This window comes from Sebastes umbrosus, chromosome 18 (genome assembly GCF_015220745.1).
Source record: "Sebastes umbrosus isolate fSebUmb1 chromosome 18, fSebUmb1.pri, whole genome shotgun sequence".
Lineage (NCBI taxonomy): Eukaryota > Metazoa > Chordata > Actinopteri > Perciformes > Sebastidae > Sebastes > Sebastes umbrosus.
The window spans coordinates 12,213,284-12,284,681 of record NC_051286.1 but is presented as its reverse complement, the minus strand read 5'-3'; the positions used below and the strand labels follow the sequence as shown (position 1 = coordinate 12,284,681).

Genomic DNA, 71,398 nt, shown 5'->3' with positions numbered 1-71,398 from the left:
TGCCAGCATCAAGACATCTCACATTTTACGAAACTGCAGTTTTAAAACATTACAGAAAGTATTGTGTTAAGGAAAGCATCAGTCAAACTCTTCCTGCTTACAGAGTGCAGGTGCAATTCTGATAAAATCATCACCTTAATAATGGCAAGAAAAATGCACTTACCACCTTGAAGGTCTTTGGAATAAAAGAGGTATATGAAAATGTGATACAGAGGAGGTAGAAAAGCAACTATATGACTGTACTGCTCTGAGATAGTAACAGTCATTACAAACCACTAATTGATTTTATTTATCAGTTGATTAAAAGCATGCTGAGCAATTTATTTTTAATGTCAATTTGATTGCATTGTTCATTGAATCACTTTTATTAGTTTTGTTGTGAGTGGTTTTGAATTGTGATTTAAATGCTATTAACAAGCCGAGAACACAATTTACCATGATCACCTTTTGGGAGCAAAGGGAGAGGATATTCAGGAAGGAAAACAGAGAAGAAGATACACAGTTTGTGTTATTATTCATGAGTTTTGTACTCTGGTCAAATTCAACTCCCTGTGAGGACAATGCTCCTATTTATAAACGACAAAACTATAATTTTTTCTGTTGTCACCCACCGGAGCAGACTTTCTTGAAGTTCTTGTTTTCCTGTGGGTGGCCCGCGAGGCGGCACTGGAACCGGTACTGCCAGAACTCAGAGAACCAGGGGTTCCTGGTGTTGGTGTCCAGACGCAGCTTCAGGTAGTAATCGTCAAAGGTATTGACCAACGCTGATTGCAGCTTCATGGTGATTCCTCCCTCTGCTTCCTGCTCATAACCCTCCACAACCTCGTAACGGTCTGCCCATCCATCACTGCGGGAGCAAGAGAGACAGAAGAAGAGGCTATAAGGTAACGGTCGCAGGGGGACCAGTAAAATATATTAAAAACAATTACAGTAAGAATAAAAGTCATAATTTAGAATGAGAGTCACTCCTTTACAGTACTGTCACATGTCTTTAATATTGGATTGTTGTAATTATAATTTACACTGCAGACTGACATGCCCATAAAACTATTCACAAGAGTGACATCACTGACACCACAGTAATTTAATTTCACACAATGTAAACAAAACAGGTTCCACTAATGCAGCTTTACTTTGAAGGATAGATTCTCTATTCTATTCAGGATCTTCTGTCTTTTCTTCGGGGGACAGTGCAGTAGAGGTACCAAATCTTCAAACTGAACTAACTATATTGAATCACAGATGTTACTGAATCAATGTGCAGCTTTAGCAGTCAAGCTGTCCTCACTGGTGCCCAAAAGCATCTCTGTCAGTTCAGCCCTTAGTTCCTTGTTAAAAGCTTATTAAAAGACCACAGAAACGATCATGATGTGATAACTCCACTGCAAATAGTCACCTGTTGAGTTAATGACCTTAGGACAGTGCTTGCATGGGCCTAGTTTTGTACCAAACTGAACATAACAACTTGTTACTGGACTTATAAATGAACAGAAGACAGTCAGAATTGGCTGAATATTGCCAATGTATGATTGGTGATGCGTTCACTGATCAATGTACTGGTTGTGCATTTGAAAGGTGATGTGATTGCTAAGAAAAAAAAGTGAACAAACATACAAATCTTAATAATCAGTTAATTGATTTGTCATTTCCACTTTTAAAGGGGCAGTTGGATTATAGAGGAAGTACAGCATGAAAACAGAACCACTTAAATGCCATTTAGACATACAGCGCAGCAAACATAAGCAGCAGTAAGGTTGCATTCACACAAGATCAGGCGGTGCAGCGAAAAACACAAGTTATTAGTTAGTTAGAATGGGGTAGTGCGTTTGGGCTACAGCTGCGACTGCGGCTGCGGCTGCGACTGCGACTGCGACTGCGACTGCGACTGCGACTGCGGCTGCGACTGCGGTTGCGACTGCGGCCGTGGCTGCGGCCGCAAGGGGAACAAAAAAAACACAGCGGTATGCGGCAGGAAAATAGAATCAGAATCAAATTTTGGAAAAACGCAACCCGATGTCATGCTGCGGTGCCAATCCCGTAGTCGACGATCCAGAGCTGTACAACCCAGCCATAAGGGAACAAAAGACATTAATCGTCGCAGTAAATGGGCCATTAAAGTGACTCAGCCAGACCTTTGCACAACCCTGCGGAGAATTGTCGCAACGCCTGATCACGTGTGAATGCAGCAGTGACATTGAGTAAAAGGCAATATTGAAGTAGAGCAGTTGTGGGCTGAATCTCATGTTTGGCATGTCTGTGTTCAGATAGAGACTAATGGGAAAGTTTCTATCAAACAACAGCGAACGTAATGACAGAACAACATCAATGCACAAACCCAGACTCTAGGTCATGTGTTGCATTCAAATAATGAGCTTCCACTACAAGTAGGTAGACCACAGCTTCTACTCTTGTACGATGTTACTGTAAATTAGCGTGGCAGCACTGGTTGGAGGCTTATCTCAAGTCCACTGCAGCAATCCTCAATTTAAGAGGATGGAAATCTCACCATTAGTGCCTCAACTGTAATTGTAGGCTTTACACAATCCCCTCAGCTTGCTTGTTTGTTTGCTTGTGTAACCCTCGGTGTGAGAATATCTACCCTACCAAGCCAATTTGGACACACAGCTGGCCAGTGGGCTCTAAGAGAAATGGAAAACACTTCTGAAAAACAAATTAACAGATAAACAGCCCCACTCTGAGCTCTGCGTTCTCTCTAAATCTGAGACAGTGTGGGGTTTCTGGCTGTATTTTATTCTGGGTCTCTCTATCTCTAATGTGGGCTCCAGGCTACTGCCTTGAAATACCTGTGCTATCGACAGCTACACACCAATTACGTATGACTCACCATGGAACCAATTACTTCGCACACATGGGATGTTCTGGGTGATGGATAAGGACGGGTGTGTGTCCGTGTGTGTGTGTGCAGGTCAAAGTTTCTGACCTTTATGTCCACAATTACCGTCAGTCAAGAAAAAGGAGACTTTCAACCAAATTTGTGAGAATGTAAGGAGGAAACTTTAAAACCAATGTGATTAAGCTAGTATATCCCTTCTCAAGCTAAAAGACAGATGGATTCCTACTAGAGATGTACCGATCCCACTTTTTAAGTCCCGATACCGATACAGATACCTGGTTATACCTGTGTTTGAGTATCGGCCGATACCAAGTACCAATCCGATACCAAGTACTGATCCGATACCAGTGTTTAAGTAATAAGCTGTATGCCTCACTGTGTGGAAGTCACTGTTCTTTTATGTATAAGGCAACATCAGACTTGACTTAAACATTGTTTTCTCAACTTTATAAAACAAAATGTAACAAATAAATACAATTTGACAAATTCATTTTTTTATACGTTATTAAAATAATGAGTACCCACAACATCAGAATGAGGTATGAGGGACTGACTCAAAATAAACAACGGTGCCCATGTTTCATAGTAATGAAAGAACATGTCACCCAGTGCAACGGTTGCGTCACTGGTGTGTTTTTGATAGTTTGTAGACAACAATGGAGCTGAAATCAGGGCCAGCTGGTTATGTTTTGGCATGTGGGATGCAGCTAATAAAATACAGCCTTAAATCTTAGCACAAATGCATTGGAAACACAACAGATTTGATATCAATGTGCAGATTTATGGGGCTTGTATTGAAGATTTGTTTAGTCTGATTGATGAAAATGTGATTTTTTAAGTGAATGATGTTAAGTAAGGTAGACTAGGATCCATTAAATTATACATCTCTCTGCAACAACTACTGTTAAAGACAAGAACAATGTCAAACCATAAACTATGTCTGGGGATATCTGCCTGTCTCCTAAAATGTTTGCTGTATATTTAAAAACAACAATCCAACTGAGTCATCCTTTTCACTCTCCTAATCGAGTTTAGAGTCAGAAACACGTGAATTTCATTGGTTCGAGTCACATTTTCTTAATTTGCTCCAACTGAATACTGTCTCTGTCCCTCCCGCTCTCTTTCAGTATACATGTAGTACAGATAAACACACTCTCAGACAGACATCTATCAAGTGTGTGTCATAAATGTACCTTACCTGACAGGGTAACTGCATTTAATATGGTCTATTCAGTACATTTCAGTGTTTAACATATTTGTTGTAACAGAACAGTGGAAAACAGATTGGTTTTTAGATAAAGAGAGAGGGGGGTAGCTGTTCAACACTCTGCATAAATAATACATGAGGCGTTGAAGGCATGCCTGACTGTTTCTCACAGTGGAGTTTGTGATGAAGTAAAATGACATTCTCTCTTCTCGCTCTCCTCTCTCAGGATCGCGCTGTCTGGCAGAAGTCCAAACAGCTCATCAAAACTCGCCGGGCCATCTGAGAGGCGCTTAATGGGACAAAATCTGATTTAATGTCACCTCAATGTTCCGCAGCTTCACACTGCATATTTGAAGGCCCATTATTACATAACCTGAGTCAGATATACCGGAGGAACACCTGTTTAAGCCGATTAAAGAGTCAACGCTGTTCAAGGTTCTTATTAACTTTGCAGTTTTTGTACTGAAGACAGACAAGGCAGTATAGGTCTGATATATAAAACAGAGGGTATCTCTGATGTAATTGTTTTAAAATCATTCTTAACATTAGTTTTAACTTTTAAAAGGTAGGGTTGGTAGTGTTGTTCAAATAATTTTTTGTTATATTTGTTGAAAGTAGCAACCTGTCAATCAAAAGGTAGCCAAGCCCTAAAGCATCCCCTGCTTTATGGTCTATTTGACTCTAAATGGGACCATAATTTACTAAATGAATATCATGCTGTGTTGAAGAAGACTTGAAACTAGTGATTGAGACCATAAACTCATATTTACTGAGGTAATAAATCAAGTTAGAAGTAGGATTTTGCAACCAGTGGAGTTGCCCCCTGCTGGTTATTAGAAACAAAGCAAGTTTAGGGCACTTCCACATTGGCTTCACTTCTCAGACTCGGAGGTTGCTCACTGAAAATGACCCATATGACCATTACAAAAGCTATTCACATGAAAAAAACATGGAAGATTGAAAGGAAAGATTGTTGTCATGGTTAAAAGAAACCAACTTTGGTAAACTGAACCATGGAGTCCAAGCTCCATGTTACTTTAGAAACTAAAGTACAGCACAAGTACAAATGTATTCAGAGCAGAGTGGAATCAAACAAGTAAAACGCACAAAACTGAGGCTAATCGTATCAGTTTAAACACAATTTAATTTCTCTTTTGCCCTCAACTTTCCAAATACATTTAATGAATCATTTAAGTCGGTATTTATCACTGCAAGTAAAGTCAGCAGGATGCTATCGCTTTGATGCCACATGCTTAATAATGAGACATGCATATTTTGATGATTTACTGAGACTTGATGATGTGTGGCATTGTTTAGAGGAGCGCAGCATGCCAACAGCTGGATAATTTATAGAGTAGTATACAACAGTGAGTAGACTGAGAGCTCCCCCGACTCTCCCGGATGATCCAGTTCCAGTTTGATAGCACATTTGTATATTTATGAAGCCATGAATTAATTGGCAGGGCAGAGATTTAATCACATGCGCTGTTTCCCCTGGAGGATGAATGGGAAGAGTTACTTTAAAAAGAGGAAAGGGAGGATAGGGGAGTCAAGAGTTTCCTAATTGCTCTATGCGAGTGTTAGAATAAAAGTTCAGGTAGTTAATGGAAAAACTTTTAAACTGTCTGCCATTCACAGACCACTAGAATGTCAACCGGTATAATTATTAAAATGACATTATTCTCAAAAGTAAAATCAGGCTTTAAGAAACACACACATGCTTCATTTACTCCCATCATGACTTTTTGTCTGTCTTTCTCTTTTTGCTCATTGTCCATCTATCTCGTTTTCAGTGGTGGAAGAAGCTCCCAGATTACACAGTATGTAACTGTTAGCAGGAATATGTGCTTAAAGGTTCTAAATGCGAAATTGGGAGCATTTCTATTGCCACCATGCGGCTCTCAACAAACAATGGCAACAGTGCAGACAGAGCTTTACCTAACCGGAGGGTGGGTGTTCGCTTCTGCAACAATGCCATCGTTCGGGACGCCGTTATCAGCTGTAACCGAGTATGAGAGCAGTACAGAGCAGCGGCCATGAGTTTGTCACATGCACGAACATGTGCTGTATAGCCGGCCCGGCTATGTCAACAAAGCACGGAGAAGCTCAGATTACAACACACACAGAGGGAGAGCGACTTCACTCTCTGCTCAGGTGGATATTACTCCTCTATATCTTCACATAGCAAATAGTTGTTTGCTGCTATATTAATGCTCTTGATATAAATTATAAGCAGCATTTTAACCCTCAAAGTTCCAAGCAAAACTGAGTTTTTGTGCTATTTACATTTATTTGACTTTTAAAGTCTTTGAATATGATTTTTTAACATTATTTCTATTTTTTAAGACAACCTGGGCTATTTAAAAATGAAGAAATATTTGATGTGAATGATTTTGAAATATTAATATTTATGTTTCCCTTGAAAAAATTGCTGTTACAAATATGATTTTGTGAGAATTCTGAGGGTGTCAAACATGACAGCTAATTACAGGACAGGCGTCCAACTAACCAGTGGAATCTGTGAGGTTTTTGGTGTAATTGGCAAGCAGCAACTATGGGCCAAAAAAACACTTCATCGGAGTCAAGGATCAAAACCAAGAATTTGAAAAATATACAAAAGCACCATCCTGGAGCTGGTTTTGTTCACAAGGAACTGAGCTATTGATATGTTGACTGATACATGAGATACACCAATTGTTTTTTATGAGCAAGCCTCTCTTAAACAGTGGGCGGGGGCCATTTCTACCACTTAGAGGAGGACAGCTGTCAAATGAAGTGAAGTAAACATACAATATTTCCTTCAGAAATTTAGTGCAGTAGAGCAGAAATGTAAAGAGCATAAAAAGAAAATACTTGAGTAAAGGAAAAGGACCTCAACACTGGACTAAAGTACAGTACTTAAGTAAATGTATTTAGCTATTTTCCACCACTGCTCTCTTTAATTTCACACAACAGGAGCTCTATTTGTCTCTATGATGATCCCACAACATCCTTAATTAATTTGAAACTGCTCTGGCAGAAGAAATATTCATAAAGGGGTTTCTCTCCTCAGCTGAACACTAACGCTCCATCGCCAAAACTCTCTCTGCCTTCATCCCTCTCTCTCTCTACTCTCCCATTCTCCTCCATTTCTCTTATTCCTGCAACTCTGCTGAGTTAAAACAGGATTGGTGCTGGTAGCTTGTTAGCTAGATAGCAGCATGACTCTCTTGAGGTGACGCAGAGGACCCTGGGAGAACCGGGGAGCCTTTAAAAGCCCATCCAAGCTGCTTTTACTAATTCATCATGCCCCAGTTTGAGTTGGGAGATCAGTCTCCTCTACATCAACAGGGAACACTGCTGGGAGAAAATCCTTTTTGCTTTTTACTACCAAGGGACGTCAATTCACCACTAAAACCCTTGACAAAGTCTCTGCATCCAACATCAGCGGTAGCTGTGACTGATGGATGACAAGATCTTATTATCAGTTGGTCAATTTAATGCAAAACTATTACATGAGGTTGGTGGGAACACCGCTGCTCAAGGACTCCTACATTTTTAAAAATGCTTCTAGGTCCTTTTGGGTCTTTTGGTTGCTCTTTATTGCAATAATAACTACTCCAGATGCATTTTAAGTTTCACTTTAAGCTAAAGTAGGTAGAATTGGAGCAATTATGATTAAAAACAATTATCTTTATAAAACGGTCATTATATCCTGACAGTAGTGCATGAGACAGGTAATCTGAAAAAAAAAATCATGTGCCTCTATGTCCTCCGGTGCTCCTAATGACATCTGCAAGATTTCACAGACCGGACGAAAACAACCAATCAGAGCCGAGCTGGAGTCTATGAGCAGCTGTCAATCACTCGCGAACTTCGATCAAACGGTCAAACTAGGCATCGCTGATCAAATATGAATCAATATTCTGTTACTATAATGCCTATTTCTCGTATCAAATGTTTTCAGAAACATCTTGTAGTGTACTGTTTAGCTGTAAAATGAGAAAGTTTGTTGTTGCCATGTTGAGATCAGTTGAGGAAATACCAAGCACCGCCCACCAGCCGGAGCAAGCTTTCTCATTTGTGAGTGATTGACAGCTGCCTTCGTTGAATGAACAGCCAATAGCAACGCTCTCTTTCTGAAATGACCTGTGATTGGCCAAAGTAGATTTCTTAAAGCCTGAAAACAGAGCCATGATGAGGTGCAGAAGTCTAGTTTTCTCTCAGAACACTTGAATTACAATATGCTGAAAGGTTATTATGGAGTTTTTTTCCCAATGATGCCAAAAACTTAGAAGACCTTATAGGTCTAAAATGTGCATCATTAAATCTGTGGGAGCTTGCGAATTTCGGGTGCAGAGTGCATCTGTGCAGAAAAGCAGCATTTCAGCTTTTACGGATCAGGATGTGACAACTATGTCCAGATGCAAAGCCAGTGTGCTATTTTTGATCACTCCAATGTCATTCAGCCATCCCCTCACACAGGGGAACACAAGGCATCAATTGGAAAGAGAGAGATGTCCTTGACAATGTGTGGCTGCTTTCAATTAACATCAGAGGCGTGTTATAAATATTCAGATGCAGCTCATTGTGCTCCCCTTGCTCAGTGGAACACAAACAAATGCAATCACGAATCCCGGCTCAACTTGAATATACTAGAGTATACTAGAGCCACGTGTGTACGAGTAACGCAAGCAGGGCTCCATTACTGAATGAATGTGTGTCCTTATCTTATAATTACCATCTTTGTTGCTGTTGTTGCTGGGAGGAATTTTTCAGATGGCAGCCATATTTCCCGAGAAGGGACTATTGTGTTCGGAGCCCTGCTGACAGACTGAATGACAGATCTGCAGTGAGACGATCACACCAACTCCGTCATGAGCCCAAACAAAATCTCCATGGTGACTGTAGCACAAGCTGCACACAAGCCTTTTATTCCAGCGGTACAGTAAATCCTGCCCCGCTAACAATAATTATATTGAGCTTGATTCCTGCATGACGTGCCCCAGTAAACTCTCACTAAACCTGCTTGAAGATTGCTTCAGCACAGAGGGTCAAAAGGACAGAATCATGTCGCACAGAGAGAATAATGGTTAAGATGGAGGATCGGCACTGTACTTCACTCCTTGTCTGCTTTTTTTCTCAGCCCCAGCCCACATCTCCACTGCTCCGCCACACTTTCTCTCATGCTCTCTGAGTCCTTAAGTTACATTCATAACTAATGTATCAGTAGCTATTGTGCGCTCACTGGAAGCCTATAACGAAAGAAACATGTTTCTGGAGAGTGAGCTTAGCAAGAGAGTGCAGCATAGTGTCGGTCGTGGGGATCATGCCACACACATCTCAAGATAATCCTGGAAAGGGGAAGAGGAGAATTGTAGATGATCATGAAAACCTGCCTGTGATTTTAGGCTAAACACAGTCCTGCAGTATGTAAAGGAAGAGCATCCCTTCTTTGTTGTTTAATTTATCTTTAAAGGTGCTAATTTTGAAATTCAGAGAAAATCTGATTGAGGGATTGCCTCCACATGGCTCTCAACCTGGCGACAGCTGAGCCGGCAGCTGGCTGATAACGGTGCTAACAGCACGGACAGCACAAACAAGTGCTAACAGTAGCCCAATTTCCACCACAGGAACTTTACCCCAGAACTAGGAACCGCAGGGACCAGCTTCTAAAAAAAGTTCTGGGAACTTTTTACCTCAAAAAAGGACCTGGTCAGGGGGGGGGGGAGTACTTTCAGAACCTTCAGGGTTGAGTTTGCAGGGATGACTGTCGCTGATTGGTAAAACACACACACAGTGCTGCTGCTTCAACGGCTTCAACTTGTATACTGCTTCATTCATAAACAAGGAAGTACTCTAGTATCGATTAAGGACCATTTTAGGACGAGGGGAGAACATTTTTCTTTGTTTGATAACATTGAAAGAAAAGTTAGGCTCTGCTGTCGGCCTCCTGACTCATTGAATAAATAAAAAAAGACAGAGAGAAAGAGAGAAAGAGATCGCGAGGGCGGGCTGTAACTTTAGAGCGTAGGCACGGGGGTGCCGTGAATGAGAGAACAGTTATTTTGTGATTGTTTATCGGCAGTGACGTCCTAAAGCACAAATAAATAACCATCAAACACTCAACAGATGATTTACTGTTGAGACAGACACACTTAGTTTCATTTTCCTCCTCTGCATTTCATTCATTACATTAAATGCGCATCTGTAAATACTATGCAGCAGTAAATATCGTCGCATTGAGACAAAACCTAAGGGGGGTTTCAACGTGTCTTTTAGATGAAACGGGCAGACACACTGAACTGCAGGCTGCAGAGTGTGTTTACTGCTGTGACCACCAGCAGCCCTCGTCACATGTCATGTTGCTTTTCCATACGTCAGCGGACTAATTCGCCTTATCTTCACAGATCTTTAGGCCGCAGTGGAAACGCAGACAACAGTGGGCCGAGGGAACCTTTTAGTTCCTTGAAAAGTAGTCCCAGGACTGAAATTACCAGGAACTTCTTGGTGGAAACGGGGCTAGTGTTAACCTGAGGGGGACCGGAGGGTGGAAGTTACGCTTCTGCGACGCCGTGGGTTGGGACAGCGTTATCAGCTGTAACCGTTGTATGAGTGCAGTGCAGAGCGGCGGGCGTGAGTTAGCCAGTGGGGCACGCTCACTGGGACTCACATGCACAAACATACAAACGTGGGACCGGCTACGTAAACAAAGCACAGAGAAGCTCAGATTACACACAGAGGGAGAGTGACTTCATTCTCTGCTCAGGTAGATATTTTTCCACTATAAAATGAACATAGCTTAACATAGTAAATAGTTGTTTACTGCTATATTAATGTTCTGATTTTCAAATTTAGCACCTTTAAATATCCATCAAGTTACTAAAAGGAAATAGCAGTCTTAAATTTGTTTGATCTTGCTATCCAAACAGTTATCATGAATCTGAATACATCTTTTAACGTTTGATTCAGAAGAATTTCTGAAGGATGGATTACACCAAAGCCCGGAAACAAATATTCAGTCTTAACCCCTTGTACATCTACAATTCTGGATGGGAAAGATACTCATTTATTTTGGCGTTGTTGCCATTGCTGTTGCCAAAGATAAGGTCTCTTTTTGCTCATGCCCTGCTATTTGCCAAATTACTCGCAAGTCAATAGGCAGAATTCCACATCCTCCGCGCTCTCCTTCCTGAGATGGGTAGGAGATGAAAGCCTTAGCGATGACAGGAAAAAGGCAGCTAAATGTGTCGCGCCACAACTCCCCTCTCGTTCTCTCTCTCTGGCCCCCCTAAACGTTTCATTTATTCAAGCTCAGAGCGAAACCTAAGTCCCCTTGTTACAGGAAATCGAATAGGACAGCCAAATGCAGAAATGCATGTGACACACACAATATGGGGTCACAGCTTTCTTTGCACCTCAGCGCAGCCTCAAAAGACACAGTCATACCCTGCTAATGACTTGTGCCAGAACATCCACATTGCTGTGTCAGTGTCCATTTTGTCAGAAATAAAAAAAACACAAGAAGCAAGCATACAAAATGGGACCCAGACCAAGACTGTGTATGTAAGACAGGGGCAGAAACGAGCGTTACATGTGGAAAAGCAGCTTATGCAAATGATGTTTAGTAATAACAGCATTCAAGTAGCATTAGAGGGAGAGAGAAAATGAATGCTGCTAATTGCGAGAGAGCGAGCAGGCGGGCAAATGGGTAGGTGGGTTCACTCCATGCTGCCATTCAGAAACTAGGCTGGGTGCTGGAGGACAGGCAGAGAAGGAGTGATAACAAAAGACACTGTAGAGTAGATGTATATCTGGCTGTCAAAGCTGGAAAAACTACTTCATGGCAATTTCTCTACATTACTGAGTAGGTGGAAATTCAGTCGGGATTCAGAGATTTACTGTAATACTCGGTTTAATGGCGTTTGCCTCGGGGGAAACCTTAGTTAAAACACACACTGCCAGATATTTTCATGGATACTATGCATTCCTGTCAGCTCACAGATATATCACATTCACTACTACCAATTTGAAAATCCAGTTTATGAATCACTTTTATTTCGCAGCTCTTTTGAAAAATGTCAACGGTAAGCCTGCGTGTCACCTTCACTTTTTTGAGTCGGCATGACCTCGAGGCCTGAAAGGAAACGGCACAAAATGTCAAAGAAGCCACAATGATTTTCAAAAATAGGTACTCATTGAATTGCTGGCAGGGAGAGAGCTTGCTCTTCAGCTTCTTAATGACTATACTTCCAATTGTGAATTGCTGTGCCCAGTGTGCATCAGATAGCTGCTGCTAGGTACATTTTTACTCCTACTAAGTGTCTCTGTTATGTAACTGGTTATACATTTAGTTGCAATGCACAAATTACTTTTATAAGAACAGATTTTCAAGGGCCAAATATTGGTGCCTGGATTGCTTTTTTTGCAAGTGTGCAAAAATCATTCGAGGTGAAAGATCTCAACAAACATAATCTATAAAAGGAGCAGGTGCTTCAGCGAAAAGACACGTTTGCTGCAAGCGCTAGTCACAGCTCGCTAACAGCACCATGGTGGTTGATCTATAATAATATGGGCAGCGACCTCCTGGGAGTCATTGTGTGTATTGCTCTCTGTGGTCGAATAACAGGCATGAAGTCTGTGGCCATTTTACTGCATCAAGTGCACTCTAAGTAGCACACACTGTTCTACACACTAACCTCCTGGTCAGCTTAATGGCTGCACTCAGAAGATGAATAAGGCTTCTCTGAACATGAAGTGGAACAATGATTTTATTTTCATGTATATATTCAGCTCATAATGTGTATTACATTCACCTGCAGCTGTTGCTTGCTCTCCAATGGTCATTAAAATGACTCCTCCCTACTGTGAGACTGATTTCCGAGTTATGTCCCATAAACTCACTGGGTAAAAAAGCTATACAAACTTCAAAGAGGCTTTGAGAAAAAATGTTGAGGCTTGATATGCTAATTCCTTTTGGCAGGGTCTATTTGTGATGGAACTGCCATATGCTGAATTATGTCTTTGATAGGTAAAGCAAAACTGTGTACATTTCTTTAAAAACTGCTCTGTGAAAATACATCAACTTCCCCCAGGCTCCAATTATAAGCTCTATCAGACGACATGTCTTTTTCTGAGCCAATGTTTTTATGAGATTATCTGATGTGTTTTACGCAACAAGTCCTCCAAACTAGACAACGAAATCTGCCACCACTATGTTTAAGATTTGGTGAGGTTTTGGCATTCAGCTACTTAGTTAAACCATAGACTGTATATAAGAAGTTGATGTAGTCACCGTGACGTCACCCATTGGTTTGTAGACTGCCGTTTTGAATCCTCTAGTTCGTCATTTTGGCCGTCACCATCTTGGCTTTTTTCAACCAGAAGTGACACGGGAGGGTGGAGCTAAGTACAACCGAACACTGAATAAGACATTTTTAGGCGACCAAAATGTTACTATTAACTTAACTTAACACTCTGAAAGGATTAAAGTTCTGAGACAAAAAAACAAACAACTCTCAGACTGGACAACGCCGTGGTAGCGCCCTGTCAATCACAAGGTAGCCACGCCCTAAAGCATCCCCTGCTTTATGGTCTATTTGACTCTAAATGGGACCATAATTTACTAAAGGAACATCATGCTGTATTGAAGAAGACTTGAAACTAGCGATTGAGACCATAAACTAAATTTACTGCGGTAATAAATCAAATGAGAAGTAGGCTCATTTTCTCATAGACTTCTACACAATCAGACTTCTTTTTGCAACCAGAGGAGTCGCCCCCTGCTGGCTATTAGAAAGAATGCAAGTTTAAGACACTTCCACATTGGCTTCACTTTTCAGACCCAGAGGTAGCCCAGTCTGTTAAACTTAAGTTAATTTTTGTCCACTTGAAGGCAGCACAACAAGCTTCAAACACAAAATTGACCTGTTTTTTTACTTTATATATCAACTTATAAAGTCGTTAGGGTGAACTTGTTAGCAAACAGCAGACTAATCACAGATCTGACAAACACAGAGCAACATTAGCATGCATTTGATGAAGTCCAATATTCTCTCTCTGTTTCTGTTTTGCCTCCTACGAACTCCAGAGGGAAATATCTGGCTTTTTAGACTCTCGAGCTTATTTTGCTGAAAACAACTGTGGCTGGAAACGAGGTTGGTTTGTATCGTGCAGGCATACAAGCAACACCTCTCAAATGAAACATAGTCGTTTCATCCAACGTTTATATAAAATTATTACACGGCTTTGTTGAATACTCGATTCTGATTGATCAATCAAGGCGTTCTACGGTCTGTTATTTCTTTATAGCAGACTGTTGCTATGTATAGCAGACCATTGCTAAGGGCGCAGTTCTGATGTCGGACTCTGGCGGTCCGTTTTTGTGTCAAAGTATTGATTTCTTAAGTGAGTAGCCGTGTAATAAGCGGGATAATGTAAAGCTAGCGGGCCATTGTTGTGAAATAAGCCCCTTCGCTATACGTGGGGGTGCGGCATCACCCTGTCGGGGTTTATTTCACAACAATGGCTGGCACACTGTACATTATCCCTTACATATTGATTAGTGACTTTAACGTTAAGTTCAACAACACATGCTTTACTGACCCATCTATCCATCCCAAACTCCTATGAGGTGTTGTGTTGCTAATAACAACGCCACGCTACTTCTAAGTGGTCTTGTTTTATGAGCCTAAGTGGAAGAATTTCTCAGCCTATTGAGAAGCATGTCATCCTTCAACTTATCTGAAAATGTAAAAACTAAAACTTGGGTTCTCACCACAACAATGCTTAGCTTTCTCCTACCCGTCTCTCTCTGTCTCTACCTTTATCTCTCTTTGTCTTTCATTAAATCGGTCTTTGTTACATCTCTCATGGTGGGGTCTCTGCCTTAATCTGTGGACAGGCCAGCAGGACTCCACACCCAATGAATCTAAAGTCTGCTCCTATCTATCTTTAACCAACCTCCTGCAGAATTGACTGACTCCTAATCTGCTCGCCAACCAGCCTCCAGCTCAGCCATACAATCATTTCCTAAGCAGAATGTGTTCCTCATCTAATAGAATCACTTTGAAATGTGCTTGAACAAAACAAGAAGACGCACATCAATGTCGTCTTGATTGGAATGAAGTGGATAATCTATGACGGGAACGTGTGTCTGTATTTGTGTGCCAGAGTGTATGCAAAGAATAAATGTATGTGTGCAGTCGTGGAGTAATGGAGGCAGCTGATTGGCAAAATCGTGATTGACATAACACAGAGAGAGAGGGAGAGAAAAAGACAAGAGCCCTGTTGACTGACAATAGAAGAGCAGAGTGGATGTAAAGAGTTGAAGTGATGCAGAGTAGAGTCTGCAGGTCAGGGATAAAGTGGGTCGAGCACGCTGCCACACCTGGTCCTCGTCTGAAGAGCAGGTTAGCCGAGCAGCTAAAACAAAAGCTCTCAGATTCTGCGTGTATATGTAGCCGCTGCTCTACAGTGTTTTTATCCACCTCTGTGGTGTTCCATGATCATCTCCACATATGAGATGTAGCGGAAAAAACACAGCACTGCCTGCTCTTGGATTTTCCAAATCTATTTTTGTTTGGTACGCCGTCTCTTATGCGGCTTTGTTTGTACCGAGTGCAATAAAATGGGAGATGTATAAGGTCAAGGAGATGTATAATCCAATAACTGTCTCACCATCTCACTCACTTTGATGGAATCGGCTGCACACAAATTATCCCTACAAATTATACTGACTATCCTAAGGTAGTGCAATAACTAAAACACCAATATCCTCAAATGTAATATGGTATGGGAATCTGGTGTGTGAATTTATTTTATTCATTTATTTATTTTTATGTATGTATATTTCATTATTATTATTATTATTATTATTATTATTATTATTATTATTATTATTATTTCAATTTATTATAATTATATTTTATTATAATTGTATTTGTATTATATATATTTTAATTATTATTATTTTATTTTATTTTTTAAATCCTTGCTTGTTTTTGAATACTTTGTTTTTCAATTTACATTTATTATCTGTTATCATATGTACATATTATCTTATTTGTTATGGTTTAGGTTGTTGTAGCAATTTTTTTTAAGGAAACAATAAAAAGCATGATTAAAAAGATTAATATTGTAAACACTGTTGGTTGACTGTGATGAGAGGTGATGCATTTTGGTGTGGTGATTTGATATTTAAATTATTACGCTGATTGGCCTGACGGGATGCTATACTTGAAAATAATAATAATAATAATAATAATAATAATAAAAATAGCAATGACTGCAACAGTGCCCGTCTGATTATGAAGAAACTTGGACTTATAATGCGTCCTGTTCCTGTCATATTTTGGCTTGTTCTGGCTGGATTGTTACCATATTGATTTCAAAGCTGTTAAAGATGTGATGACTTTTTTCAGGGCAGAATATCAATAGAAGAATATCTTTTAATTTTTACAAGTGTTGTAGTTGACTCATACAGAATGTAATGAAACATTTATCCTATTTTTAGGCCCTTCCCAATTGCCTATTGTGATACCAGAGCGCACACTGGTGTGAAATTGTAGTGCTGCACAGTAATTGGTTAATTTTTTGATTAAAAGTAACAGAAATGAAGTTGTTACCATTACATATGTATGTGTTTCCCGATACAATTCAATCTGCAAGCCCCAGACAGCACAAGTTCAACCTGCATTGACAGATTTTCTTTGCTACTCTGCGGCAGTGGAAACAAGCTGCAAACACAACATTGACATATTATCACCTTTTAAATTGATGTGGTGAACATGTTAGCAAACAGCTGCCTATTTATACATCCAGCAGCCACGGGGTAACAATAGTGTTAATTGAGAGTCCTGTTTCAGGCCACACATAATGCTCAACTATGTTCACCAGCTAGTCGCTAACTTTGTCCGTCTGCTGTGAGGTGCTGGGCAGGTAATGCCGTAAAACCAGTGAGCTGAAAGATATGACATGTAAAACGCTTCGTAGAGCTGAGGGGAACTGCAGGGTTGTGTGATAATTCTCTGTGTCACTACGAGTGACCCCTTTTACAAACGTCATCATTGATGCATTGTTAATATAAAAAATATTGATTATAGCTGCTTAAACGTCAAAGAAAGTGCAGAAGAATTCAGTTGCACATTTCTAACTTCTGTCCACTTTGCCATTTCTTTTGTGGTACATTACCAGTTTTAATACAATTAGCTTTTTGTTGACACCAGACTTGGCACAGTAAAAGATAATCATTTTGCAGTCACAAAAGAGAGACTGAGAAGTGTGTTAGATGTTCAATGTAAGAACGACAGATTGTCCCTGTCTGTACTATTCTTGCTCCGTCACTTTGTTTCATTCACTCTTTGTTTGTCTTTGTGTGTTACACACACGTCATGAAAGAGGCTTCTTTAGAGGTGAAAGCATGAATTAAGAAAACAAGCTCCCCTTTGATGAGATAATACCTGTCTGACAGCTTCATTCAGTTGTTCACTACATGCCGGGAAACACACACACACACACACACACACACACACACACATGGCTTGGCATCTGTGTTGGCCCAGACTTCCTCTGTCATTTTTACACACTCTCTATCTCCTTCTCTTTCTCTCTCTCTCTGACCCAGAAGCATTTCTTCCGCCCATGGAGACTTCCACAAAAGCTAAAAAAAGACCCACTTTCCCATCTCCTATGGAGAAGAAAAGAAAAGTGGAGATATGGGAAGGAATGTAACCCCAGAGTGTCATTATAATGGATAATTTAAAAGACATGCTCTGCATCTGAAGAGAAAAGAGTGCCTTCCCGTGCCAAGAAATTAAATATGCACGTATGCATTGAATATAACACATACAATATAAACAAAGGCTGTTAAGAGCAGCACTTCTCTTTATTTCTACCACTGGGAGATATTACAGGAGATAGGAAAGGCTTCCTCAAGGATAATGGCTATGGCAAGAAACAAATCCCTCAATGCTTGCCAATGGAGAAGTGTCTATTAGACTGGAGAATCTTATGTATGATGAATGAACTCATTGCCAGATTTTATCTAATGCAACAAGGGGTCCTAATTCACATCTATTAGATACTGTGGCTATTCAACGAGACGATTTTAAAGTTTTCTAAAGATGGAAGCTAGTGTGCGGTATTTTGTGTCTCAGATTCTTCCTGTTGAAGATGATGGCTCAGAATTTGAGCTGCACTCATGCAGTGTTCATCAAATCTCCAACGAATACTGCTTAGCTAGGCTACAAGTCTCGGTCGGTCGGTACATCGTCGGATAGCTGTCTTATTAATGTCCTCCACATGTAACATACGGCTGACAACTGACCTACAACAGACCTCCTCCCTCTCTCAAAGATTTGGCATGAATGAACTGAAAAGTAGCATCAAGGTTTCGGTGGCTTTTACTGACAAGTGTGAATGTTCCTTGAGGGCTATTTCATGGTGTAATGTGCCGCCGTATAAGTGTGTGAGACGACTCTACTTGCCCTTTTGTAATGACTAAGATTGCAGCAGTCACTGTCACTCAACACTGACTAACAGACAAGAGAGGAAGAGGGAAAAAATGGAGAGAAAGAGATGCAGTGAATATCAAGAGGTGTAATCATAAAAGGGATAGATTTTTACCATTCAGGTTGATTCAATAGAGTGTTAAACAGATGTGTATGTGTCATCTCTTTGATTGCTAAAAGCAAAATCCCAGCCATTGCCTTGAAAAAGCAAATAAGAGACAGCCCAAGAGGGAGAGAATGGACTGGAGGCTTTGTTTCCCTCTCTAGTTTTGCGCCTGTGACAGAAATACCAATTATTCATTGCTGGAGAACATTTCTATTCAGCGCTATTGGTATGTGGTCTAATTCTTCTTGGTTGCCTTGGTGACATGCACATCAGGAAGACAACACAGCATCTCGCAGCCTCCCAGCCTGTTAACCGATTTCTTGCCATCCAAAGAGATGCTCTCAACTGTGAATCAAAAGGTTTCAAAAAACAAAAAACAAAAAACCACATCCATACCTGCCGATGAGGAGGAATTCCCCAAACACTCCCAGTCTCCTCATGGCCATCAGGAGACCTCGGACGGTCATGCCCTCGCAGAAACACACCACTACACGAGCTTTGGGTAGACGTTCCCGTAGTTTCCTCAAAAGGCGATCAAAGTGCTTCTCCCCCGCGTTACTGTAGATCTTGTCCGAGTGGGCAATGCATAAGCCTTCCAGAGAGGCCAGCTCCTTGAAGGCCTCCATGCCGCTCTCCCCATAGTTTCCTGCGGGTGATGAAGAAGAAAATGAACTGAATTCAGACGGAAAACATTACTGGAATTAAACAATAAAACATTTTCCTTGTGAGATGTATTTTCACTGTCTGGTAATCCCATTTCATAAATTAGCCTTTGTGTATAGGGATAATACACTGGCTGTGGCATTTTCGCTAATTGTGAGCTCAACATATGGGGCATTATTTCCTGATTGTAAGTGACACAATCAATATTTTTTGGTGATAACAAAGCATTACATGCCTTGTTACTTGCGTCATTAAACGCTTTCAACCACACATTTTGGATTATTTCACTGATGGACAATCAATGTTGTTCTTAAAGCATCCCCCCCACCTCCCCTGGTGCCTAAAGTTCTGACTGAGCTGAAGCTCTGATCCTCTCATAATGAGTGTCAGAGAGTTTACTGGCTACTGATTGCAATCAAAAAGGGGTGAAGATAGTTGTCCTTGTTTAACGGCACACCATCCCAATCAAGAGCCCTGCAAAGCTGGTTTGAGCCTAAATCTTCTATTTCCATGCGGACTGCGGTGCTTGACAACTGTGTCACGATCTGGATTGTTGATAAAGCCCACGCCTCTTTAGCATGAGAGCTGGATTACGCAGACAATCCAATCACTTGTGCATGCTTGAACATGTGTCTGCGTGTGTGTATGTCAAAAGGAAATTAAGAGCCCTTATCCATAAATATCAGGAAACTTTTGCTGTGCTATTGCCTTGATGAGAGGCCAGGTTCCTGGGGGCCTCCATCATGCCGCTCTCCCCTTATATAGGTGATGAAGAACGAATACTCCATCTATCTGTATGTGTCATGGCTTTATAGAGGAAGAAAGACGGCAATCGAAATAGGCATCACAGTAATGCATTTACTCTGGCACACAATGGGCCCATGTGTTGGTTTTCCAATGGTCCTTTGATGATATTTTCAGTTGCCTCATTTCACTCTCCCACTGGTAAATGGAAATAATGATATCCAATTATTTTACTCTTTCCATCTAGGCTGTGAGACAGGTGGGTGGTGGTGCATTAGATGACAGCCCATTTGACAATGACTACCAAAAACCTGCTTTGAGTATTCCTGCCAGACTGATGATAATCAGGACAGGTAATTTATGCAATTTCACAGCCCTAGCTGTTGCTACGGGAACAAGCTGCATTTATAACTTGTCTAAGGTGGTGGAGGGAGAAAACCTCACGAGCTTAAGTCAGTCGTGACCACTGTTTCAGAGATAACTAAAGATAGAGCAAAACAAACAAGTGGGTTTACATTTACATGACTCCTCAAAGGTCAGGGTAAAGTCTGCGTCACACAAATCAGGATGTAAAGTCTCAGTTAGAAACATTTACTGTGGCTCCAAATGTCTCTTGAAAAACTGAACTTATAGTCAGTGTAAGGATATATATTTACACAATGAAGAAAAAACACAATTTAATTAAAGATTACAAGTTTGTACTTTAAACTTTTTTGTAGAGTATCTAGTTTTATCACTCACACTGTGGCCTGTTGAGTAAATGATGTTGCTCGCAATCAAATCCCTCCCTCCCCTGACTGTTTTTTCATTACTCTTAAATTATGACTTCAGTCCCAGAGGCACCTCCTGCATGTTGAAGGTCAGATAGCTGACGCCACCTAGTTATGTCTCTGGGTACTACAGCGCCCTAACGCCCTCTCTTCATCTATCTGATAGCAACCTGTGTTCAAAGCCCCTCTCCAACACCTGACTATAATAGGACTTTCCAAAGATGTTTTACACTCCCCATGCATCCGCTGCTCCTCAAGGGGGATCCTGAGTAATATAGCCTGTCATATTTTGGGTGCACATCACTGACTGTGTTTCACTAAGACTTTAATAAAAAGCTACGGACAAAATTCACTTCACAGTATAATTACTCTGCCTACCCAACCCCTCTCTCCTTTTTTTACCTCCTGTTGTACTGTGCGGCTGAACAAATTAGCATAAGAGCTCTCAAAAAAGAAAAAGTGAGCCCATCGTGGTGTGGAAAAACTGAATACTATTATTGCTGGGTTTTCTGTGGAGATAAGACTTTTTTTATTTTACATGAATGTGGTGAAATTTGAAACATTAATGACATTTTTTCATCCCAGCCTCATCCTTCCTGACTTAACCATGCAGGAATTAATTTAACATTTCCAAAATGAACACCTAAATTGTTAATGCTAATACGGTCCCTCATGTGTTTGGCTGGATGCTGACTTTTAAAAACTTGCTACGAGGACTTTAATAACACAGCCAAGAACCTCCAGCTTTGGATCAAAACATGCTAAAGCTTGTAACAAAATGGTAAGAAGGACAAGCACATACTGTATATTTCTCAAAGAAACAAAAGGAGAGACTACCTAATGTTTACTCAACATCCACTTTCATGGACTTAAGAGTCCATAACATAGTACAGGTTATTTAATAAATGCAAACATAGCCTGATGATGCATAGGATGTGTGGGAAGATGGTTATCCACACAACCCCCAACTCCAGACAACTGCATAAAAATCCTAATGAAGATATACTCAAGTATGCACATGTGTGGCTGCAAATACCAGATGGGCAGGTACTGAACATAGAGAATTCTCTATAAAGTCTTGTGGGGAGAGAACTGTATACTAATATGTTCTCTAATGTTCTCATTGTAGTGAGTTTCAATGAGTTCATACATTTCCTGTGATATTTTATGATATCATATTAAAATAGTCAGGATGCCATGGGTAATTAAAATTCCATAATAAAGGATGAGGTCACTATAAACTCACTATATTCTCCACTACCAGACTAACATGGATGTCAGTGATAGATAGATAGATAGATAGATAGATAGATAGATAGATAGATAGATAGATAGTAACTTTATTAATCCTGAGTGGAAATTCAAGTTTCCAGCATCACAGTTGCAAAAAAATATACCATATATAAAAATACAAGGAGTATGTATATATATATATATACATATATATATATAGAGTGTATATATGTATATATAGGAGTCTCACCCTCAGTGTGCACAGCAGACACATAGGTCCAGTTGTATCTCTTGACTATGTCCAGGATGGCCCTGGCCTGCAGGGTGTCTGAGGGCACGACCCTCAGGAAGTACTTGAACAGAGTCTTGTCGCTCAGGTCGATGCTGGTAGCAGAGTAGGCGATCTGCGGGATGTTGAAGAGCTGCAGCAGGTTCTGCACCTGGATGGCCACAGAGCTGGATCCGGGTCCGATCACTCCTGCGATGGGCTTCTTGGAGGGTGGAGGCTGGTGTGACGGAGTCCCATCAATGCACCACTTGGACCCGTCCTTATCGTCCCGGATTGAGATGAGGGAGTCCCGGATGAACTCGATGCTCTGCTCCAAAGCCACGGAGGAGTGCCAGCAGGAGTCTCGGATCTCACAACCCAGGCTTATATTTGGGAGCAGATCCGGGTCTGCGTTGATCCGGTCCAGCGTGTGGAACATGGCCTCCACCCTCTGGATGCCGTACTGCTCGCGGACGTCCCCGCACTTGCGGTCGGCCACTCTCTCCGCGGACGGCTGGTGGTGGACGGAGAAGAGCGCGCCGATGATCACGTCTCCGTCCATGCGCGCCACGGAGCGCACCACGGCGCGAGGAGCCACCGAGCGCTCGTAGATGCTGCTGCTGCTGCTCAGGTGGGATGAGAGCACGAGGACGACACACAGGAGAGCGAGGAGATCCATCATCTTTACGCGTGCCATGTTGCGCCACATCGCCGTGCCAACTGTGCAGGCATTACTATCTGCTGCTGTCTGTCAGTAGTACATCCACGTTTTATCCCAGAGATGATCATGATCTGTGCACACCTGCAGAGAAATGAGACGAAGTGCTGCACATGAAAGCTGATGGGGAGGAAAAACGAGGCCAGATGTGCACTACAGTACAGTGTGATGTAGGAAGAGTTGACTAAAGCACGCATGCTCCTTTTCCATCAACGCCCTGTTTTACATCCCTACAGCTGTGCAACAATCCTAACGCCTCTCTTCTTATCAGCTATACCATCGAGGTGCCTTTGAGCAAGGCAGGGCAGTATAGTGGCTGAACAGGAGTGTGCTGTCCACTGGGAATTGCCCAGGTGGTTATCTCTGGAAGGAGCAGCCAGATCACTTTTAAATTCCTCAAACAAATGTGTTTTATTCCAAATAGACAGCACTAGGCTGAAAGTGCTGTGCTCGCTGCTGCTCATTGAGAGAATGAGGCAGTAAAGCAGATTTCAGCACCATGGACAGCGCGCTTTCCAAACCACGTTACAAGGACAAGGTCTTTGGGGCTGTTGCCTGGACTGGTCATCTTCTCACACATTCTTCACCATTTCACTCAGCTCAAAGTGCTGTTTGACATGTAAGCTGTGAGGAGAAAACGAGGCCAGATGTGCTACAGTACAGTGTGATGTGGGAAGAGTTGACTAAAGCACGCATGCTCCTTTTCCATCAACGCCCTGTTTTACATCCCTACAGCTGTGCAACAGTCCTAACGCCTCTCTTCTTCAGAGATCAGCTACTATCGAGGTGCCTACACTACACTAGCTGCTGAACCATAATCATGGCACCTGCACTTTATGATCCTTTTATTTGTCTACATTTTGATTTGAATGTTTTTTATGTTTGCTTTTAATATTTGCTTTTAATGCCAAGAGGAGGTGCTAAACTGTTTTTTCATTGTTTTCAATGACAATGACAATAAAGTGTCTATTCTATTCTATTCTTTGAGCAAGGCAGCTCACAGCAGGGCAGTATAGTGGCTGAACAAGGAGTGTGCTGTCCACTGGGAATTGCCCAGGTGGTTATCTCTGGAAAGGTGCAGTCAGATCACTTTGAAATTTCTCAAACATAATGTGTTTTATTCCAAATAGCCAGCAGCACTATGCACTAAGTGCTGTGCTCGCTGCTGTCCATTGAGAAAATTAGGCAGAAAGCAGATTTCAGCACCATGGACAGCAGCGCGCTTTCCAAACCACGTTACAAGGACAAGGTCTTTAGGACTGTTGCCTGGACTGGTTATCTTTTCACAGACATTCTTCACCATTTCACTCAGCTAGTTTCTACAAAAAAGCAGAGAATCTATACAACCCTTCCATAGTCGGCTCCTATATGAGGATGTAGAAGACACCCTATAGGTTGTTTTGGTTTCAAACGCACCATACATTCATCCCTTGATCATAATAATAGCCTAATAATCATATTAATAATACATATGCTAATATTCAGCAGGAGGAAGCTTAACATGACTAGTCTGTTCTCAATAGCCTATATCCCATTGTATCTATCTTATTCGTTGTCCTATAGCTTTATCATACACAGCTTATTATAAGCTGCTTTTTCTGTGTCTTTAGAATAAAATAAACTTACCTGAATCCTCGAGACATGTCGCGTGCCTTCGTCCGTCTGCTGTAGCGCGTGGTCCTCGGCTGTATCACTTGAGTCTCTCTCTCTCCTCTCTCTTTCTCTTTCTCTCTCTCTCTCTTTCTCTCTCCCTCAACTCGAAACGTGAACATGAAGATCCCCCGCAACCATCGCCTTTTTCTACACTATTTACTACCTCTGATGCCCTCTTGCACATCTTTAATAAACGTGCATTATGAGATGCAATGTTTGATCAGAGCTGAAATGATCGAAATCTGCTGTCACGTTTTATAAAAAAATCTATGGAGCATTGAGCATTCTGTGCAAGATAGTTGCAGTATAGATGCTGGTTTATTACATGATCATTAGTGTTATCTCATGCACGGTGTTTTTTCCACCTCATATACAAGCAGGTTGGAAAATGTTTGGTGGGAAACTATAAGCCTGTTAGATATCATCATATAGCTGTCTGGTCAGTAGCACCATCATACAAATGTTTTTGTAGCAGCATGAAGCTGTGTTTTGTGTATGATTGTGTCATGGAGGGTGTCCAATTATTGCTATAAATAAATAAATAAATAAATAAATAAATAAATAAGGGCTGTCAATTGATTAAAATATTTAATCGTGATAAACTGCATGATTGGCCATGATTAATCGTGATTAATCACACATATTTTATCTATTCAAAATGTACCTTAAAGGGTGATTTGTCAAGTATTTAATAATCTTATCAATATGGGAGTGGGAAAATATGCTTGCTTTATGCAAATGTATGTATATATTTATTATTGGAAATCACTTAACAACACAAAACAATGACAATAATTGTCCAGAAACCCTCACAGGTACTGCATTTAGCATAAAAAATATGCTCAAATCATAACATGGCAAACTGCAGCCCAACAGGCAACAACAGCTGTCAGTGTGCTGTCTCGACTATGACTTGCCCCAAACTGCATGTGATTATCATAAAGTGGGCATGTCTGTAAAGAGGAGATTTTTGGGTAAACATAGAACCCATTTTCATTCACATATCTTGAGGTCAGAGGTCAAGGGACCCCTTTGAAAATGACCATGCCAGTTTTTCCTCGCCAAAATTTTGCATAACTTTGTAGTGTTATTTAACCTCCTTCCCGACAAGCTAGTATGACATGGTTGGTACCAATGGATGCCTTTTCTAGTTTCGTATGTTACCAGCATCTTCACTCTAGCTTTAAAATTGAGCCCGCTACAACCTCCAATTGCGTTAATAAGTTAGTGGTGTTAAAACGATTTTTTGGCAACAGCCCTAAAATAAATAAATAAATAAATAAATAGTCGTTGCAACTTAATAATTCAGTATATCAATAATTCTGTCACTTTGAGAAGGAAAGAGAAAGTGAGATGAGGTATTGGTGTCAGGCGTTAACCACCATTTGAATTATGTGACAGCTCGCTATAACTGAAGGGAGTTTATATGATTTAAGACTGACAAGCGCTAACAACAAGCAGACAGAGGCGTCAAGCATCGCTGTCCTTCATCACTAATATATTTCATATGTTCACTCCTTGAGTTTACTTGAGGCCCCTGCTTCTAATAGGCCATAATGGATGTTTTCAGCACCATAGATAGCAACAGTCTGCATCGCGCCATCTAGTGTTTGATTGAAGGTCTTTAATGACAAGTCATTAAGTCGATGGAGGCCAATCATAGATTTCTGTTTTGCTGCTCTTTAACCTGCTGAATAAAGCTTTACTCACTACTTTAACCTGAGATTAACATTTATGCCATAAGGTCTGCCTAAATCACTTAGTAAACTGATTTAGGCCTGAGGCAAACACGTTTCTATTGGAAAAGAGATTACATAAAAGTGATTGTCTGTCTTATGGCCGACTTCAGCAGTGTACCCACCGCTGTAAGTAGAACTTCTGAAACAATTCCACCCCTCAGTGATGAAGACAGAGACTAAGTCTTAATGGTGTATGTTGTCCCACGCAGAGACACAGCCCACTCCCAGGGGGCATATAGTTTACTTGGTAGGGTCTTGTCGTGACTCACGCCAGGCGGTATAAATCACAAATAAACTTATAAAAGAGTCGCTATGACACTGCAACTGCTGGTCCCCGGGGCTTCGGGAGCGAGCGTCTGATATTGAACCTGAATAAAAGTGACATGTTTGAGAAGGAGAGACTACTTGGATGCTGCAGCCACACTTGAGGGCAAAGGGCGACGGCGGTGCTCGGTTTATTCTAGGACGCAGTCAGTGTGGGTTGACGGCAGGTCTTTCCAGCAATGACTTAGGCCTAAGCATTATTATTATTGTGATGTATTGGTCAAGAGACACCGGACAGTTATATGAATATCAATTAAATGAATGGTATAAAATAGGTAGCCTATAATGTCATTCTTTATGTTCTTTTTAGGCTTTAGTCACTGTGTAATATAGATGTCACCTTCTTTGCTTGTGAAAAATTGGATGAAAAATAAACATACATTTTTGTTTTACTTCCTCAAAACATAAACCCCATCAATCAGTCTTTTGGCAAGCCTATTTTTCATGGCCTGGCTTTGTGCAACTCAGGGGGAATCTGGGAAGTTGGTGCTTATTCAGCAACATTTGTCCTTTTCATCAACATGGGATTGATAGGCTGTTAAAAATGCGACAGTTTAAGGACAACAGCACAAAGAATATTACACAAATACTTTGTTTGTTGTCTAAAATGCAACATTAAACCACTCAAAAACTCACAAGTGAAGGCATGGTTTGCAGCACAGGACAGCTCGCGAAGTTGAGAGTTAAAGATCCATCCACATAGCCATCTATTAATCTACCCATCCTTCATTCTCTTCACCCTGTCTCATGGGTTGTTAGGAATAAGTATCATATTTCTTTATGGTTGCCTGGCACCTAGATAAGTAAACCTCAAATGAAGCATATGAACCAGTGAAACACAAGCTCTACATATAGCTCTCGGGTTAGGGGGGTTAGGGTTCAACCCCCCAGAACCCCAACCCTAACCCTTTAAACCTGCAACACACATCAGACATCAAAATGGTTTTAAGAAAAAAATTGAGATTTGTATTTACATAAATAACTGTATTTATTATGATAAATAATAAACAATTGGTCACTGATATTGTTGGTTTAAAAATGTTTAGACACTACTACTACTACTAGTGTTTCACTACAATTTACACTTTTATTCACAAATAAGTGCGGCCGGGCTATTGAAGAAGTGTGAGAAAAAGTTAGGGGTGAAAAGTGTATTTCTTTCTTTCTTCAATTATTTGTTCATGGGTTACCTCAATGCAGAAAATTAGGTTGATGATTGGTTGATCATTTATTATTACCATTAATATTATTATTTTTATATTTGAGGGCGATCAGTGCCCCCCAGAAGGTGGCGCCCTAGGCGACCACCTATATGGCCTTTGCATTAAGCCAACCCTGAATACAGCATATATCTTATAACAACTCAATCTGTATATTATAAGCTCATGTATTAAGGATTTTGAATTGTATACAATGGCTTAGATATAAATACAAATACTGTGATTTTTCATTTCCTTGGGCTACTAAAATGTATAGCGATTTTAATAGGGAAAGTCACTGCAAATTCGGACTCCTTTTTATATTTTTTACATTTTATATCATGTAAATAAATGGTGATGGTCCCACTGACTGCATTGGTTTGTTTCAACACCTCATGGCAAGTGTATTCAGTACTGCTAAGCACTGTTATGCTGATGTGTCCATGAGTCAGAGCCTCCTGCTCCAGGGGTGCTGTTTTGTAGGTGACCCCGACCTCGAAACGTGGCGTCTCCCTCAGTTAACGACAATGAACTGAGGCACAGTCTAACCATTACCAGCTGTAGGAGGCCATGTGGCAAAAATAGTACAACAGTGAACTCTCCTGTTTGTTACTGGTCACTGCATGTTATTTAAAAAAAAAGATGTGTAAGGCACTCTGGCTAATTAGGTCTACAAAATATAATTTTTTTCATAAGTGAGTTTTGTGTCTGATTTATTTATTGATTATGAACACATGCACTTTTAAAATTTATAGGTGGTAGACGTCGCAGATTATAAATGCAGTATCAAGTAGGTTTATATTAAAAATTAACTGCACAAAACCACCAATCTTTTTTTTATAAATCTAATGTTAGATTTGTGTATCTCATTTTCATAATATAAAAGTACATTTTAAAACTGTTTGTTGAAGATATCATAGTGTATTTTAAAAGAAATATTAATTTCAGTTTAAATTATAGAATAGAATAGAGACTTTATTGTCATTGTCATTGAAAACAACGAAAAACATTTTAGCAGCTCTTTGCAGTAAAAACAAAAATTAAAAACAACCATAGAAACATTCAAATCACAAAGTAGACAAATAAATAAGTGGATCATCATAAAGTGCAGGTGCCAGGATTATGGTTCAGCAGCTAGTGTCCTCAGCCTTTGGGGGGGGGGGGGGGGGGGGGGGGGGGGGGGTGCCTTGATTTAAATTTTCCAAAAAGGTGTGAGAAGTATACATTTATTTAATCCCAACCTTTCTCTATAAATCAATTATTAATTATTAACCAGCTTCCTTATTGAGCCATACATATGCTCTAATTAAATCTACCTAAATTTGTCTATCTGTAATTATTATTATTCATAATTTTTCTAACAATAATGATTACCTTTAATCTGTGTCATACAGAAATATAAATGAATTACTGATATAATTATCCTTATCAAAATATAAATTTGTTATCCATCTACACAATTCAATTTTTTTCTATTTTTTCCTTTACTGTTCTTGTCGTTTTTCTTTTTTTTTTTATGTCCAAAGGACCCCTTTGTACTGATAAATGTAAATTGATGTATGCCTACAGTTTTGTGTCAATAAAGTTTCGAACAGAAAAAAATGTTTGTTGAAGATATCATAGTGTATTTTAAATGAAATATTCATTTCAGTTTAAATGATTTGATCTTATGGGTAAAAACTTTATTAACAAATTTCAATTTTCTTTAATTGTTTAAAACTTACCTTCCAGACTTTACATGTTGCTTCTTTAAAATTACAAAGGGGTATCTATTTTCATTTCAAAATGTATTTCAAAAATGTAGAATACAAAAACAAATAAAGAAAAATAATGATCATACCAACAAGTGGACAGTCAGAAACAAGTAGTATTTACATACAATGAAAAGCGTAATAAAAATAAATTGTCAACACTTGATGCCTTGATTTACATATTCGAAAAGGAGTGAGAAGAAGTATAAACTTATTTAATTTAATTTGTCTAACTATAATTATTATTATTTATAATTATTCTAACTATAATGATTACCTTTAATCTGTGTCATACAGAAATATAAATTAATTACTGATATAATTATCCTTATCAAAATATAAATTTGTTATCTATCTACACAATTAAATTTTTTCCTTTACTGTTCTTGTCTTATATATATTTTTTTAAATGTCCAAAGGAACCCTTTGTACTGATACATGTAAATTGATGTAAGCCTACATTTGTGTCAATAAAGTTTCGAACAAAAAATAAAGGGAGGCTGAGTGACAAGGATTGTTGTTGTTAGCTCTCATTAGCACTTTCTCAACAGAGCTAACTACACTAATAACTAGTTGTATTTACATATAACAACTAAACATATCTTATCAGACCTTCTTCTACCAACAGGTGAGAAACTAACCCGACATTATCTTGCTCAGTTAGCTTGTTGTGGTTGAACTAGCCGAGCTGGCTAGCTGTTGTTAGCACAACATTAGCAGTGTAAGCTAGGTTGCTATTGTTACCAAAACAAGTTGATTTAATCGCCAAAGATCCGTTGATAAAACAAACTGGCTTGCAGTACGAGAGTGTATACAGATTACTGTACATATATACAGTCAGTTCCTTTAGTACAGTGATGTTTGTTGTACGTAAACTTTAGTTAAGTGTCAGGAACATGAACTAGCTCCAGTACTGTGGAAACGTTACCTGCTAGGAAGCTGCCTCAGTTGTCATCAGTGTAGATAGATAGATAGATAGATAGATAAATAGGTAGGTAGATAGATAGATAGGTAGGTAGGTAGGTAGGTAGGTAGGTAGGTAGGTAGGTAGGTAGGTAGGTAGGTAGGTAGGTAGATAGATAGATAGATAGATAAATAGGTAGGTAGGTAGATAGATAGATAGATAGATAAATAGGTAGGTAGGTAGATAGGTAGGTAGATAGGTAGATAGATAGATAAATAGATAAATAGGTAGGTAGGTAGATAGGTAGATAGGTAGGTAGGTAGGTAGATAGATAGGTAGGTAGATAGGTAGATAGATAGATAGATAGATAGATAGATAGATAGATAAATAGATAGATAGATAGATAGATAGGTAGGTAGGTAGGTAGGTAGATAGATAGATAAATAGGTAGGTAGGTAGATAGGTAGGTAGGTAGGTAGGTAGGTAGATAGATAGATAGATAGATAGATAGATAGGTAGGTAGATAGGTAGGTAGGTAGGTAGATAGATAAATAGGTAGGTAGATAGATATATAGGTAGGTAGATAGATAGATAGGTAGGTAGGTAGGTAGATAGATAGATAGATAGATAGATAGGTAGATAGGTAGGTAGATAAATAGGTAGGTAGATAGATAGGTAGGTAGATAGATAGATAGATAGATAGATAGATAGATAGATAGGTAGGTAGGTAGGTAGGTAGGTAGGTAGATAGATAGATAGATAGATAGATAGATAGATAGATAGATAGATAGATAGTAACTTTATTGATCCAGAGGTGAAATTCAAGTTTCCAGCATCACACTTCCATAGTGCAAAACATGTTAGTAAAAAGGCAGTAAAAAGTTAGTAGTGCAAAGTACAACAAAATATACCAGATATAAAAATACAAGGAGATGAAGAAAACTGTTAAAACTGAATATAACAACCTATCTTACAATGCTAATGTGTATGTATGAGCCTTACTTGGGCCACTTGTTAAGTTAAGTTAAGTGAGCAAGCCTGATTATTACCTGCTAAAACCCATTTAACCTAAGCAGGGATTTAGTTATGATAAAATGTAATGTTATGGCTCAATGACTAGATGATGTACGGTTACTGATGTCTATATATATAGCTATCTATAAAGTGGTTATGGAAACAGACAGACAGGCGCTGTGTTAATGTTCTGCAAATGAGATGATCATCTATGATGCCACTGCTCCCTCAAAAAGCATGAACTTGTTTCTTCACTGCTAAAAAAAAAACTAGTTTGGGTTCTTGTGAAGTCTTTTATTAACAAGAACCCAAACTAACAGCAAAAGACTTCACAAGAACCCCAACTAGTTTTTTTTAGCAGTGAAGAAACAAGTTCATGATTTTTAAGGGAGCAGTGGCATCATAGATGAGCATCTCATTTGCAGAACATTAACTTTCTCAGTACTCTGCCTACACATGAAATTATGGAAATACAATGGCAATCATGTTCTGAAAGAAAGTGTCCTTTCTGTCTGCTCAAGTTCTTCAGTTACAAGTACCTATATTGATTGCATATACTATGCAATATATACTAATCTTTATAGATAGATAGATAGATAGTAACTTTATTGATCCCGAGGGAAATTCAAGTTTCAAGCATCACAGTTCCATAGTGCAAAACATGTTAGTAAAAAGGCAGTAAAAAAGTTAGTAGTGCAAAGTACAAAAAAAAATATACCAGATATAAAAATACAAGGAGATGAAGAAAACTGCTAAAATTGAATATAGTGCAGGGTAACAGCTGTGATACATGACTATAAAAAAAGTTAATATAGTGCATTATTATCTGTCCTGCAGACCGTCCTCCTTTGTCCCCCCTCCCTAGAGAGGTGTTGTACAGTTTGATGGCTCGGGGGACAAAGGATATAAAATATATACTAATCTTTATAGTACATTGTTTTGGCAGTTAGTATGTAAGAAGTCATCCTACTTTGCCCTTTTATACTAACAATAGGAAATTATACAATGTATACACATCAGATGCCAATCAAAGTGCAACTTTGGCATCATCACACACTGCCAATTTAACTTCAAGATGTCTTTTTCAAAGATTTAATACAGAATTGTTTTGTTAGCTAAGGTCTTTCTGGAGCTGTCTCACGACTTCCTAATATGAGGAAGGAAAGGTTTTGACCTCCTTGGTATCGCTCTGGGAAGCTTCCTAATAAGGTATTTGTATGAGACAGCCTTTACTTGACTGCAGTTGACTTCCACAAACGAGTAGGGGCGCTGTTTCCCAGTCATTGTGCAGGCTCTAGACATGGCAAGACACCAACACCAGCGCCTCAGACAATTTAGGTTTGCTTAGTCATTCAGTTTGTTTGGTAGTCCTGTGTCATTGACCTTGTTAATGTATTCATATGAGGAAGCTGTAATGTTACTACGTCAGTGTTGTGAATCACTTTTACCACAAGGATTAACATTTAACTGTTAAATATTCACTGTAGAATGTGTAATAACTGTAATGTCATTTAGTCTTTTTCTCTTGGTATCTGAGATCTATGCTCTTTTTTTTTTATAAATACATTGGATGATCTGCTACCTAGAAATTTCAGCATCTCTCCCATTTTGTACCTCAATAGGGCAGCTTGTGATGCAAGATGACAATAAATTGTTCCTTGCTGTTTTTCCCCATCACACCTTTTGAGCTATCCCTTTTGCATTGTTATATGGTCTGTTTTTGGTTTGACAAATCTGCCTAAAGACAGTTTTTTTTTTTCTGTTTGAATATATAAATTCCAAATATTTGTCTTGATACTCAACCATTTGAGGGACCGGTGTGTGGCGGTGTGTGTCAATCTATTCTATCTAGAAGTGGGGTATAGTATTGATAAGTATGCCATCACAGTGACATCTGGTGGTTTGCAGTAATTATAGCAGCCATTTACAACTTGCCAAATCTCTCAGTTTAAATCTGTGCAACAAAAAGTCTAAGAACGCTGCTCATCACGTGGTAGTCATCATATGACACAAGCATCTTTAATACACTGACATTATGTGCTCTTTCTGCTTTTTTGGCAGGAAAGTGGATTTTCTCAAAGTCACCCTCAGAAGCTTTCCACCCCTTGAGGTCTGAAGATGGAGGAGGACCATGTTCACTGTACGTCCTGTGTTAATCAGAGATGCATGGTCAGACCTCAACCAGGCATTTCTTGTGATCTCATCACCTGTCCTCTGGTGTGTGGGGCTGTATTTCACTCCTGCAAAGTTGATGAGCACCACCTCATGTGCCCACTGATGAGGGTTCCGTGCCTAAACAGTGGCTATGGCTGCCCCGCCACCCTGGTGCGCAACCAAATGTATGCACACCTTGAAGTGTGTCCAGCTGGAGTGGTGTGCTGCACTATGGAGTGGAACAGATGGCCTGTTAGCTGCCTGGACTATACTTCCTATGAGAGCCTAAGCCGTGGGGTGGAGGAGGTGGAGCAGCTAGACATGGCACTTGCTCTTCAGGACCAGCGTACGCTACTGGAGTCCCTCAAGGTGATTGCCATGGCACCTACTGCAGAAGGAGAGCCACCTGACCCTGTTAGTCAGGAGAACAGGGCAACAGACTCAGCTTTGCTTACATCTGCCCCTGAGGCCTCCACCATTATTGAGTCACCTTCACAGTCATCATCCTCACGTCAGCCACAACCTCCCCCACCAGGCTCGGCAAAGGAGAGAATTGCCAGTGGAATTAATGGCTTGAACGAGGAGAACTTCAGTAAACTCTACGAGGCCACAGTGGAGACTGCAAGAAGCATAGTTGCTGCTTTGGACTTTGTTAGCAGTGCCAACTCTGTCGACAGCAGCACAGAGTGTGTGAACAGAGGAGCTGCTATGCAGAAGAGTAGATCGAACAACAGCGGAGACCTTGAGAATGGACTGGAAGACAAAACACCTGTAGCCACTGGTGGTTTGAATAAAAGAGAGATGGAGGAGCAAAGTGTTTGTTCTAGCTGTTTGAGAGGAAACGGGGCTCTGAAAGGAACAGATGTAAATATTTTAAAGACAACAAATGGACCACTGTCAGGAGCAACAGAGGCCTGTCTTGAGACAGCCTGTCCTGTTGAGGTGCAAGATGACATGAATGCTGGGGTTTCTCAGGAGCCAGTCACCCCTCCAATGGCATCTCCAGTGCAAGTCAGCCAGGGTGTGGCACAGAGGGCTGGTCATGTGGTCCTGGAGGATAGGGGGCTAGTTCTTTTAGAAAACCATGGGCCTGAGCGTAAGTTCCACAACTACCCGTTTTTTAGGGGCCAGGGCCAATGGTCATTACCTAATGGACGGATAGGTTTCATCCCTAACAGGTCACTGTATAAATTGCGACCCAAAATGGAGGACAAGGCAGTAGATACTTCAGATCTGGAACAGGATGATGACCCCATGGGTCTGGGAGAAATTGATCTGATCACAGCAGCGCTGCTCTTCTGTTTAGAGGAGTCCAGAGAGTGTAGAAGGATCTCTGACACAGTTTATGTTGATGGCTACCGTGTTGACTTTGGCACACAGACTTTCACTTTCCCTGCAGCAATCTTGGTAACCAACACTAGAGTGGGTGACATTGCCTCTGCTTCTGCCTGTGACCATGCTGCCCCCCAGCTCTCCTATCCCAGCCCTTTCCGCACTCTCCGCCTCGGCCTTGTCCTTGAAGCTCTGGAGGTGGAGGCAGTCCCGCATAACCGCTACCTCCCTCCTAACCCCCGCTACCAGCACATGTTCCCTTTCGTCTGTGGTCAGGCTTTACGCCGGGACCAGTTTTCTTCCCATTTCATAAACGTCCACGGTGACATTCACGCTGGTCTCAATGGTTGGATGGAGCACCGCTGCCCCCTGGCATATTATGGCTGCACATTTTCTCAGCGGAGGTTTTACCCATCCACCAAGGGGGCCAAAGTGGTTCATGACAGGCACCTCAGGTCCTTCGGGGTTCAGCCTTGTCCAAATGCAAAACTTCCAAGTGACCTCCAGTCTGACCAAATTAGTGGGCTTCCCATTGAGATACTGTGGCACATAGCTGGGTTCCTGGACAGTTTCAGCCTGTGCCAGCTGTCTCTGGTGTCACGGACTATGAGGGAGGTGTGTGCCAGTCTCCTCCAGACCAGGGGCATAGTGGAACTGCAGTGGGAGCGAAGACGATATCCTGGTGCCCCTGGCACTGTCTCATGGCAGATCAAAAATAGAGTGAGTAGAAAACCTGCATGATAAAGCTTTTTTTTTTTTATCTCTTAACGATTACAAAGGTTCATATGCTTTTGGCAAGAGGCAACATTTCAAATAGCTGATGTGCCACTTTAGCTCTACACTAAATGCTACAATATTATATACACAAAAAAATAACTTTGACCACATTTTTAACAACATAGAATAAAGAATAATTATTACAAAGCTGTATTAAAGAGATTGACTGATGAGTAAAGTGCCCCCAAAGCTTAAAATGTGTTTTGAATTAAAATTTACATTTTTGTAAATTTGTATAAGCAGTGAGCCAGAAGGAAATTAAAGTAGGGAGTGAAGGTTCACACAAGGATTGTATGTAAAATACATTTACAGTCTCGAATGAGAATTATTCTTTTCAAAAGAATGAGCTCAAATCTCTGAACAATTAGTTTGTTCTTCTCAAATGGCATGTGTTTTAGCATGTGTGTGCAAAGAGTCAGTACAATTTGCACAATAACCACTTGCACATCTTGCTGATCAAAACTATGAGTTGATTCCCAGTGAAACTGTCGTACTCTTCACAACTTCTAAACCCTCTTTCATCAATTGAGCCATCGAATGCAAAATAATTCATTCAATTGTCAAAATCTATCAGACATACATGTATATTCCATAAATATCTATGACATGGTGTTACGTACTGTGGGGAGGTACAATTAGTTGTTTTTTACTGAACTACTACAGCTTTTTTCATTGTTACTGGGTTTTTGAATTTTTTTTATTGGCATTTTGTAGCAAATGTTCTGTTCACTGTATATGACTTTACATGAAAGCTCAAAGGTGAATTTTCTGTTTACAAGTACATATAACACATTGCTACACAAGTACATTTACTGTAAACACAAATGTGCATGTCCTGTTTCTGTGTATACAGTATTGTAGACTACAGTATTGTCTTTTCCCAGTAAACTTTTACCGGAATTTAAACAGCTCAGTGCGATACACAACAGCATTCAGCTAGACATAACTGACATTCTTGTATCGTACAGTAAGCAGTCAGTGTCAAACAAAACTGAGATTTGCATATAAGAAATATTTCCAGACCAGTACGGCTCATACGATGTCAAAACAACTTTTCATTTTGGTGGCTTTGGCAAACTTACTGACACATTAACTAGGTTTTGAAGCATGAATGAAATGTTTTAGGTGAGTTACTACTTTTTTCCAGACATGCAATAGAGTTGTGATAAACAGTTGTGACATTTGCACTTACAGTTTAGAGAAAGTTAAGACCGTTTCAAAAAAATTAGCCAAAGCGATTGCGAAAAACTGTAACAAATGAACAGGAGCCCTTCTAAAGGTTTTGACATGCAATGCCCTCTTCATTCCATGATCTTTTTTTTTTTTTTTTTTTTTTTACTGATGCAGGTGTGGAGATTCAGCACCGCCTTCAGCCCAGTGTTGTCGTGGGGTTTCACCGATCTCCCCAGCATGTCGGACCATCTTAAGAAGTGCCACTTCAACATAGTGGAGCACAAGACAGAACCCGTACCCCTCCCTGCCATGTGTACTGCACGAGACGGACAATCGCTGCGTCGCGTCCTGCGTCACGTTAACACCTGACCAAACAAGGCTGACCTCTCGTAGCTGCACGAGAGTTACTGTGGCATTATGTGGATGTTGCAATTAAAGTTTTTATGTCTTGAAAACAAATAACTCTTCCTGTGTTACACTACATTATGAAGAAGCCTTAATGAAATAACACCCTACTTGCCACAATGTAGGTCTGTTGTTGTGGGTGTCCCTATGTAGGACCTTTAGCATGGATTTGTGCTGAAAATGTGTCCTTATTCTGGTAAAATAAAATGTATTTTCTTGAAGATAAATATGCATAATAGATTTATATTATTCTATATGATATACTGTATAAATGCTTTCACTATCTTGCCTTTCAGTAGTAGCCATGGGGAAAAAGCAGATTGATGGTTATATTGCATTATTCTGTGTGAAAGAAGTTATGCCAGCACTTTACATAAGATTTGCTAATCCTTCCTATGTTAATATGTGACCCTAAATGATCTTGTCTTTCTGATCCCTAATAGCGGGTGTCAATCCAATGCAAGTCTGTTGTCTGGGTTAATAGGATGTCAGGATTTGAGTCAAAACAGATGGATATTAATATGAGGATAGCCCAATAATGCATGTGATTTGCTACCATTTAATAAAGTCTTTACAGCCTTTTATTTATGTGTTTGGCCTTTATTTATGTGCTTGTCTTTAAAGCTGTATAAATTGTGACCCAAATGGAGGACAAGGCAGTAGATGGAGGACAGGATGACGACCCCATGGGTCTGGGAGAAACTGATCTGATCACAGCAGTGCTGCTCTTCTGTATAGAGGAGTCCAGAGAGTGTAGAAGGATCTCTATGTTGATGGCTATGGTATTATCCGTAGGAGCCTGTTTTGGAAAAGGTGTAATTATTAAATATATATCCGATTCAAATACAAACATAACTACAAAAAATGTTTAAGACCTCCATAGAAGGTCATCACTGATCCTTAATAGCTGATATTGACATTGTCACCACCACTTCCATCTTTGGATAGACAGAAATTAACCGATCTAGAATGGGGAACCTTTGGCACAGTCTGACTGGTCTGTCACAGACAGATGTGGTGTCATTGGAGCGTAGTTGGTCGTGCAGAGGCGATTCCCATAATGAAACACCTTACACTGTTATTAAAGAACCGGGGTTTACATTACAGTTTTTCTCATTCGTTTTGGCTCAATTCTCAAATGAGAATTTTTTTTTTTTTGTACATAAGAAACATATCCAGGGTTGACTGGTGAAAAAACACCTAAACATTTTGACCAGTACGGCTCACACGAGGACAAAACAACTTTTCATTTTGGTGACATTGGCCACAGTTTAGAGAATGTTAAAATCGTTTCAAAAAATGAGCCAAAGCGATTGAGAAAAACTGTAGGTAACCCAAAGTTCATCTAAGTCCTTCCTCTGCACTGAAAACGACGCAATAAAACATTTGCAAATCATGATACATTTGCACATGCAGATCATACCTTCCATTCTGTAGACATGCTAATATACTGTAGCTGGCAGCTACAGTGTGTGTGTGTGTGTACAGTACTGAATAGTGTCTAGTAACCATTTGACTGTGCTATCTTAATAGACTGGAAGGTATGATTTGCATGTGGATTTGCAAATGTGCTATCGTGTTATTTCCAATGAAGATGAATTAACCTTTACTCCTCTATACCTATAATAGGTAAAAAATTTTCAAATCATACCTAAATGATCTGCTATTATTAAATCAAAAGTGGGAGGAGCATGAGATGAAGAGACATAAAAGAGGAGCAGAACTGAACATTTGTCACAGAGTTTAGTTATTTAACCTTTTTATTCTAATTCACACAGAATTGCTACGGAGTGACCATGGCTGAGTACAAGCTGGAAGTGACGACAGGTAACATGACAAATGCAGGAACATTTGACCATGTATACGCAACGTTAATTGGAACTGGAGGGAAGAGTGAGCGAACTGAGTTGGACAACTACGGTGTAGATTTTAAAGCTGGGATGGTAAGTTGAATCCAATTGTTGATCATTGTTCAATAAACAAGTCTCGGATGAAGTCTACGACAATATACTTACAGTTTTTTTTGTGCATGCATACAGTTTTTAAGTCAAGATATTATTCTACCGCACTTATTTTACTCTACTGCAATTATGACTAAATGTTCTATACTTAAAGGACCTAAGTCAATAAGATCTGTTTCCACTGCAATTTTAGCCAAATTAAGACAAGAGATGCACATCTGAGCAAACCCACAAATAACCCCACCCACACACACATATATATATACTGTGTATATACTGTATGTATGCAGTTCATACTTTGTCACAGGTGTAAGGTATAATGTATCTTAACCCTTTTATTCCAGACGGGGACCTACACCATGAAAAGCAGTATGTCTCTGGGGAAACTTCTGCTGGTCAATGTGGAGAAAGATCCTTTTTTTTATTTCTCAGAAGATGAGTGGTTCTGCTCCAAAATAGTGGTGACGACTCCAGAAGGAGATGTCATTCTTTTCCCCTGTCACAGATGGATCTCCAGGGGAGAACGGGTGGAGCTGAGAGGAGGGAGAGGTCCGCTTCAAATTCACAAAATAATTACAAAATTATAGGATGCCACTTCTCAGAGTTTTTGGCCAATCATTTTGTTAGTTATGTCACTTAAAATTGTATTTACTTTTTCTGTGTAAGCCATGAAGGGTTTTGAGGACGACCATCCCCTGTTGATTGACAACCGGAAAAAAGAACTGATACTTAAAAATAACTTGTACCAGTAAGTTTTCATGTGTGCAGTATGTCTAAAGTTTGTCTCAGAATCTTATCACAACAAACCTTAATGTGATTTTCCTTTTCTTTTTTAGATGGGAGATTACTGATCAAAAGCTACCACACCGCAGTCATTTCAAACATATAACTGAGCTCCCAGCTGAAGTCTGCTTCTCTGTGTCCAAAATTATGGAACTGATTTATAATAAAAAACTTAGGTGAGCCAGTGATTCCAATATAATCTATGCCTTACATGTATTTGTAAGGCAAAAGGCTATTTTTTCTATTTTGAAGCATTAATATCACTATATTGTTTAATTGTCTGCATTTCGTTTCCCCCTTTCTTATTTTAGTTCAGCTGAACTCATGTTTAAGGGGCTGGTTGGATCTACTGAAGAATGGGAAAGCATTGAGGCCATCAAAAACATCTTCTGGTTCAAAAAGACCACAATGTCAGGTAGAGTTTTAGTTTTGCTATTTAACTCACCTCAACACTGTCATTGTTATTGTTTCAAAGCCTGACTAGACTGTGGGTATAAGCCTGCCATTGGCTGTGCTTTTCATGCGGTATTCTCCTCCCATTCCGCTTTCTCCATTATCTATTTTGCAAATCCTGGGCTTAGTGCCGCCCAAGATGATTGTGATTGGTTTAAAGAAATCGGAACAAGCTAGAGCATTGTTCCCCTATACCAAAATGATAATGTGTAGAGCCAGACCTTTCTTTAGCACTGACACAGCGCTGTGGAGATAGGTCTGGCTATACAAGACAATAGTTTCATAATAACAGGTGACTATGCATACAAGAAGACATGTAAAAGTGCTGATATGAATACATAAACTAAACAAAGCGGCCAATGCCCTCAGTAGAATTAAGAAAAAAACATTGAAATAAATATTAGATGCTGAAATTTGTTATGGGTTCAATACATCAGTAATGGGTTCAATACTAAAGGAGTGCTCACTAACAGAAATCGCTGAGCTAAGCACTGTGCAGAAACTGTACCTACTACAGGGAACATGGCTTACTTCTGGCCTTAAAGCTGCATAGATCAATATTTTTGTATTAGCAAATTAAATGACTGTGTGTACTGTGTCAGAGCACATGTTGTTAGAACAACATGGGTAAAATAGGGCTCTATTAAATATGTAGAAATAACTTAACATTAGATTAGATGTTGTTCCTGTAAACAATGTTTAAAACCTTTGAGGAACAAATCAACAATCTTGTTTTTAGTTGAATGACCAAGATCATTATGTTGTACTTGAAACCCGAAGAAATAGAAATTTTAGATATTAGATGTTATATTTGCCAATTGCTATTCTTCCAGAGTATGTTTCACAGCACTGGAAGGAAGATGACTTTTATGGATCCCAGTTTCTGAATGGAGTCAACCCTAATGTGATCAAGCGCTGCTCAGCGCTTCCCCCAAACTTTCCAGTCACCGAGGAGATGGTGAAGCCGTTCCTGGAAAAGGGAAGCTCTCTGAGGAGGGAAATGGAGGTATGAAAGAAGAGTGGCTTTAAATGGGAGATAATCTTTGCTTTGGGAGACGATTTGTAGGTTTGAATTTAGGGTTTACTTGTACAGGAGTGAAAACCCTTGAATATTTCCAGGTTACTGTACAAGTCTGTGCTACCTCTTGATGTCTGCCACACACCTTTTCGCTATCTTTCCTTCCCATATAGAAAGGCAATATATTCCTCTGTGACTTCAAGAGGATGGATGGATTGCCCACTAATGTACATGATGGTGAACCTCTTCACGTGACTGCTGGTCTCTGTTTGTTCTACATGAACCCAGAGAAAAAACTGATGCCAATTGCAATACAGGTATATCACTGACATAGCAAATGAGTGACAGTATTCATAATGCATATGGAAAGTTGTAAAATCATTGGTATCTCAAATGTTTTCCGGAAACACATTCAGAAAGCTTGCTCTGTCCGGTGGGCGGTGCTTGGTTTTGATTCGACTGTTTTCAACATGGCGGCTGGGTCACACATTTCTCATTTTACAGCTAAACAGAACACTACAAGATGTTTCTGAAAACATTTGAGGCAAGAAATAGGCATTATAGTGATCGTGGTGAAAACTTGCAAATGCCATTAAGAGTGCTAGGAGAAGGCGAAGGAACATGATTTTTTTCACAGATTATCTGTCTCATGTACTACTGTCAGGATATAGTGACAGTTTTATAAAATAACTTATCATATTTGGTGAAAGTTTCCGACTGCAGCTTTAAAGCACACTTCACTCCACATTTATGTTTGAAAAAGTGACAGTGAATGACCATAAAAGAACGTAACATGATGGAAAACTACTTGTTTGTATTCCACAATATGCTGCTTTACAGCAGCCATGTTTATTGTAATGACTGTTGTGTATATCAAGCAAAAAAATGTCTTTATTGAATTCACAGTCCAGCATCTTAAAATCCAGCCTGATTTATGTCACAGACAAAATTTCCCACCTGTGTATAAGCACCATCAAGTACATGTTAAGTAAAATACTGTGAAGCAATGTTTAGCATTTTTACATGCTTTTGCATCACTTACTGCATGAGGACAGAACAGAGCGAGAAAGGTGCTTCTCCCAAAAAGTTTTATGGTGTGAACTAATCATCAGTTTTCAATTGCATTTAAAGTGAATCATTGAATTGTAAAATAGAAAACATAAAATGTGTTTTTTTTTCTCACATTCCAGTTGAACCAGCAACCTTCTGAGCAGAACCCCATCTATCTGCCCAGTGACTCGGAGACGGACTGGCTGCTAGCCAAGATGTTTATCAAAAATGCAGATAACATGTATCATCAGTCAGTCGCTCACTTAATGAACACTCACTGTTTGGCAGAAGTCTTTACTGTCGCCACTCTCCGCAGCTTCCCTGTCATTCATCCCCTCTATAAGGTATAGTTACACAGTTACAATCAAAGAGCAGAGGCCTGTATTACGAAGCGAGTTCAACATACCCAGGGTATCTTCTCATTATCTGGCTTAACTAACCCTAACAAACGAGATCCCGCCAAGCGATCCTACAGTGGTGGTTATCAACTCACTAAGTCAACCCAGGGTTTCTCTATCTGACTATGAGCGCGTTCACATAAAAGGGGCAGTGTTTGCAGCATATGACCAATCACAAACATGGACAAATCTACTGTCAGCAGAGCGGCAAAGGAAGAGCAAACTATAATATTAGACAAATACGAAGAAGTTAAACACATAATCCATGCTGAAAAAAAACCATTTGAAGCTGCCAAATGCTGGCAAAAGAAAAAATTGTCAATGTGTGAATGTGTAAATTAACAAATTTATCAATTTAACGGAATACTAGCTTTCAGACTACACTGGGTGACTAGGTTACATTTATCACATTATGGCACTTAACATAGCTGTGGTGTGTATGACTATTTCAGCCTTCTTTCAGCTGCGTCCCCGTCTCCGACGGTGTGAAACAGACTTGCGAGCAAGTAAAAAAATAAATATAAAAACATAATTCAAAGCGGTAAGCACCCACAGCATACAGCCAGCTGTCCTTCCTGCATTTGTCAGTTTAAAATGTGTTGTTTTTAGTCTGGATTATGGTTTAAACATACATCACTTCATGTACTTCATTTTTGTGTAATATTATCATACGATCTGCGCACCGAGCTTTGATCGGTCAGTAGGCGGTGCTTTTATACGAGTTGATCTCTTATCTGGAGCACTAACCTGCTCCGGATTAGGTTAGGTGTTCAGCATAAATTATCATGGCAATCGACCCTGGTAAGAAGTGAACCACTGTTGTTGGACTGAAAACGCAGGGTTAATCCCGAAGTTACCTCGCTAACCCCAAATCCTGCTTCGTAGTAGCGGCCTCAGGTGCTTGTTTGATGATCTGAACCTAATTTTTTTAGCACACTTTTTCATGACTTTATTTTATGTTGTCTGAAATGAGAAATAAGAAGCCGAAACACATATGTTTGGCTTTGTAACCATCAGTTGTGATTATTATTTTTACTTTTTTTTTTTTTATGTTTAATTTGTTGAGGGTTTGTTTAGTTCCAGCCAACTTTGACGATGGAGACACACTCAGGGTGTTGTTCCTGTTATTTGCTGATTGTTTATTAGAAATGTTTATGTTCTTTGGCTTTGGTGCTGACACTTTTTTTTATAGATTGTACTATGAATTTGATATTCTACCCTCTCTTTTTATACAGCTGCTGATCTCTCATTTCCGTGACACTCTCCAAATAAATACTATGTCCCGTATATCTATTTTTGGACCTGGAGGGATGTTGAGTAAAGTATGGATCTTTAACATGTTCATACTGTTGATACCACATCTACCTTCAATATTTCTGTTTTTTGAGATCCATAAACTAGTCTGATCCTTATTACTTGTGTACTATTGATTAATAGAGTTCACTTGGACTCAAAGGGATGACAGAGCTCATGAGAAGGGCTCACATTGAAACAACCTACAGCTCCCTCTGTCTGCCAGAGAACATCACTGCACGAGGACTGGAGTCTATCCCCAACTTCTACTACAGAGACGATGGCCTGAAGCTGTGGAACATCACCAACAGGTTAGGCCGTTGCAGAGTGACAGAGTATTGAGAATAAAGCTCAAAATGTTGCCTTGACATTTTTACAAGCAAATTATTCTGTGCTCACCAGCTTTGTGAAGGCAGTAGTGGAGTACTATTATCCTTCAGACAGTGAGGTGCGTAAAGACACTGAGTTGCAGGAATGGATCAGTGAAATATTCACACATGGCTTCTTAGGAAACAAAGCCTCAGGTATTTACACAATGTTCTGTCATTTGTAATATATATATATTAGGGCTGTCAAAGTTACATGTTAATGCAAAATTTGTTTTAAGGCCACTAATTGCTTTAATTATTTCAATGCAAATAGTGAATGCCAAAGATGAACTGATAATGATTGTGCTGCCAACAGGGATTCCAGCAGGCTTTCATACTGTGGAGGAGGTGATCAAATTCATCACCATGGTGATCTTCACAGTGACGGCTCAACATGCTGCAGTAAACAGTGGGCAGGTTAGGCAATGAATAAATTTGAAAATAGAAAACTTCTTGAAGTTTAAACAAAACTTCAAATGTATGGAACAAGCAGCAGATCTGGAATTTTAAAGTGATGGACAGAATACATTTCTGATATAGATTTATATTCTGTTTTATGTAATACTTAATATTATATCCATTTCTATATAGTGATTTTAAATTAAAGCTGGGCCCACAACCCCACAACAATAGCAAAAATAGTAAAGATCCCCTCAAGACATGTTTTAAGACATACAGTAAAAGTACTCTCTCTTGACAAAATATTTGTGCAGAGTAACTGTCTCCCCCAAGAAGAATAATAGCATCAGTTGTTTCAACAAGTGCCCCAGAAGGACATATGTTCACGTTCAAATGACAAAGCCCTACCGGCGGCCGTATTAATTATGACAGGAGCAAAGGACGAAGAAAGGTGACTCCTTTATAGAGCAACAAAATCTGCACAGAGAGGAGGTCGGGGTGGATGGATGGGTCAACTAAACATTGGACTTTACCACGAGAGACAGCTGTTAATTTCCCCGTTTCAAACTGACAGTCAATATGTTTTTTTTGTAAAGCATGACCACAATCATTTGATAACCTTAACCACATGTTTATTATTGCAGCTATGATGACGGAGGTTCCCTAACCTTAACACGGTTTAACATTTTAACCAAAATTTCGATGTGTCGTTCTAGAGAGCATGGACCAACGACATATTTTGTCATTTATTTTGAAGGAGTTGTGTATCTGAAAAAAAAGTGTTTCAAGTGGCAAGCATTAAAGATCTACACAAGAGCACAAGTGAGCAGCCGAATGTTAATTATACAGCTTTTATACTTCCGTTCAAACAAGTTTCATAAGCACGTCTTTCCTAGAACATGTGGCAAATAGGAACTCTATGTTCTTTACATCTAGCTCAATAAGTGGTTAAACAAGTTGGGGAGGGTGAGTCGTACTTGTCCTTGCACGCTCACTCTCCTGTCTTAGCAACTTCATAGGTTATGCGACCGCAGACAGCTGTCAACTTGTCATGCAGTTTTATGCTAATTGGATACATTCACACACACATTCTCTGAATAAGGAAGGTACAGTCTGCTATGGGTTCATTACCATGTGTAGAAACTTATCTTCTTGCAGCTTATAAGCACACAAGCATTTCATACAATAATTTCCATTACACACTGAACAGGTAATCGTGTGTGTGTTTGTGTGTGCTGGAGGTTTCAAGTTTCCACGTCACACGTGTGTAAGTTGCATATTGGACAATGATTATCTACCAAAATAGTTGTGATGTCACAAAATTATGCATCTTAAACTCAGATTTAAGAAGATCGCTGAGAAACTTAAAAAAAAAAAACTTTCTAGTGTCAATCTAATCATTCTGTACAGTGAAGGTCAAACATCCCAGTGAAGTAACAATAAGAAAAACACATGAGTGAAGGGGGGATTTAACAATTACAAAAATAACTGGTAATACATATATAAATGTCTTTCATAATTTAGTTTGACTACTACTCCTGGGTGCCCAATGCCTCTCTCCTGCTGCGCAAACCTCCTCCAACCACTAAGGGGCAGTCAAGCATGAAGACAATTTTGGAAACCCTCCCTGATGTTGGAGAGACAGCATCATTTGTGACAATGGTTTGGATACTTTCAGACAATTACACTGACCAGGTACGTTTGGTGATGATCAATGCTCATTATAACCCATGTACATTGTTAAAGTGCTTTAAAAAGACATTGTACCAAACAAAATACAGTGTCAGTCTCATTTACTGTTTCGTTTTGTCTTTGTGGCAGGTTCCCTTGGGCACATACTCTGAAGACCGATTCGATGAGCCTGCCACTAAGCAGATGATTAAGGAATTTCAAGCACAGTTGTCCTGCCTCAGTGAAGCAATTTCAACAAGAAACTTGCAGCTTGAAGTACCCTACACATACCTGAACCCTACTGAGATAGAGAACAGTATAGCTATTTAACACTAGTAAGCCTGATAAAGCCATTTTATCTGTCTGCATTAGTCAATAATTCCAATACATTTTTAACACCTGTCTTGCATGCTGGGTTGTGTGTTAAACTCTGGATGACTATATTCTAGGCTGATTCATGTTAAGTGGGCCTATGATAGGGTATCTGTATCTTTTGTGTGAATTATGTATTACATAGACATATGTTGACAAATAACTTAAATGAGCAGTTTGGGTAGCAAATGTTTAATCTTGGACTCATGATATGTCCAAAACAGCAAATATCTGCTGATCACTGATGAAATAATGTGATGAAATATAATTGTTTGGTACTCCTTAAAATATTACAGGAAATCATCTTGATCTGATAAAATGATCTCACATGAAATGTGGCATCTCAGCATTTATATGCCAGCAAGACCAAGAGTATGGTAGCATATTTTCTGCCCGCTAGTACGGCGACTGTTAGAGGCTGTGAAATTAACAGAAATTTGTTATACATATGATGTGTATTCAGTTTCCTTTTACTTTCTAATTATGTCAGTACAGAACAGTGTATATGGTGATGTATGACTGCTTATGTTCTTGTGCAGGGGCAAGCTTCACTAGTATGAACTTAAAAATATCTTATCTGTCACTACTTTCAGTGCTTGTAGCTTGTCCCAATATAAGCCACAAAATGAGACTGACTGAGTCAAAATTGCATACCAACGTACTGCGTACTATATACTCAATCCGTATGTACTGCATACTGCATACTAAATAAACGATAAAGTATTTCATTACCAGCAGACTACTCAAGATTAAGCATACTTAATCAATACGACTTCTCTGCATCAGGACTGTATCGATCATGACTGATCATTACCCGTCCAGGCTACTGTTGAATGAAAATTGTTTATCCCAAATGTTTACCTCTTCCACTCAATGTAATATGTTCCAGTATTATTTATAAGGCAAATTAAAAATATTAAATATTTAAGTGTTCAATATTTTTTTCACCAATACATTATACATGTGAGCTCCTGCACTTTTCACATTTGTACACGCTCTGTTGCTGGCTGGTGCCAGAACCATCTGACTCGCAGTCCGCCAATGGACAGAGCCGCAATGGATTTTGGAATGATTGAGTATGTCCAGTAAGCTCATGTCGCATACTGAGAAATTCTTACTAATGTAGTATACATCTGGGCATTTCTTGCGTGCACAAAATCCACATACTATGCAGTTGGAACACACTCAATTGTCTGTCTTATACTTAATAGTATGTTAGTATGGGATTTCAAGCAGAACCTCACACTTTAAGAGAAAACCAGAGACAAAACACCCAGCAGTAGCTAGTAGAAAGCATGGTAGTCAGTTAGAGTAGAACCAGAAAAACACCTTTTTCAAATCATCTCCATGCTCCCTGGTGCTTGTCCAACAAGAACAGGTACCTAAAAATAACAAACCAGTTCCTACTGGTATTTAAATGTAGGTACAGTCAAAGATTACAAGACTATGGGGAGCAATTGAATTTTAGAGTTAAGGAGAATTAAATTATACCTTTTTTTGTTAATACTGGGTATCTGTAGGGTACAGTACTGGGAAACAAAACTGAAGTTTGGGGAAATGGTATTAACAACACTGCTGCATCAACAATCTTCTGAGCAGAATCCCATCTCTCTGCCGAGTTACCTGGAGACGGACTGGCTGCTGGCCAAGATATTTTTTAGAAATGCAGATTTCTAAACATCAGGCGATCTATCACCAGTCCACATTTATGTTGTCTGAGAACAGTCTGTACAGCTGCTGATCCCACACCTCCATTACACTATTTTTGCACATTTCTTAATATTCAGTTAATCCAATTACAGCGTACACTAGGAGATAAAGAAGGAGTAGCTGAACAGTTGATATTTGCATATAGTATTTAACGTTGGGCTTAAGCACAGTGCAAACAGACAGCATTCCTGATGATTGTCAGCTCACTGCTGTATAGTCTGAGCTCTACACTATAAGGTAAAGAAGGAGTAGCTGTATGTTGAGTGTATATGACACTTGAACATAATTTAAACTTGTGAGTGTTAGCACATTGTAAACACACCTTTGTGCTGTCTGTCAGCTCAGTGTCCGTGTCTCAGATCCTGTTTCCTGTGTACCTTACCTAAAGAAGGAGTAGCTGAACAGTTGATATTTGCATATAGTATTTAACGTTGGGCTTAAGCACAGTGCAAACAGACAGCATTCCTGATGATTATCAGCTCACCTCGACTTCACTGACTCTAAGCACAGGAGCGCCACAGGGCTGTGTTCTCAGCCCCCTCCTGTACTCCTTCTACACCCACGACTGTGTGGCAACAAGAGCTTCAAGCACCATCGTGAAGTTTGCGGACGACACGGCAGTTGTGGGGTTGATCTCCCATGGCGACGAGACGGCTTACAGGGAGGAGGTGACCACCCTGGAACAGTGGTGTCAGAACAACCACCTCTCCCTGAACATCTCAAAGACCAAGGTCATCATGGATTACAGGAGGGGGGGTTGCACTCAGCCCCCAGTCACCATCAACGGCACAGCGGTGGAGAGGGTGGACACCTTTAAATACCTGGGTGTCAACATCCATAAGGACTTGACATGGGCCACCCACTCGTCGCCTCCTTCTTTACTCTGCACTCTGCACCTGTCAACAATCAACCTAATCAACCCACAGTACAAGAACACCAGTTTTCCTGCCAGTCCTTGCCAGATTGTTCTACCTACCATGTGGTATATTCTCGGCCACTCTGTACCATTTGTTACCAGAGTAATTATTGTGCTTTTGCCTCGTGCTTCCTGCATTAACGTTGTGTTCTCCTGTGCTCTTGGATTCTAGTGCCAGCCTCCCATTGAGCCATCCTCATGCCGCCTCAGCTCATTCCTCCAGCCACTCCACCCTGCTCCGCAGCCTGCCTGTCCCCTGCCTTCTCCAGCGCCCTCACCACCTTTATTATAATAAATCCACCTGACTTTCAACCACCATCCAGCTGTGTCTGTGTCTGCTTCTGGGTCCTAAACAACAGCCCTCACAGTAGCTATATGTTGAGTGTATATGACACTTGAACATAATTTGAACTTGTGGGTGTTAGGACATTCTAAACACATCTTTGTGCTGTCTGTCAGCTCAGTGTCCGTGTCTCAGATCCTGTTTCTATACCTTGTTAATTCGGTTCAGACTTGCTACCCATATCAGTAAGCCTATGTATTTTCATTTTCGCCAGTAAATCACCCAACCCTTCCTGTCTGCCTGGACTATCTGCATATAGGTCCTTCACTAGTCGCCTCGCACTCACACCCCTGACAGTCTATCACTTTGTGTTTTTTATTGCGTACCAAGTGACTATTACATGAATGATTCATCATACATTAATGATATTCACCAAGGTTTTTTTTTTACTCAGAATTTAAAGGTGTTTTTTGGCCTGGGGCCAAAATCTGTGGTTTTAGTCAAGTGTATTTATATAGCCCATTTCATACGACAGGATTTACATACAAAAAACAGGAGATAAAATAAACATATAAGAATGTATTATCATTATTATATTATTACTATCATTAAAAAATAAATAATTATAATACAAATTCTAAAATATACGTTTTACTCACTAACCACACACTTAAATCTAACTATAAGCTGGTGGAAAAACGAGATGTGTTTTAAGTCTGCTTTTAGAAGAAGACACTGTTGTAGCAGACAGCAGTTCATGTGGTAGAGAATTCCTGAGAGTAGAACCATAATGACTGGTTGTGTACAACTGCTGCTCCAACCCATCACCCTCTACAGCTACAAGCTGTTAAAAACCAGAAACACAACATATTTAGTTCTGAGTGACATCGTATCTTATGTAATGTACAGTAGTAACAAAACGGTTGAGGTCAGGGTGGAGGGGCTTAGCAGAGAAAGACACAGAGAGCAAGAACACACCACAGAAAGCGAAAACCTGGACCTGCAGGAGAGTAAAAACAGCCTCTGTCTGAGGTATAGGTAAAATCTTTACTCATCTTTCCCCATGGTATGACAGTTGATGATCGAAACACTTTACTTGTCACAATGTATGCAGGATAATACAAGACAAAGTTAAGTGTTAAGCTTTTTGGATGACTGTGGACGAATATTTGGAGTTAAATGAATTATTTGCAAATTTTTTAAAACGTTGTGTGAAATAAGAAGTCAATACGTAGACTGTGTCATTATTGTTTTCTTTTGCATTTTGAGTATCAGAGCATTCACTCTGCAATTTAGAGATCTAAATTTGTTTCTTTTTCTAGATAGTTTCCACAGAGTGACTATGACTGAATACAAGCTAGAGGTGACAACAGGTGACAAGCAATATGCAGGAACATGGGACCACATATATGTCACCTTATTTGGAACTGAAGGACAAAGTGAGCGAACTGAGCTGGACAACTTTGGCACCGACTTTACAACTGGGACAGTAAGTTGAATCCAGTTGAACATTGCTCATATAGTGATTCTCAGACTAGGCCTGGGACATGTAATGGCTTTTGTTTATGCATACAGTACATACAGTATATGCTGGGATAACTTGTCTCTATGACTAATTAAGAGTACAATACATTCACCTTTATTTAATTTACTACACTTAAGTATACATAACAAATAGCATCATCTTGTGGCAGTCTAGTGAGCACTTCACATTTTAGTTTATAATTCAAGGGCTGTGAGGCACACGAGCAAATTTCCAGAGTTTGTTCTACACATATCTATTGGACATAACACAGTTTTATGGACACTCTTTCAACAAATTTGATCCTCTCTTTTCTAAATTTAGTATATAAAATATATGGATGAGTTGAAGTTTATATATGGTTTTTCATATAGTAAGCCTTGCTTATTTGATGAGTTGTCAAATTATTCTTCAAGGTGTGGCCCATCTGACTTTAACCACCGTAACTCTTATACAGACTGTGCAACTGCAACCAAAATGAAATGACAGGTGCATATACAAACACTATCTAATGGCAATTCACATTTATGGTGCTACAGTCACATTATACATTTAAATTCAGTTTTTAAAGTCAGAGTATAGCTCATCTGAAAAAAGCCACTGTTATAAAAATCTAAATATTACCAGACAGGATTTATAAATTCTATAAAAAAAATCAGGGCTTTCACCAGCCAGTTGGCATGATTTTCTATCTCTGTATGTACTTTAATGTGGATCCAGGTTTCTACATTTTTTATATTAAAATAACAATTTTAGAGGACTGTTGAGTCTTGGCAGACGTATGTACTCTTTAAATGCTTGCCTATGTCATGTTCTATTAAATATTTTGGTGTTAAATGTGTATATACTACACGTAGCCTACGTGTTCGTCTGTATTATATTGTTATTGTGAGTTTATTTGTATTTTTTTCCTTCATAAGCTGTTTGAGTTGACCATATGAAAGCCTTTACTTGACTGTCTGAAAACACCATTGTAAAGAACAAATGTTCCACATACTTTGCTCTTATTCCAAGACAGGGAACTACACCGTGAAAACCAATTTGTCCCTGGGGAAACTTCTGCTGGTCAAAGTGGAGAAAGATCCTTTTTTGTTTCTCCCAGAAGATGAGTGGTACTTCTCCAAAATAGTGGTGACGACTCCAGAGGGAGATGTCATTCTCTTCCCCTGTTACAGATGGATCTCCAGGGGAGAACTGGTGGAGCTGAGAGGAGGGAGAGGTCTGCCTCAAATTCCCAAAACAATTAATATATAGATAATTAATATTAATTTATAGATATCACTTGTTTTCACAGTTTTTTTTTGACAATTTTGTTATGTGCATTATGTTCTTTTCATGTCTCAGCCATGAAGGTTTTTGAGGAGGAACATCCCCTGTTGATTGACCACCGGGAAAAACAGCTGACACTTAAAAAGAGCTTATACCAGTAAGTTTTCCTGTGAGCAGTACAGTATGTACTAGGAACCAAGAGCTGCTGTTATGGTCTCAGAAGTTCATCTGGAGAAATGTTGATTGCTTTACAGTAATTTTTTCTTTTCTTTTATTTAGATGGAAGATTTTGGCTGAAGGACTACCCCACATCAACCATTTCAATAATGGGTCTGAGCTCCCAGCTGAAATCCACTTCTCTAAGTCCAAATTAACTGAAAAAGATAACACAACAATGATAATGTGGGTATATACGATGGACACAACCGAGTTCCAATATAGTCATATTCTCTATGTCTTGAGGCAAAAAGTAAATGCTTCAAAAGTGAAGTTTGAAGCATTAATATCGGTTTACTGTTTAATCCTGTATTGTGTTTACCCATTTCTTTACCCTGTCTTACTTCAGTGGTATTGAACTCAAGCTTAAGGGGCTGATTGGATCTACTGAAAAATGGGAAAGCATCGACGACCTGAAAAAAATCTTCTGGTGGAAAAAGACAACAATGTCAGGTAGATTTTTTTTTCCCATTTTCTAGTTCTGCAGAGCAACTCTGCACACAACAATATCATTGTCATAGTTTCATGACAACATTATTCACTGAAATTATAGTTTGTTCTACAATACTGCCTGATACTAAAATTATGTTTTAGTATGGCAGCACTTTAAAGGGGAACACCACCTAAATTAAGAATTCCAATATTTTATTTCCATGGCCTTAGAAAGTTCAATATTTTTTAAGATGAGCTACTCTCTCTCAAAGCCAGAAATAAGAGAAGCAGATTTGATTTATTTTCAACTTTTTTCTTCAGCTCTTGAATCAGTCGCACTCTCGGTGGCTGACATTTGTCATTATGGGATGATGTAAAACCAAGAAACACTTCTAATAATACAATATTTTAAAAAAGGATATATTTGGTTAAATATTTGTTGTATAATTATGATTATGCATTTAACTTGAAATGTGTTCTTTTTTTTAAAAAAAACAGTTCAATAATTAAAAAAACAACACTAGCCCTGTGTGATGGCACCATTCCAACATCTATTCTGTCAGTTCTGACTGCACTCTACTGTATCTCACACGAAGACACGATGTAATCTATAAAAATGTGTTTAACAATGCTGAATTACATTATAAAGGATGTTGTTCCTGTTGGGTAAAACAATTTATACAAAGTAAAATCCTTCCAGGAACAAACCAACAAACTTGTTTTTTAAATGACGGGGATCATCTAAAAATTTAAACATTAAATATTATATTATATATTTGCCAATTGCTATTCTTCCAGAGTATGTTACAGAGCACTGGAAGGAAGATGACTTTTATGGATATCAGTTTCTGAATGGAGTCAACCCTAATGTGATCAAGTGCTGCTCAGAGCTTCCCCAAAACTTTCCAGTCACAGAGGAGATGGTGAAGCCGTTCCTGGCAGAGGGAAGCTCTCTGAGGGAGGAAATGGAGGTATGAAAGAATAGTGGCTTTAAATAGGAGATAATCTTTGCTTTGGGAGACGATTTGTGATTTTATCATCCCTATATCATATTACCTCGATTTATTACAAATCCGTGATACCTCTTGACGTCGTAAACACTTCTTTCTTCTGTCTTTCCCTCCCATACAGAGAGGGAATATTTTCCTCTATGACCAGAAGAGGATGGATGGAATACCCCCTAGAGTCAATGATGGTGAACCTCTGCACGTGACTGCTGGTCTCTGTTTGCTCTACTTGAACCCAGAAAACAAACTGATGCCAATTGCAATACAGGTATTTAACTGATACAGCAAATCACTGACAGTATTCATACTGTACAAACTTCAGTAAAATCACTGGTTTAGTCACATAATCACATTACATTCCACAGTATTAGTATGTTTTCAGAAGTCCTGTTGCACTATTTGAACATATAAAAATTAAAAATGTTTTTATCACATTCCAGTTGCATCAACAACCTTCTGAGCAGAACCCCATCTATCTGCCCAGTGACTCAGAGACTGACTGGCTCCTAGTCAAGATGTTTATGAAAAATGCAGATACCATGGATCATCAAGCAGTCCATCACCTCCTGAACACTCACTTTCTGGCAGAGGTCTATGCAGTTGCCGCTCTCCGCAGCTTCTCTGTGATTCATCCCCTCTACAAGGTATGATTACACATCAGAGGTCATAGTGCTGGTGCACATTTTTTCTATCTATTCCCTTGATCTGAACTGGTGATCTGACTTTTTATTAATCAGTTTTTCAGGTATATTTTGTGGCGTTTTATGACTTTATTTGGGAGTCGACAGAGCAGACTGGAAATGAGGGAAAGAAGAGATGAGGAAGCCAAGAAATAAATGTTCCCCTGTCAACACCCATAACTTTGTACCTTTACTTATATTTCATGTTGATCTCAACATAGTCACATAAACATGGCAATTTCAAAGAAATCTACTTCTAATGAATAATGCATAGATATATAGATAAATAAAAATGAGTAATAAGCAATAAAGAAGAAAAAAAGGTGGTGAGGGTTATAGGCACATGTAGAGTAGAGGCCCAGCACAAGACTCACATCAGTGCCTTAGTGTATATTGCATGTTATTTGTTCCATCTCAATCCCACACTTTTTCAGATTCATATATGGTATCAGTTTTTTCTCAACTAATTTGTAGTAAAGTTAATGGTTATTGGGTCATTAGACAGTATCTAAAGAAGTCTAGCTTTGGAAGCATGAAAACATTTACTTGTTCACAGGACTTGAGTTTGCCAATGTTGTGTTTTGATGTTATGTTAGTTAACTCCACAATCTGACCATTTTTAAACCCCACATCTATTATGTAAAGTTGCCCTTGTGATATACAGTCATTCAGACTATACAAGAAATTTGCTTTGCAGAGCTACTCATATGATTCTCTAAATTTTTACAGTGAACATCGTCCCTCCCCCATTTGAGTATCTTTTTGAGACATGTCTAGAAAAAACAGCACATTGAGAGGCATCACACAGAGGCTCTTTTCCCTTTTAAGCCATTGTGTATGTTTTTAATCCAATCCCACAGGAAGTGCACCAGGGTTTGATGCAAATGTTTGTAGTAGCCAAACGGTGGTAGTACAACTTCCATGTCCGCCACGTGACGTCCCAAAAATACTTTTTCCCATAGAATTACATTGGGAAAGAGACGTCCGTAACTCAGCGAGTAATTTTTTTTAAAGTAAATCAACTCCCAAGTACAAACACTTGAATAGCCCTTTGTTAGGTCCTAAAAGTTGTAAAATCCACTAATAACCAAATCCAGAGTTATTTCCCTTCCTCCATTCATGAGTGAACCCCAGACCGCGGCTGGAGCGAGGGCTGGAGCGAGGGCTGGAGCGAGGGCTGGGAGGGGGGTTAAAGGAAACACTACTGCGCCTGCTCTATGGGCCCCATGGATACAGAAGATCGCCGGATGATCCGGGTACTTTATCAATCGGTAGTCGAGCCATTTTGGCTTCATGCGCCACTGAGCAACTGTCATAGAAATGAACAGGAGCCCACCTCCAAAGCTGTATCCAGTTCTTTATACATCGATGGTATAATCCTTAATCCATGTTAGCAAAGGTCTTAATAGTGCAATACTAAATTGGGGAGTTCAAACCGACTATTCTATTTAGATAACCGTAGTATTATATCCTAAATAAGATCTTTACTAAGAATGTGGTATTGTTTTCCATTGATGGTGATGCCCCTCTGACAATGACTTTTCACTCAGTTTTCTGCTTGTTAGCTTTTGAAGTGTCAGTTAACTTGTTGCAGAACAAGAACTTTGTATCCATCAGGGTTTACTCTTGTAAAAGAAACACTTGAAGAAAACCTGTTTTTAGTCTTTGTTTGCTTATTGCTTCCTTTGGTCATCAACACACCCAGGATGTGCTGTCTGTTGTTTGTTCATATAAGCATCTTACTTTGACTTTTAAGATTCTTCCCTCTGTCTATACAGCTGCTGTTTCCACACTTCCGGTACACTCTGTTCGTAAACACCGGAGGCCGCATAGCTCTTTTGGGACCTGATGGGGTTTTTACTAAAGTATGGCTCTTTAAAATACATATTTCTGAATATTCAGACTATTTCAATTATATTGCGCCACTGCAAAACTAAGTTTTAGCCTTTGATTCTTTTAACTTCAAGAAATGTGTCTGATGGTAAATATTTATGCATTATTGATTTATAGAGTTCACTTGGAAATGACGGACTGACAGAGCTCATGAGAAGGGCTCACTCTGAAACGACTTACAGCTCCCTCTGTCTGCCAGAGAACATCACTGCACGAGGACTGGAGTCTATCCCCAACTTCTACTACAGAGACGATGGCCTGAAGCTGTGGAACATCATCAACAGGTTATCTTTAAATAAATATTGCAACTGTCCGAACTGATTTTACAAATAACAGCTTAGAGTCTGTCTTTTTCACATACAACAATTTAAAATCAAATTATTCTGTGTCCACCAGCTTTGTGAAGGCAGTAGTGGAGTACTATTATCCCTCAGACAGTGAGGTGTGTAAAGACACAGAGCTACAGGATTGGATCAGTGAGATATTCACACATGGCTTCTTAGGAAACAAAGCCTCAGGTATTGAAGTCATTCATAAACACACATACTGTATATATACACTGTAGTCATAAATTATTAATTATTATGAATTACTGGGAAAAAAAATGTTAATGATTGTGCTGCCTACAGGGATTCCAGCAGGCTTTCATACAGTGGAGGAAGTGATCAAGTTCATCACCATGGTGATCTTCACAGCGACGGCTCAACATGCTGCAGTAAACAATGGGCAGGTAAATAGTTGGCACAATGGAATATGTATTGATGTTTGATCAAGTATAAGTTTGTTTTTACACGTTAAATGTGTGGAAAATTTGACAGATCTGCTTCATCACATATTTCTTTTAGCTGAGCATTATGGTGCAAAGGTTGCATTTCCTATGTAGGTTTACACACCTTTTTCTGTAATGTTTAACATTAGAATAAGTTTATTGAATTAATTTTCTATCAAAGCTGATACATATTGAAACCTTTTTCCATTACTTAGTTTGACTACTCCTCCTGGATGCCCAATGCCCCGCTCCTGCTGCACAAACCTCCTCCAACCACTAAGGGGCAGTCAAGCATGAAGACAATTTTGGAGGCCCTCCCAGATGCTGGAGAGACAGCAATATTTGTGGCATTGCTTTGGGTACTTTCAAACAACTACACTGACGAGGTAAGTGTGGTGATGATCAACGCTCATTATAACCCATCCACATTTTTAGAGTGCTTCAAAAGATGTGTACCAAAAAAAATACAGTGTCAGTCTGATTTAATGTTTTGTCATTGTGGCAGGTTCCCTTGGGCACATACCCCGAAGACCGATTCGATGAGCCTGCCCCTAAGCAGATGATTGAGAAATTTCAAGCACAGTTGTCCTGCCTCACTGAAGAAATTACTACAAGAAACTTGCAGCTTGAAGTACCCTACACATACCTGAACCCTACTGAGGTAGAGAACAGTGTAACTATTTAACTAAGCCTGATAAAGCCATTTTTATCTGTCAGCATTAGTCAATAATACCAACACCTGTCTTGCATGCTGGGTTGTGTGTTAAACTCTGGACGACTATATTCTAGGCTGATTCATGTTAAGTGGGCCTGTGGTAGGGTATCTGTATCTTTGTGTGAATTATGTATTACAAAGACATATGGTGACAAATAACTTAAATTAGCAGTTTGGGTAGCAAATGTTTAATCTTGGACTAAAGATATGTCCAAAACAGCAAACATCTGCTGATCAGTGATGACATAATGTGATGAAATATAATTGTTTGGTACTCCTTATAATAATACAGGAAATCGTCTTGACCTGATAAAAAGGTCAAAGCTTCACCAGTATGAACCTTTAACTATCTAAGCTATTCATTTGCATATTTTGCAGTCTAAATTGGAATTGGAATTGGAAGGGCCAATATTGCCAATTATGAGAGCTATTGTAGAAATGAAAGTGGAATTGCAATTGAACAAAAAGATTGGATTTGAAGAAAAACTAACAGGTACCCCTCTCTCGAGATGCGATTATTTTTTTTCTCTTTTTGCCTTATGAGTGGACCATCTTATACCAGGGAACTACACCTAAAAAAATTATTGACATCATTATTTGTTTGTTTTAGTTTTGTTTGTTGCTGCTCTTGCTTTTCTATTTACACCTGTTACATATAACTTGCTTGTGTAGGCCATCACTTCTAAACAATATCAGATAGGTGAATGTGGGAAAGGGGTGATGGGAAGGGAGGGATGCATAGTACATTTGTGAGTTGTATTCATTATGTTTGTATTGATATGCTATAACACTGCCCTGTGTAATGATTATTGTCATCGCTAAGTGAAAATCAATAAACATATTGATTAAAAAAGAGAGGGGTAAAAGTCAACATAACTTGAGCAAGAGTAAAAAAATATGTAACTGGAAAAGTGCACTCAGTAGAGTGCAGATCTCTGGACAGGAACAATTCCCAATCCCAAGCAGAAACAAGATTCCAAACGGAAGCAGATGTTGATCACTTGCAGCTCCTCCCAGCCGGTCAAGAGGAGTGAGGAGTCAGCAGTCAATGACGGTATAAATCAGTCAATAAAACAGGTTTTTAGGGTGTCCCGGTAGCTCACCTGGTAGAGCAGGCACCCATATACCAAGGCTGAGTCCTTACCACAGCTGACTGGGTTCGAATCCGACCCGCGGCCCTTTGCTGCATGTCTATCAAAAAAAGCCCTAAAATAATCTTTACAAAAATGATTCACAAGGTTTTTTTAAGCAGTGTGAATCACCGCAACCCTGGGAGGTCCTTGAGCATAAACAGTCATAAATGAGCACAAAAATATTAGGCTGATGGGTACAGTAGCATGCGAGATCAGCCATGGATAGACAGAAGGATGCACACACTCACTTACGCATGCACACACAACATGAATGAACACATACTGTAATCTCCTCCCAGTTTTATGCTTGGCGGAGAAAATGAGTGAAAACACTACTTTAGTTATTCAGGTTACTTCACCAGTAATTCTACTCAGAATAATGTTCTGAACTAAGGAAAAAATCCTGTGAACATGTCATTACAGTAACATGTAATCAGACAATACACAGTGTGATACTTCTAGTTTTAATGCAATGATTGTTAAACCAAGAGTGATGGGAATTTATTAAAGATTTACTCTCCCCCAGATATTGTAGGCATTTAGTTAACCTCCAAGCATGAAATTAGGAACATTTTAGCCGATAAACTTTACAAAGCCATGTTGTGTCTCAGCAATTCTTTGAATCACAAGTGAAGCTTAAAACAGATTCAACGAGTGATCAGCAGAGATGTACGTCCATGACTGGCCAGACTCTGAGGGACAATTAAAGGACCGTCTGCAAATGTACCAGCCATTTGCAGTCAACATGATGAAGAGGTTAAAGCAATTGCACTGACAGAACTGTGTGCTGCATCACAGGAATTGTGCTCCGGTCAAGTCTACCAAAGGTAAGCCAGGCAAGGTTTATTAAGTACTTGAGGGCAAGTGCAAACAAGTTCAATTAAAGTTGAGGTAGGCAGTTTTGTTTTTTGCATCATTGGGCAAAAATTGCACAATAGCCTTTCAACATATTGTAATTCAAGTGATACCCCAGGGTAGATGGTTTCTGGAAAAGGCAAAAAACCTCCAGCTCTCTCCTCTCCTCTCTCTGTCCTAAGCCCCTCCAATCAGATGAACATTGTGATCCCGATGCCGTTGTATAGCGGTTTTCTTTGCAAACTTGTGGGACTGTAAATTCCTTTGAGATGACATACTGTGATTCTAAGTTCTAGCCTCTCTCTCTCTCGTTTTGATAAGTCTCTCTTCTTTTTTTCGGTGGCTTCGCAGTGTAGGCAGTTGCTGCCAATGATGGAATAGTGCATGATCATCTGCATTTGCAGAACAACCGTGGATGGATATTAATACTATAAGGCACAGAAGGAGTAGCTGTACGTTGGGTTTATGACAGTTGAATGTAACTTAAATTTAAACTTGTGGGTGTTGGCCTGTTTCTCAGCTCAGTGTGACGGTGTGCTAACTTTAAAAGGAAGAATTGAAGTGATTTTCCCAAAAAATAATGTATACACTCATACAAAAATAATCCCCCTCAAATCAACATGTATGACCCAGTGTGTGGGGATGTCTGTATCTGCAGGGACCCTGTATGACCCTGCCCTTTAGTATACCTGTCTCCATGCCAGTTTCCTATAGACCCTCAATTAATTCTGTTCAGACCTGTTATTTTTTTGGCAGGCGCAAGAAGGGGTGGTTTAGTACAGCTGCTGTACGTTGGGTTTATGACGTTTGAATGTAACTTAAATTTAAACTTGTGGGTGTTGGCCTGTTTCTCAGCTCAGTGTGACGGTGTGCTGAGAAGCTAACTTTAAAAGGAAGAATTGAAGTGATTTTCCTAAAAAACAATGTATACACTCATACAAAAATAATCCCCCTCAACATGTATGACCCAGTGTGTGGGGATGTCTGTATCTGCAGGGACCCTGTATGACCCTGCCCTTTAGTATACCTGGCTCCATGCCAGTTTCCTATATACCCTCAATTAATTCTGTTCAGACCTGTTATTTTTTTGGCAGGCGCAAGAAGGGGTGGTTTAGTACAACTGCTGTGCCAATCCCTCACCCTCTACAGCTGCATATATAAACACTAAAAAACGAACAGACAACATCATTTAGAGTTACTTCACTCTGCAATTTAGAAATCTAAATTTGTTTCTTTTTCTAGATAGTTTCAACGGAGTGACTATGGCTGAGTACAAGCTAGAGGTGACAACAGGTGACAGGCAATATGCAGGAACATGGGACCACATATATGTCACCTTATTTGGAACTGAAGGACAAAGTGAGCGAACTGAGCTAGACAACTTTGGCACCGACTTTACAACTGGGACAGTAAGTTGAATCCAGTTGAATATTGCTCATATAGTGATTCTCAAATTAGGTCTGGGACAATGTAATGGCTTTTATTTCTGCATACATACTCTATATGTTGCGATAGTATTTGTCTCTATCTAATGACTAATTAGTGTACATCAGATTTACCTTAATTTAACATGGTATACATAACAAATATGGTATACATAACAAATAGCATCATTATCACTTTACTTGACTGACTGAAAACACCATTGTAGAAGAACAAATGTTCCACATACTTTGCTCTTATTCCAAGACAGGGAACTACACCGTGAAAACCAATTTGTCCCTGGGGAAACTTCTGCTGGTCAAAGTGGAGAAAGATCCTTTTTTGTTTCTCCCAGAAGATGAGTGGTACTTCTCCAAAATAGTGGTGACGACTCCAGAGGGAGATGTCATTCTCTTCCCCTGTTACAGATGGATCTCCAGGGGAGAACTGGTGGAGCTGAGAGGAGGGAGAGGTCTGCCTCAAATTCCCAAAACAATTGATATGTAGATAATTATTAAGATTTTGTGGATAACACTTTTTGATTTTTTTTTTGTTAGTTTTGTCATTATGAATACATTTTGACTGATGTTATGTTCTTTTCATGTCTCAGCCATGAAGGTTTTTGAGGAGGAACATCCCCTGTTGATCGACCACCGGGAAAAAGAGCTGAAACTTAAAAAGAGCTTATACCAGTAAGTTTTCATGTGAGCAGTACAGCTGCAGTTTGTCTCAGAAGTTTATCTGGAGAAATGTTGATGTGCTTTTTGGTAACTGTGTTTGTTTTATTAGATGGAAGATTTTGGCTGAAGGACTACCCAACGTCAACCATTTCAATCATCCGTCTGAGCTCCCAGCTGATATCCGCTTCTCTAAGTCCAAATCAACTGAAGCAGATAATACAAAAATGATAACGTGGGTATATACGATGGATACCACCAGGTTCCAATATAGTGTCTGCTTTGAGGCAAAAAGTAAAGTTTGAAGCATTAATATCGGTATACTGTTTAATCCTGTATTGTGTTTACCAATTGTTTTACCCTGTCTTACTTCAGTGGTATTGAACTCAAGCTTAAGGGGCTGATTGGATCTACTGAAAAATGGGAAAGCATCGACGATCTGAAAAAAATCTTCTGGTGGAAAAAGACAACAATGTCAGGTAGATTTTTTTCCTATTTTCCTATTCTGCAGCGTAACTCACCTCAACAATGTCATTGTCATAGTTTCATAACAACAGATAGATATAGATGTTGTTCCTGTTGGGTAAAACGATTAATTTTCTAAAAGTAAAAACCATTCAGAAACAAACCAACAATCTTGTTTTTAGTTAAATGACCATGATCATCATGTTGTACTTCAAATAGGGCTGTCACAATATCAGATTTTCACGACACCTCACGACTATCGTGGCCAAAACAATTCATGGTAACAATGTTATTGCAATATCTAAAGAAAATTTGAAGAAAAAATAAATAATGTAATCAGTCAAATTCATCTTTAGCTTTGTTCATTGTGTGTTTTGTCTTTTTTTTTTAGCAAATAAATTACACTCACACTTACAATACGAGTGTAGGGAGGTGGAAACAGTGTCTGTAACCAGAGTCTGAAAAAAAATCGTCAGGCCATCCGCCACTTTGGCAGACGCTAGAGATGGGAATAGAGAACCGGTTCACGTTAAGTTAAGACGTTAAGTCTTAGTTATCCGATTCCTTGGCATCTCATGCCTCTGTGACAATTGAGTCCTCTGTATTGATGCTTTCCCACAGTTACACATGCACAATCATGTTCATCATGTTTCCGTTTGTTTGAGACTAAAGCCACAATGGAAAGAAAAAAGCACTCAACAGCATGACGCTACTAAACCTGAGGGACGCACCCTATTTTTTTCCTGATAATGCTACACTGAGGAGGAGAGCTAGTAACGTTATCTGTTAGAAGCAGGTTGGCAGCGCATTCCTGCTTGGATAAATAACGGAGCTACTAACGTTGAAGGAGGTGCCATTGAGTTATTAATATTATGAGGCGTTCAAATTCTGCTTAGGAAAAATGACTATTGGATGTAGGTAAATTACAACATTATCATGTGTTCAAATGTAATCTCGTAAAATTAAGTTTTTAGCGAGAGACTTCAATAAATACAGTTGTTTGTTGTATACACAGCAAAATAAAATAGATATTAGAGAGGGAATTATGACTTGTTTAACTCCCTAACACTAGCTCTAAGCCGCTGCCAAGATTTTTTTAATCAAAGCAAATATTTAAATAATCATAATCATTTGAATTGTGGTTTTATGCAAACAACCACTATAGGTGACAATAACAAAGTACAGTGCAGTACTGTGTACAGTACCCTCCCTCCCCAGAAAAATAGGGCTTCCCAGGAAGCCACGATGTAATTTGAACACTGTAATTTACCATGCCTACAATGTTTTTTGTGTAAAATATATCGAACATTGAATGAAATCCAATCTAAAATGTTATTCCTTCATTTAACGCATAGATTTCAAAAGTGGCAGAAAAAAATAATTACTTGCCTGCCACAGTGGCAGGCAGTGAAAAGAGTTAATTTCAGACCCTGTCTGTAACCCCAATTTTACAAAAATAATGATTTAAGAGGCACTGGATTAATTACATAATATTATCATATGTGTATTATTAACATGATATCAATATTTCATTTTTCAAAAATAGTTATTATCAATACCGGTATAACACAACAACCCTAACTTCAAACTTAAAGAAAGAAAAACATTTTAGACTATTCTAGATATTAGATATTATATTACGGTATATACTGTATCATCAAATTGCTATTCTTCCAGAGTATGCTACAGAGCACTGGAAGGAAGATGACTTTTATGGATCCCAGTTTCTGAATGGAGTCAACCCTAATGTGATCAAGCGCTGCTCAGAGATTCCACCAAACTTTCCAGTCACAGAGGAGATGGTGAAGCCGTTCCTGGCAGAGGGAAGCTCTCTGAGGAAGGAAATGGAGGTATGAAAGAATAGTGGCTTTAAATAGGAAATAATCTTTGCTTTGGGAGACGATTTTTGTCTTTATCATCCCTATATTGTATTGCCTCGATTTATTACAAATCTATGATACCTCTCAATGTCTTCAATACATCTTTCTTCTGTCTTTCCCTCCCATACAGAGAGGGAATATTTTCCTCTATGACCAGAAGAGGATGGATGGAATACCCCCTAGAGCCAATGATGGTGAACCTCTGCACGTGACTGCTGGTCTCTGTTTGCTCTACTTGAACCCAGAAAACAAACTGATGCCAATTGCAATACAGGTATTCAACTGATACAGCAAATCACTGACAGTATTCATACTGTACAAACTTCAGTAAAATCACTGGTTTAGTCACATAATCACATCACATCCCACAGTATCAGAATGTTTTCAGAAGTCCTGTTGCACTATTTGAACATATAAAAACGAAAAATGGTTTTATCACATTCCAGTTGCATCAACAACCTTCTGAGCAGAACCCCATCTATCTGCCCAGTGACTCAGAGACTGACTGGCTCCTAGTCAAGATGTTTATCAAAAATGCAGATTCCATGGATCATCAAGCAGTCCATCACTTCCTGAACACTCACTATCTGGCAGAGGTCTATGCAGTTGCCGCTTACCGCAGCTTCTCTGTGATTCATCCCCTCTACAAGGTATGATTACACATCAGAGGTCATAGTGCTGGTGCACATTTTTTTATCTATTCCCTTGATCTGAACTAGTGATCTGGCTTTTTATTGATCAGTTTTTCGGGTGTATTTTTATGTTTTTTTATGTCTTTATTTGGGAGTCGATAGAGCAGAGACTGGAAATGAGTGAAAGAAGAGATGAGGAAGCCAAGAAATAAATGTTCCCCTGTCAACACCCATAACTTTGGACCTTTACTTATATTTCATGTTGATCTCAACATAGTCACATAAACATTGCAATTTCAAAGAAATCTATTTCTCATGACTAATGCTTAGATATATAGATAAATAAAATTTTGTAATAAACAATAAAGAAGAAAAAAGGTGGTGGGGGTTATATGCACATGTAGAGTATAGGCCCAGCACAAGACTCACATCAGAGCCTTAGTGTATACTGCATGTTATTTGTTCCATCTCATTCCCACACTTTTCGGATTCATATATGGTCATTTTCTTTAGGTAAATCAAATACCCAGTAGGAACACTTGAATAGCCCTTATTTTAATCATTAGATCCTAAAAGTTGTTAAATGCACTAATATACGAATCCAGAGTTATTTCCCTTCCTCCATTCATGTTAATGATCCCCAGACCGCGGCTGGAGCGAGGGCTGGGAGGCGAAGTTAAAGGAAACACTACTGCACGTGCTCTATGGGCCCAATGGATACAGAAGATAACAGGATGATACTGGTACTTTATGTGGAAAATCGACAGATGATCCGGGTACTTTATCACTCGGTAGTCGAGTCATTTTGGCTTCATGCGCCACTGAGCAACTCTCATAGAAATGAACAGGAGCCCGCCTACAACGCTGTATCCAGTTCTCTTTATACATCCATGGTATAATTATTAATCCATGTTAGCAAAGGTCTTAAAGGGACTATTTGTAACTTTCAAAAATGCTTCTTAACAGCGACACCTGTGGCCGTGAAATTAACGAAAGTCAGCGTTGGGCTCGTGCTTGTTCTCGCTCTAAATGGACATGAACGAGCATCGCTCAAAACAGTGAGGCGACACACGTCAGCTAAAAGCACAATATCACTCTATATTTCAGCTGCTTGGCAGTAATATTAGCTGACCAGACAAAGGTTTCTCCATGAATCACTGCTGATACTGTGTTTGCTCCTCCTACCTCAGCGCAGGCTTCAGCAGCGGGGCTCCCCAGCGAGAAGCTCGTCTCCCTCCGCCCGCATCCGGAGAGAGCAGGAAGACACCGGCAACCAGTCGGTAACGAGACGGTAACGTTTCTCTCTGCGGAGCCCCGTTACTTCCCAAGACACGGGAAACCTCTGTTGGTCTGGAGGAGCTGCAGCATTTATTTCTGCACAAACGTCCACTGTACATTCACTAGATATTCTCAGAGCTAAACTAACTCTTCTGCAGTGTGGAGTGAGCGCGCGTTCACGTCTAGAGGTCGAGCGAGTACGCGAGAACGCGCGTGCTGTCTGAGTGAAGGCGAGCAGGCAGAGACGGGACAGCGGCCACACGCGAGCGCGCATGTGTGCCGACCCGCTACATTTATACGCTTAGAAAGTTACAAACAGTCCCTTTAATAGTGCAAACCAAAAATAAATTGGGGAGTTCAACCCCACCATTCTCTTTAGACAACCGTAATATTATATCCTAAATAAGATCTTTACTAAGAATGTGGTATTGTTTTCCATTGATGGTGATGCCCCTCTGACAATGACTTTTCACTCAGTTTTCTGCTTGTTAGCTTTTGAAGTGTCAGTTAACTTGTTGGAGAACAAGAACTTTGCATCCATCAGGGTTTACTCTTGTAAAAGAAACACTTGAAGAAAGCCTGGATTTAGTCTTTGTTTGCTTATGGCTTCCTTTGGTCATCAACACACCCAGGATGTGCTGTCTGTTGTTTGTTCATATAAGCATCTTACTTTGACTTTTAAGATTCTTCCCTCTGTCTATACAGCTGCTGTTTCCACACTTCCGGTACACTCTGTTCGTAAACACCGGAGGCCGCATAGCTCTTTATGGACCTGATGGGTTTTTTACTAAAGTATGGCTCTTTAAAATACATATTTCTGAATATTCAGACTATTTCAATTATATTGCGCCATTGCAAAACTAAGTTTTAGCCTTTAGACTTCAAGAAGTGTGTCTGATGGTAAATATTTATGCATTATTGATTTATAGAGTTCACTTGGAAATGACGGACTGACAGAGCTCATGAGAAGGGCTCACTCTGAAACGACTTACAGCTCCCTCTGTCTGCCAGAGAACATCACTGCACGAGGACTGGAGTCTATCCCCAACTTCTACTACAGAGACGATGGCCTGAAGCTGTGGAACATCATCAACAGGTTATCTTTAAATAAATATTGCAACTGTCCGAACTGATTTTACAAATAACAGCTTAGAGTCTGTCTTTTTCACATACAACAATTTAAAATCAAATTATTCTGTGTCCACCAGCTTTGTGAAGGCAGTAGTGGAGTACTATTATCCCTCAGACAGTGAGGTGTGTAAAGACACAGAGCTACAGGATTGGATCAGTGAGATATTCACACATGGCTTCTTAGGAAACAAAGCCTCAGGTATTGAAGTCATTCATAAACACACATACTGTATATATACACTGTAGTCATAAATTATTAATTATTATGAATTACTGGAAAAAAACTGATAATGATTGTGCTGCCTACAGGGATTCCAGCAGGCTTTCATACAGTGGAGGAAGTGATCAAGTTCATCACCATGGTGATCTTCACTCCGACGGCTCAACATGCTGCAGTAAACAGTGGGCAGGTAAATAGTTGGCACAATGGAATATGTATTGATGTTTGATCAAGTATAAGTTTGTTTTTACACGTTAAATGTGAGGAAAATTTGACAGATCTGTAATCCGCTTCATTCATTACATATTTCCTTTAGCTGAGCATTATGGTGCAAAGGTTGCATTTCCTATGAAGGTTTACACACTTTTTCTGTAATGTTTAACATTAGAATCAGTTTATTGAGATAATTTTCTTTCATAGCTGATACATATTGAAGCTGCTTTCATTACTTAGTTTGACTACTCCTCCTGGATGCCCAATGCCCCGCCCGTGCTGCACAAACCTCCTCCATCCACTAAGGGGCAGTCAAGCATGAAGACAATTTTGGAGGCCCTCCCAGATGCTGGAGAGACAGCAATATTTGTGGCATTGCTTTGGGTACTTTCAAACAAGTACACTGACGAGGTAAGTGTGGTGATGATCAACGCTCATTATAACCCATCCACATTTTTAAAGTGCTTAAAAAGACATTGTACCAAACAAAATACAGTGACAGTCTGATTTAATGTTTTGTCATTGTGGCAGGTTCCCTTGGGCACATACCCCGCAGACCGATTCGATGAGCCTGCCCCTAAGCAGATGATTAAGGAATTTCAAGCACAGTTGTCCTGCCTCACTGAAGCAATTACTACAAGAAACTTGCAGCTTGAAGTACCCTACACATACCTGAACCCTACTGAGGTAGAGAACAGTGTAACTATTTAACTAAGCCTGATAAAGCCATTTTTATCTGTCAGCATTAGTCAATAATACCAACACCTGTCTTGCATGCTGGGTTGTGTGTTAAACTCTGGACGACTATATTCTAGGCTGATTCATGTTAAGTGGGCCTGTGGTAGGGTATCTGTATCTTTGTGTGAATTATGTATTACAAAGACATATGGTGACAAATAACTTAAATTAGCAGTTTGGGTAGCAAATGTTTAATCTTGGACTCAAGATATGTCCAAAACAGCAAACATCTGCTGATCAGTGATGACATAATGTGATGAATTATAATTGTTTGGTACTCCTTATAATAATACAGGAAATCGTCTTGACCTGATAAAAAGGTCAAAGCTTCACCAGTATGAACCGTTATCTATCTAAGACTATTCATTTGCATATTTTGCAGTCTAAATTGGCCATATATTGCCAATTATGAGAGCTATTGTAGAAATGAAAGTGGAATTGCAATTGAACAAAAAGAATGGATAAAAAGAAAAATGAACAGGTATCCCTCTCATGAGCTGCGATTATTTATGTTCTCTTTTTGCCTTATGAGTGGACCATTTTAAACCAGGGAACTACAACTAAAAAAAATATTGACATCATTATTTGTTTGTTTTAGTTTTGTTTGTTGCTGCTCTTCCTTTTCTATTTTCACCTGTTACATATAACTTGCTTGTGTAGGCCATCACTTCTATACAAAATCAGATAGGTGAATGTGGGAAAGGGGTGATGGGAAGGGAGGGATGCATAGTACATTTGTGAGTTGTATTCATTATGTTTGTATTGATATGCTATAATACTGCCCTGTGTAATGATTATTGTCATCGCTAAGTGAAAATCAATAAACATATTGATTAAAAAAGAGAGGGGTAAAAGTCAACATAACTTGAGCAAGAGTAAAAAAATATGTAACTGGAAAAGTGCACTCAGTAGAGTGCAGATCTCTGGACAGGAACAATTCCCAATCCCAAGCAGAAACAAGATTCCAAACGGAAGCAGATGTTGATCACTTGCAGCTCCTCCCAGCCGGTCAAGAGGAGTGAGGAGTCAGCAGTCAATGACGGTATAAATCAGTCAATAAAACAGGTTTTTAGGGTGTCTCGGTAGCTCACCTGGTAGAGCAGGCACCCATATACCAAGGCTGAGTCCTTACCACAGCTGACTGGGTTCGAATCCGACCCGCGGCCCTTTGCTGCATGTCTATCAAAAAAAGCCCTAAAATAATCTTTACAAAAATGATTCACAAGGTTTTTTTAAGCAGTGTGAATCACCGCAACCCTGGGAGGTCCTTGAGCATAAACAGTCATAAATGAGCACAAAAATATTAGGCTGATGGGTCCAGCAGTATGCGAGATCAGTCATGGATAGACAGAAGGATGCACACACTCATTTACGCACGCACACACAACATGACTGAACACATACTGTAATCTCCTCCCAGTTTTATGCTTGGCGGAGAAAATGAGTGAAAACACTACTTTAGTTATTCAGGTTACTTCACCAGTAATTCTACTCAGAATAATGTTCTGAACTAAGGAAAAAATCCTGTGAACATGTCATTACAGTAACATGTAATCACACAATACACAGTGTGATACTTCTAGTTTTAATGCAATGATTGTTAAACCAAGAGTGATGGGAATTTATTAAAGATTTACTCTCCCCCCAGATATTGTAGGCATTTAGTTAACCTCCAAGCATGAAATTAGGAACATTTTAGCCGATAAACTTTACAAAGCCATGTTGTGTCTCAGCAATTCTTTGAATCACAAGTGAAGCTTAAAACAGATTCAACGAGTGATCAGCAGAGATGTACGTCCATGACTGGCCAGACTCTGAGGGACAATTAAAGGACCGTCTGCAAATGTACCAGCCATTTGCAGTCAACATGATGAAGAGGTTAAAGCAATTGCACTGACAGAACTGTGTGCTGCATCACAGGAATTGTGCTCCGGTCAAGTCTACCAAAGGTAAGCCAGGCAAGGTTTATTAAGTACTTGAGGGCAAGTGCAAACAAGTTCAATTAAAGTTGAGGTAGGCAGTTTTGTTTTTTGCATCATTGGGCAAAAATTGCACAATAGCCTTTCAACATATTGTAATTCAAGTGATACCCCAGGGTA

The 71,398-nt window shown here is 39.5% G+C and overlaps 5 protein-coding genes across 8 annotated transcripts in view; 4 read left to right on the top strand and 1 right to left on the bottom strand.

Annotated features, from left to right (window-relative positions):
* grm1a (glutamate receptor, metabotropic 1a) overlaps positions 1–24,817 on the bottom strand; it is a 36,867-nt gene extending 12,050 nt beyond the window's left edge. For both annotated transcript variants that reach the window (XM_037751198.1, XM_037751199.1), the window contains exons 1-4: positions 24,679–24,817; positions 22,317–23,136; positions 19,053–19,302; positions 612–847 (exon numbers count right to left, since the gene is read on the bottom strand). In XM_037751198.1, coding sequence (XP_037607126.1) covers positions 612–847; positions 19,053–19,302; positions 22,317–23,043 — 1,213 coding nt within the window. In that variant the 5' untranslated portion in view covers positions 23,044–23,136; positions 24,679–24,817. The remainder of the gene's footprint in view (positions 1–611; positions 848–19,052; positions 19,303–22,316; positions 23,137–24,678) is intronic.
* A 5,375-nt stretch (positions 24,818–30,192) lies between these two features.
* On the top strand, positions 30,193–38,061 carry LOC119477229 (F-box only protein 30-like). 2 transcript variants are annotated; one of them, XM_037751196.1, is made up of 3 exons: positions 30,193–30,346; positions 33,698–35,842; positions 37,247–38,061. In XM_037751196.1, exons 2-3 carry the CDS (start codon positions 33,755–33,757, stop codon positions 37,439–37,441), a joined length of 2,283 nt encoding a protein of 760 aa, XP_037607124.1. In that variant the 5' UTR covers positions 30,193–30,346; positions 33,698–33,754; the 3' UTR covers positions 37,442–38,061. The 2 variants fall into 2 exon arrangements, with proteins under 2 accessions (XP_037607124.1, XP_037607125.1); XM_037751197.1 differs by lacking the exon at positions 30,193–30,346 and adding an exon at positions 32,752–32,845.
* Positions 38,062–39,182: 1,121 nt separating this feature from the next.
* LOC119477118 (hydroperoxide isomerase ALOXE3-like) lies at positions 39,183–47,785 on the top strand. Its single transcript, XM_037750994.1, has 14 exons — positions 39,183–39,420; positions 39,783–39,987; positions 40,105–40,186; positions 40,275–40,397; positions 40,533–40,636; positions 41,508–41,680; positions 41,866–42,009; positions 42,883–43,086; positions 44,376–44,462; positions 44,578–44,744; positions 44,836–44,957; positions 45,118–45,218; positions 46,725–46,895; positions 47,022–47,785. The coding sequence occupies exons 1-14, from the start codon at positions 39,274–39,276 to the stop codon at positions 47,199–47,201; spliced, it is 2,010 nt and encodes a 669-aa protein (XP_037606922.1). The 5' UTR covers positions 39,183–39,273; the 3' UTR covers positions 47,202–47,785.
* Positions 47,786–51,479: 3,694 nt separating this feature from the next.
* On the top strand, positions 51,480–61,338 carry LOC119477117 (hydroperoxide isomerase ALOXE3-like). Of its 2 annotated transcripts, XR_005204176.1 has the most exons (16): positions 51,480–51,641; positions 52,689–52,893; positions 53,019–53,100; positions 53,223–53,345; positions 53,509–53,612; positions 54,390–54,562; positions 54,723–54,866; positions 55,039–55,242; positions 57,057–57,143; positions 57,289–57,455; positions 57,568–57,689; positions 57,801–57,901; positions 58,156–58,326; positions 58,446–58,681; positions 59,266–59,269; positions 61,328–61,338. XR_005204176.1 is itself a non-coding variant. In XM_037750993.1 (14 exons), the coding sequence occupies exons 1-14, from the start codon at positions 51,495–51,497 to the stop codon at positions 58,623–58,625; spliced, it is 2,010 nt and encodes a 669-aa protein (XP_037606921.1). In that variant the 5' UTR covers positions 51,480–51,494; the 3' UTR covers positions 58,626–59,510. The 2 variants fall into 2 exon arrangements, 1 of the variants encoding a protein (XP_037606921.1); XM_037750993.1 differs by lacking the exon at positions 61,328–61,338 and having other exon boundaries at positions 58,446–59,510.
* A 413-nt stretch (positions 61,339–61,751) lies between these two features.
* LOC119477114 (hydroperoxide isomerase ALOXE3-like) lies at positions 61,752–69,883 on the top strand. Its single transcript, XM_037750991.1, has 14 exons — positions 61,752–62,052; positions 62,333–62,537; positions 62,676–62,757; positions 62,855–62,977; positions 63,118–63,221; positions 64,885–65,057; positions 65,218–65,361; positions 65,534–65,737; positions 67,703–67,789; positions 67,927–68,093; positions 68,206–68,327; positions 68,438–68,538; positions 68,802–68,972; positions 69,093–69,883. Exons 1-14 carry the CDS (start codon positions 61,906–61,908, stop codon positions 69,270–69,272), a joined length of 2,010 nt encoding a protein of 669 aa, XP_037606919.1. The 5' UTR covers positions 61,752–61,905; the 3' UTR covers positions 69,273–69,883.
* The last annotated feature ends 1,515 nt before the right edge of the window (positions 69,884–71,398 follow it).

What these genes read in the sequence shown, in the direction of transcription:
- LOC119477229 (XM_037751196.1), top strand. Translation starts at nt 33,755, where the DNA reads ATGGAGGAGGACCATGTTCACTGTACGTCCTGTGTTAATCAGAGATGC. An exon ending in CATGGCAGATCAAAAATAGA is followed by an intron (nt 35,843 to 37,246) that starts GTGAGTAGAAAA and finishes TTACTGATGCAG; the next exon opens with GTGTGGAGATTCAGCACCGC.
- LOC119477118 (XM_037750994.1), top strand. Translation starts at nt 39,274, where the DNA reads ATGGCTGAGTACAAGCTGGAAGTGACGACAGGTAACATGACAAATGCA. An exon ending in GGAGCTGAGAGGAGGGAGAG is followed by an intron (nt 39,988 to 40,104) that starts GTCCGCTTCAAA and finishes TTTCTGTGTAAG; the next exon opens with CCATGAAGGGTTTTGAGGAC. An exon ending in CTGTGGAACATCACCAACAG is followed by an intron (nt 44,745 to 44,835) that starts GTTAGGCCGTTG and finishes TGTGCTCACCAG; the next exon opens with CTTTGTGAAGGCAGTAGTGG.
- LOC119477117 (XM_037750993.1), top strand. Translation starts at nt 51,495, where the DNA reads ATGACTGAATACAAGCTAGAGGTGACAACAGGTGACAAGCAATATGCA. An exon ending in CTCTGAGGGAGGAAATGGAG is followed by an intron (nt 54,563 to 54,722) that starts GTATGAAAGAAT and finishes CCTCCCATACAG; the next exon opens with AGAGGGAATATTTTCCTCTA. An exon ending in CTGTGGAACATCATCAACAG is followed by an intron (nt 57,456 to 57,567) that starts GTTATCTTTAAA and finishes TGTGTCCACCAG; the next exon opens with CTTTGTGAAGGCAGTAGTGG.
- LOC119477114 (XM_037750991.1), top strand. Translation starts at nt 61,906, where the DNA reads ATGGCTGAGTACAAGCTAGAGGTGACAACAGGTGACAGGCAATATGCA. An exon ending in TGATGCCAATTGCAATACAG is followed by an intron (nt 65,362 to 65,533) that starts GTATTCAACTGA and finishes ATCACATTCCAG; the next exon opens with TTGCATCAACAACCTTCTGA. An exon ending in CTGCAGTAAACAGTGGGCAG is followed by an intron (nt 68,539 to 68,801) that starts GTAAATAGTTGG and finishes TTCATTACTTAG; the next exon opens with TTTGACTACTCCTCCTGGAT.